The following is a 72089-nucleotide window of genomic DNA, read 5'->3' as shown; positions in this document are numbered from 1 at the left end:
TCATATAATTTAAAATTTAAAGTTTCTACTTTTTTAATTTTTTTTTATTTTATTAATTACACTTTATTCATTTTGTATCCTCCCACAAGCCCCTTCCTCCTCCCCTACCAATTCCACCTTCCATCCTCTTTCTGCATGCATGCCACTCCCCAAGTCCACTGATAGGGGAGGTCCTCCTCTCCTTTCTGATCTTAGTCTATCAGTTCACATCAAAAGTGGCTGCATTGTCCTCTACTGTGGCCTGGTAAGGCTGCTCCCCCCTCAGGGGGAGGTGATCAAAGAGCAGGCCAATCAGATTATGTCAGAGACAGTCCCTCTTCCCATTACTATGTAACCCACATGGACACTGAACTGTCATGGGCTACATCTGTGCAGGGGTTCTAGGTTATCTCCATGAATAGTCCTTGGTTGGAGTATGAGTCTCTGGGAAGTTCCCTGTGTTCAAATTTTCTTGTTCTGTTGCTCTCCTTGTGGAGACCCTGTCCTCTCCAGCTCTTACTATTTCCCACTTCTTACATAAAATTCCATTCACTAAAACCTGTGCATCTAAAGAAACTAAGCAAGAGAGAGGACCCTAACTAAAACGGTCAATCCCCATCCTGAAAGGCAAAGAGAACGGACATCAGTAGAAGAAGAAAACAGGAAACAACCTAGGAACCTTCTACAGAGGGCTTCTGAAAGCCAGAAGAAAAAAACAGGAAAAAAACTTGGAACCTACCACAAAGGGCCTCTGAAAGCCTCTGCCCTACAGGCTATCAAAGCAGATGCTGAGCCTGATGGTCAACTGTTGGGGAGAATCAGGTTTTTCTATCATAAAAAATTGCACAGAAGAAGGGGAGTTAGTCTGATGGGGAAAGGATAGGAGCTCCACAAGGACCAAATATATCTGGGCACAGGGTCTTTTCTGAGACTGACATTCAACCAAGGACAATGTATGGACATAACCTAGAACCTCCACTCAGATGTAGCCTGTGGTAGCTCAGTAACCAATTGGTTTCCCAAAGTGAGGGGAACAGGGACTATTTCTAACAGGAACTCGATGACTGGCTCTTTGGTCTCCCCACCCCCGAAGGGAGGAGCAGTCCTGTTAGGCCACAGAGGAGGGCTTTGCAGCCAGTCCTGAAGATACCTGATAAAACAGGATCAGATGAATGGGGAGGAGGTCCCCCCCATCAGTGGACTTGGAAAGGGGCACGGTGGAGATGAGGGAGGGAGGGAGGGAGGGACTGGGAGGGAAGGAGGGATCGGGACACGGCTGGGATACAGAGTTAATAAAATGTAACTGATAAAAAAAAATAAAATAAAAAGCAAAAAAAAAGCAAAAAAAAAAATTGCACAGAGTATATGGGGAGAACATAGAGAAAAGACAAAACATGCAACCATTCCTGATCCTAGTGAGTCAGGGAAGGGAATCTGTCACTGTCACTGTGCATTAAGAGTTAGTGTCCTGGAAACCTCATCATCATAGCCATTTACTGACACCTCCTACCAGGCCAGCAGAGGCTAAGGGCCGACACCACTACTTTGTGATCTCTGAGATTGAGCTGAGAAGAATAGAGGCCATGAGCAAACACTAGAAGGCACATGGCAGTCCTGTGGGGCCTCCCTCTGTGGAAGGAGATTTTGAATCTGCAGCCTCTATTACTTACACAGACTTTGGAAGTTTTTATACCTAACAGCACAGAAGATGTTACATCAAAATAGTTCTGTGCACACCAAAGTTAATGATGAACAACTGAGAAAAATGAGGCATGAAACTGTGTATATGGCACCAGGAACTCTCACCGATCTCTGAAATAGGTCCCATTAGAAGAGGCTATATTTGAGAATAGGAAGGGAAGGCATTTGGAGAGATTAGGAAAATAAAACATGCACAGAGCAAGAAATGACAAAGGGAAACCTGAGAGTTCCTCAGTTAAAGCCAGTTGTGAAGGCTACAGCTGCTCTGGGGTGAGGAGAGGAATTGAACTCTCTGTACTGCAGGAATTCAAGAAGCCACGACTTTAGCCTGTGTCAGCCCACAGTTACCCAAATCCTGGACAACCCACAATCCATAGCATCAGCACATAGAGAGGGTTGGTGGAGACACTGTCCCTGCTCAGTGAAAATGGCTGGAGGTTACTCAGTCAGGATGTCTACCTTTGGCACAATCCTAACTTTAAAACTAGGAAGACTCTAGGGAGAAATGGCTGATACTCCAGGGAAGGCAAAACCTTCACTGAACATATGACAATGCTGTTTCCAGAGATGCCAGGAATAAATGAACTGTGGTAACGTTATAGGCAAATCATGAAGAGCCTTTGGGCTAAGGAATCACAGTTGTTTCTGAAAGCCTGGGTGAGAATTGTGATTTTGAACTTTGAAGCCGTTGTACATCATCTCTGAGATCAGAGTGTCAGTGAGGATGTCTTACAAGGTTTCCAAATCAGCCTCCAGAAACAGCAAGAGTGGATGTCCCTGAGGGGCAGCATGGCACAGACTCCAGCCACAAACACTGGACCCTGCACAGTGCTGCAGCACATCCTGCTCCCCAGCACCCAGGGGAGCCTCAGGAGAGACTTGGCTTTGCTACTAAGAGCTGTGATTTCCCTCCCAGTGTGCGCATTGCCTCAGTGACAGGAGAGGGGGAGTCAGTTCCTGTCCATCTCTTCACATAGGTTCATGTAAAGATGAGCTTTGGGATAAGTCTGGAAATGAAATTAAGACAGCAGGACAGGGTGAGGGGGTTCAGTTCTCCAAAGATTCCTCAAAGAAAATAAGATTCAGGTTTTCCTATCATAAAAAATTGCACAGAGTACATGGGGAGAACATAGAGAAAAGACAAAACATGCAACCAGCTCTTCCCAGGATTCCTGATCTCAGTGAGTCAGGGAAGGGAATCTGCCACTGTCACTGTGCATTAATAGTTAGTGTCCTGGAAACTTCATCATCATAGCCATTTACTGACACTTCCTATCAGGCCAGCAGAGGCTAAGGGCCGACACCACTAATTTGTGATTTCTGAATTTGAGCTGAGAAGAATAGAGGCCTTGAGCAAACACTAGAAGGCACATTGCAGTCCTGTGGGGCCTCCCTCTGTGGAATGAGATTTTGAATCTACAGCCTCTATTACTTACGCAGACTTTGGAAGTTTTTATACCTAACAGCACAGAAGATGTTACATCAAAACAGTTGTGTGCACACCAAAGTTACAGATGCACAACTGAGGAAAGTGAGCTCTCCAGACCTTTCACTTCCCTAATAATTTGCCCTAGGAATAGGTAAATCAGTAAAAGAAATGTAACTTAACAGCTTATCCAGGTATACAGTGGGAGTTACTTAGTTCACAGGAATGAACATGAAGTATATAGTAATATGAAAGTCTATAAATTAAGGAAATGAGTATGTAATGAAGAAAACATTCTCGTTGCCCATGCAGAACACAGTCCTTGTGCTGATGGACTGTCAGAGCTCAGCATCTCCTCTGTAGCTGCTGAAAACCCCTCTTTAGCCTCCTCCTCCCACAGCCTGCCTGGGTTCCTACCACCTTCTCAATTTGCTCTTGGGTGCAGAGCACTTACTTAGATGGACATGGCAGGGGAGGACTGTGTGCCTGAGGAGATTCTGCACAGCTTAGGTGAAGGGAGAATTTAAGGCCTCTCTGTGACATGTTATTTCTGAGTCTGTAGAAGCAGACACGTTCCTGCTGGGGTCGTGGAGACCTGGCCTCCCAGTGGAGCATCTTCTCTGCCTGTTGATCTTATTCCCTGTGTCCTGATAACAGCCATCTGGGGAGGGCTGAGAACAAACTTTATCTGAGCTCCCTTGCCGCACCTGCGGGAGTGATCAGAAAGTTTGCACCAAATAGACAACAGTATCTTTTCTCACTTTATTCCTTAGGCTTAATTTTGAGCAATTTCTCCACTGTACTGCCTCTCTTCTGGGATGCAGTACTCTTGGTCCTCCAATGATTTACATGCCCATTTGAGGGTCCTCCTTCTACAGGGTGTGACAGACAGCCTCTCCCCAGGTCAGTCTTCCCATGGAGCACCTGTTTTGTTGATGTATTTTCCAGTCTATCCAAACTCCTAGTTGCAGGATTTTAGCTGTGAGTGAAATCTGAAGGTGAATTGTGAAAGCAATCAGATGCAATGCAGAGAGCTCAAGGCAGAGCTGGAGAGTCGGGGTGATCACAGGCAGATGGGAGCCAGCTGAGGCCTAGGTCAAGCTGAGCTCTGCTCCATTGGCATCCAGAATGATCAGGTTCATCCTCTCTGACATGGGCAGGAACAGGATCTGAATCTATATGCAATTTTGCTTCATCTCCAACAGAGCTAACACACAGCTATGAAAAGCATTATGAGTCCTGTGACAAAAGGGACCCAGTGACCTGTAGTTGAAGTCCTTAGTCACACAAGCCTGGTGGTGCACTCCTGAAGTCTGAATAAAGGATGACTCCAGAGGTGGAGCCAGGAGGATTCAAGGCTAGCCTGGCTACAATGACATTCTCATTTGCAAAAGGGAAACAAGTATAATGTTTTCAGGTGTGTGAATTACATTAAAGACAATAGAAATAGAAGAGAAGGCTTTAAAATATAAACCTCCCGTCTTATGTCAACAATTGAATATAAATATAGATGGAAACAAGATTCTAGAGAAAAGTGGAAATTCAGAGATATTGAATGAATGTTCTTTTATTTTAGTCAGGGTCTCCCCATGTAGCCCTGGCTGGCCTGAAACTCATTATATACACCAGGCTTGCCTTGAACTCACAGAGCTCTGCTGACTTCTGCCCCTGCCCACAAACTAAGTGCTGGCACTAAAGGCATGTGCCCACACATTTGGACCTGTTCACGGGTTCACAAGTTTGTTTTAACAGTTTATTAATTTCTCCCCATTTTCTTCATCTTTATGTATCTGTAAATATTCTCTCCCTTTAAGTCATTCACAACATTCAATTTTGCGAGCATACAGCCTGTCATCAGCATTTCTGACCAACCCAGTATGTATAAAGGACATGTGATCTTTTCCTCCATCTGCCCTGCCTACATTACCTAGTACTTAAGTCATTTCTTTAAATGATCCTAAAGTCTAACTTATGAGATCTACACATGGACAGTGACATCACTGCTCATGGGTATGAGTGTGCTTTGATTTGTAACATCTCCCCAAATTGCTCTTTTCAGTTACTGAGTGACAAATGAAACTGTCATTAGTATAGGAAAGCCCACCTGGGTTAGACGCTTGCAATTGATTTCCCTTTATAAGTAATCAGGATAGAGCAAGCTCACAATTTTCTGGTATTAGTTGAGGTCAAGGCTATGCTATGTTCCATCACTTATCCTGCATTTAAACTTAGGAGGTTTTCTCTATCTCTCTCTGTGTCTCTGTCTGACTCTCTGTTTGCTGTCAGTCTGCTGTCTGTCTGTCTGTCTCTGGTGTGTGTGTGTGTATATGTGTGTATTCATGATATCCAAAATAAAGAGGCCAGCACCCAATTGTAAATTTACTTTTAAAAATAATAACCCAGGCCAAGTATCCACATGTGGCCTCCTAGCACTGCCACAGGTTCCCCTTCAATGGAAATGTGTGAAGGAAAAATTGGGAAGATGGAGTACACAGTGAAATGAGGGAAGAGAAAGTGAAGTGGAGGGGTTTATACATTGTAGAAAAAGGTGGAAATGGAGAGTTAATGGCAGTGAGGGACAGACATCCATGAGGAGGCCCAGGTGAAGCCCTGCTGCAGCTGAGGTCTTTGTCTGTCTGTAGCTTAAGTTACAAACAAAGGCCAAGGGGATGTCAGGGTTAGGGGGGGCATTGAAGATCATGTGAAGGATATGCTGCGGAGGAAGACATAATGATTAGAAAGGCCTCCACTGCCACCTGAGGCCATGGGGACATGTGGACCCATGCTGCTGCCAGGAGCCAAGTATGGGTCCCTGGTCCTATGGCAGCCAGGGTCTGTTCAATGCCCCAGGCTCATGTTTCCACCAGAGGCCATGCAGGTGTCCCTGGTCTGGAATGCAACCTGAAGCACTGTTCTGAGCTGACTCCACCCCTCAAAGGCCACCACACTGGGAGAGCTGGTCCTGCCCCTGTTCTGCTGTGGGATGGCATGGGCGAGGAAGAGAGGCCCTCCCCACCCCTCACATTTTGTCCCTCACCAGCTGTAGCAGGTGGGAGACATGGCCCCAAGGTCATGAGAGCAGGAGAATTGTCTCTGCTTCTCCCCATTTGCAGCACTCAGAAGTGTGGGCCCTGTACCTCACCTGGGCAGCACAGCACGGCTGGCCCTGGTGGTGAAGGCATGGGTGATTTGGCCTCAATGGCATGAGACCAGGAGAGCTGACCTTGCTCCTTGCGTGCTGCAACACTGGGTGAGATATCCAGGGTCGTGATGGGCTCACCCTGGGGTGTGGGTGCAGGAGAGCTGGTGGCTCACCAACTCAGCTACCACCAGGCAGATCCAGAGCTTTGAGGTGGTCCACCCCAACACCTCCCCTTTTTTGACCTGCTGGAGAGGATGAAAGGGCCGGTCCTTTAGATCCAAAGCTGCCTGATCTTCAAAGACACAGGGCAATAAGAGGGCATCTGAGAGAAGTCCCCGTGTGGATACAGTCTTGATGGTGTAGCAGAAGCCAGAGGCTTCAATCCAGACCCATGACTCATTGCAGTGAACATAAGCAAGTAAAGAAAAGATGCCACACTATGGTTCCACAGCAAAACTTTTCATTTCATTTCACTTCATTTGGAGGAGAGGTTGCAAGGGTACAGGGTGGAAACCAAGGAACAGAGACATGAGTTGGAATGGGGCCCATGATGGAAACATCAGAAATAATTAAAGTTTTCGTTTAAGAAAGAAGTGACAATCCTGAAAGCTGAATGACCATAGTGACATATAAAGAGCATGTCTACGTAATAGGACATAAGTCTTATTAGTTCATAATCTCTTACAGAGTTGCTCTTTTGAAACATTAAGGGACATATGATTTTTCAATCACTGATGTAAAAATACAGGGCTGGGTATGTTTTATGTTTGGTTGATTTTTCCACATATCAAAAGAAAAAACCCACAATTTACACACCATCACTTGTTTTCAAGCTAGGTAATTTTCCACGTTTAATCTACATTTTTTTATGGCTCTGACTGAATTTAAAATATCTCATCCAGAAGGTAATAACTGGATGCCAGCACAAGGTGGGAAACCCTTCCAGGGTGGAGGAGTACCTTCCTAAGAGCACTGCTTAACTGAAGGACTTCTCTGCTTTCATGGGAAACCTGAGACTAAGAGTCAGAGCATTAGGAAATAACAGACAATACATTGCTTGAGGCAAATTTACCTTAAGGACTGTAAACTGTTGAGAAATGACAGCTTGATACTTTTAGAATACTTTTATTTTTAATTGCAGCGGCAATGCTTTTGCAGCATGTTTAAACTAACTGTACACATTTCCATAATGAGAAAATGGACTGAAGATACACAGTTCCCTCTGAATATTGTGGACATACATTGGTGAGAACAGTCACATTACTGGCCAGCCAGAGCGAATGCCTCTAAAGACCCCACCAGCAAAACTTCCACAATGCGTATGCTATTGAAACTCTAGAATAACATTCTGATTTTGTTCCTGTTGGTTACTCTGAGTCCTGTCATCTATAAATGGATTCATACAATGTCTGCTCCTCTGTGACTGAAATTTCACTTTGCTAAGTAGCTTTGGGGCTCATGGGCATTGATTCATGTGCAGGTGTCTCCTCCTTTCTGAATGCTAAATAACAGTTCACTCATGCACAGGCTACAGTTGTGTTCCTGTGTTCAGAGTGTTCTAGATCTTAGGTTGTTGGAATGCTGAAAATTTGTCAGGAGCATTGTCGAGTACATGACTGTTTTTTTTTTAATTTAATGTCATTTTTTTAACTTTATTAATTACACTTTATTCACTTTGTATCCTCTCATAAATCCCTCCCTCCTCCCCTCCTAATCCCAACTTCTCTCCCCCTTCTTCACGCATGCACCACTCCAAGTCTACTGATAGGGGAGGTCCCCCTCTCCTTCCTTCTGATCTTAGTCTATCAGATCTCATTAGGAGTGGCTGCATTGTCATCTTCTGTGGCCTGGTAACACTGCTCCTCCCTCAAAGGAAGGTGATTAAAGAGCAGGCCAATCAGTTTATGTCAGAGACAGCCCCTCTTCCCATTACTATGGAACCCACTTGGATAATGAACAGCCATGGGCTACATCTATGCAGGGGTTCTAGGTTATCTCCGTGCATGGTACTTGGTTGGAGTATGAGTCTCTAGAAATTCCCCTGTATACAAATTTTCTGGTTCTCTTGCTCTCCTTGTGGAGTTCCTGTCCTCTCCTGATCTTACTATTTCCCACTTCTTTCATAAGATTCCATGATCTTTGCCTAACAGTTAGCCAAAAGTCTCAGCATCTGCTTTGATAGTCTGTAAAGAATTGTGTTGGTAATTTGAAGGGAATTGCATTGAATCTGTAGATTGTTTTTGGTAAGATGGCCATTTTTACTATGTTAATCCTGCCAAGCCATGAGTATGGGAGATCTTTCCATCTTCTGCTATCTTCTTCTAATTTTTTCTTCAGAGACTGGAAAATTTTTTTCATACATGTCCTTGACTGGCTTGGTTAGGTACAAGTTCCCTTATGTTATTTGTGGCTATTGTGAAGGTGTTGTTTCCCTAATATATTTTTCAGCCCTTTGTGTTTTGTATACAGGAGGGCTACTGATTTTTTTTTTTTTTAGTTAATTTTGTATCCGGCCACTTTGCTGAAGGTGTTTATCAACTGTAGGAGTTCCATGGTAGAATTTTTGAGGTCAATCATGTATACTATCATATCATCTGCAAATAGTGATAATTTGACTTCTTCCTTTCCAATTTGTATCCCCTTGATCTCCTTCAACTGTCTTATTGCTCTAGCAAGGACTTCCAGAACTATGTTGAAGAGATATGGAGAGTTGGCAGCCTTGCCTTGTCCCTATTCAATGGGATTGCTTTAAGTTTCTCTCTGTTTAGTTTGATGTTGGCTATAGGCTTCCTGTATATTGCCTTTACTATGTTTAGGTATTTGCCTTGCATCCCTGATCTCTCCAATACTTTAAACATGAATGGATGTTGGATTTTGTCAAAGGCTTTTTCAGCATCTAAGGAGATTAGCATGTGGTCTTTTTCTTTCAGTTTGTTAATATGATGGATCACATTGATGGATTTCCATATATTGAACCACCCTTGTATACCTGGGATGAAGCCTACTTGGTCATAGTGGATGATATCTTTGATGTGTTCTTGTATTCGGTTTGCAAGTATCTTGTTGAGTATTTTTGCATCAATGTTCATAAGGGAGATTGGCCTGAAGTTCACTTTTTTTTTTTGTTGGGTCTTTGTGAGGTTTAGGTACCAAGGTGACTGTGGCTTCATAGAATGAGTTTTGTAATGTTCCTTCTGTTTCTATTTTGTGGAATAGTTTTAAGAGAACTGGAAGTAACTCTTCTTTGAAGGTCTGGTAGAATTCTATGCTGAAACCATCTGGTCCTGGTCTTTTTGTGGATGGGACACTTTCAATGACTGCTTCTATTACCTTAGGAGATATAGGACCATTTAATTGATTTGCCTGGTCTTGATTCAGCTTTTTAAGTGGAATCGATCAAGAAAACTGTCCATTGCATTTTGATTTTCAAATTTTGTGCCATACGGACTTTTAAAATTAGACCTAATAATTGTTTGGATATCCTCGGTGTCTGTAGTTATGTCCTCCTTTTCATTTCTGATTTTGTTGATTTGGATGGTGTCTCTCTGCCTTTTAGATAGCTTGGCTAAGAGTTGGTTTATCTTGTCGATTTTCTCAAAGAACTAGCTCTTGGTTTCATTGATTCTTTGAATTTTTTTTATTTGTTTTTAATTGATTGATTTCAGCACTGAGTTTATTTTCAGCCGTCTACTCATTTTTTTTTGTGTGTGTCTGCTTCTTCTTTTTCCAGGGTTTTTAGGTGAACGATTAAGTTGCTTGAATGAGCTGTCTCAAATTTCTTCTTGAAGGTAATTAGTGCTATGAACTTTCCTCCTAGCACTGCTTTCCTTGTGTCCCACAAGTTTGGGTATGTTGTGCCTTCATTTTCTTTGATTTCTAGGAAGACTTCAATTTCTTTCTTCATTTCTTCCCTGACCCAGATGTCATTTAGTAGCAAATTATTCAGTTTCAATGAGTGTGGAGGCTTTTTACTATTACTGTTGTTATTGAGGTCCAGCTTTATTCCATAGTGATCAGATAGGATACAAGGAATTATTTCAATCTTCTTGTATCTGTTGAGGCTTGCTTTGTGACTAACCATATGGTCTATTGTAGAGAACGTTCCATGAGGTGCTGAGAAGAAGGTAAATTCTTTTGTGTTTGGGTGTAAAGTTCTATAAATGTCTGTTGGGTCCATTTGATTCATAACCTCTGTTAGAGACATTGTTTCTTTGTTTAATTTCTGTTTTGTTGATCAGTCCTTTGTTGAGAGTGGGGTGTTGAAGTCTCCCACTATTAATGTGTGGGGATCTTTGTGTGGTTTAAGTTTTATCAATGTATCTTTTACAAATGTGGGTGCCCTTGTATTAGGGGCATAGAAGTTCAGGATAGTGCTGTCTTCCTGGTGGAATTTTCCATTGATGAGTATGAAGTGTCCTTCCCATCGCTTTTGATTGATTTTGTTTGAAAGCCTATTTTATCAGTCATTAGAATGGCTACTCCTGCTTGCTTCTTGGGTCCTTTTGCTTGGAAAGCAGTCTTCCAGCCCTTTTCCCTCAGGTAATGTCTATCTTTGTGACTTAGGTGTCTTTCTTGTTAGCAACAAATTGCTGGGTCTTGTTTACACATCCATTCTGTTAGTCTGTGTCTTTTTATTGGAGAATTGAGTCTACTGATGTTAAGAGAGATTAATGACCAGTGGCTCTTAGATCCTTTGATTTTGATGTCGGCTGTGGTTATAAGTTTTTGCACTTGGTTGCTTTTTCTTTTACTATAGTGAGGTTAATTATTTCCTGTGTTTTCTTGAAAGTAGCTACTTTCCTTGGGTTGTATTTTTCCTTCTAGTGTCTTCTGTAACACTGATTTTGTGTGTAGGTATTATTGAAATTTGTTTTTGCCATTGAATATCTTGTTTTCTCCATCTATGAGGACTGACAGTTTTGCTGGGTATAGTAGCCTAGGCTGATATCTGTGTTCTCTTAAGGTCTATATGATATTCAACCAGGCATTTCTGGCTTCTATAGTCTCTGTTGAGAAGTCAGGTGTGATTCTGATGGGCTTGCCATTATGTTACTTGGCCTTTTTCTCTTGCAGCTTTTAGTATTTTTTTCTTTGTTCTTACACTTACTATTTTGATTGTTATGTGGCAGGAGGATTTTCTTTTCTGCTCTAATATATTGGGGGTTCTGTAGGCCAATTGTATTCTTATTGGCCTCTCCTTTTTTTTTTTTTTTTCATGCTTTAAGTTTTATTGTAATTATTGCCACAAAGAAACATTTGTTCCAAAGTTGTATTGTGTTCAAATATGTCTACAATAAACTGTGGGGTCAGATTTTCAAAGTCCAAACCAACATCAGCTAACTAAGTAATGTTGAACTGACTTCCTTCTTGACTCTTGCACACTGTTATTCGGCCAGCCATTGCATTTGGCCTCTCCTTTAAGTTGGGGAAATTTTCTTCAATGATTTTGTTGAAAATATTCTCTGGGCTTTGGAGGATGGAATCTTCTTTTTCCTCTATTCCTATTATTCTTAGGTTTTGTCTTTTTATGTTGTCTTGAATTTCTTGGACGGTCTGTGTCAGGCATTTTTTAGATTTAACCTTTTCTTTGACAGATACATCGATTTCTTCAATTGTATTGTCCACACCTGAGATTCTTTCTTCCATCTCTTGTAGTCTATTGGTTATTCTTACCTTTGTAGTTCCTGTTTTCTTCCCTAAATTATTTCTCTCCACAATATCCTCCATTTGTGTTTTCTTTAATTTTTCCAATTCTATCTTCAGATCTTGAGTCGTTTTGTTGATTTCCTTCACCTGTCTGACTGGATTTTCCTGTTTTACCTTCAAATCCTTCAGCTGTTCGTTTGAACAATCCACTGTTTCTTTTATTTCTTTTAGTGATTTAAGCATTTCCTCTCTAAAAGCCACAAACTGTTTGGCTGCAACTTCCTGTATTTCTTTCTGGATGGCCATAATCTGTTTTTCTTTATCTTCCTCTATTTCTTTACAGATGGCTATAAGCTGTTTGAGTTTATCTTTATCTAGGTCTTTAAGCATTTGTTTCCTCTGTGATCCTCTTCATGAGCATAGAAGTTAGGTCATCCTCTTGAATTTCCTTTATGTGGGGTGTCCAGGGCTACTTGCCTCTGGATAACTGGGTTCTCGAGATGTCATATTGCCCTCTCCTTTGTTGGTTGAGCTTTTACACTGGCCTTTACAGATTGGGCTATCTTAGGTGTTGGGTGTTAGTTTCTGGTGGTTCCTGGAATCCAGTAGTGGAGAGAATCCCCTTGGCAGGAAGATGGTTTTTCCTGAAGCAAGCCTCCTCAGCTTTTTGGGTATGGTCACTGTATGGCTGGTGTTTTTCAGGAATTGCCACAGCTCACCTTAGGCATACAGACCTGAGTGGTAACTGGGGTCCTTTTTAGTCAAGAAGTCTCTCCTCTCACCCAGAGAAGTCCTGGAGACAGATGCCCTGCTTCTGGGTTTCTTGCTGTAATTTAGTGAGCTGCTGCTGTAACCTGGGTATCCCTTCGTTTGGTCAGCTTTGTTAGGGATAACTGGTTGCCACTTGGAGCATCTGCAGGTTGATCTCAGGAATCCCAGGCTTCTGTAATTCTGAGGTTGGGGCTCTGTGCTCCAGTACTGAAGCAGTAATCTGTGGCAGGTGAGTACTGCTCTCCTGGGAGCAGCAGGCTAGCTGGTGCACATCAGTTCCCTGGGTTGGGGTGTTCTGTGTAACCTTTTCCAGGATATACTGGGTGGCCTAAATCTGCCCCATTTGCCTCCTTCCCTGTGGGGCATTTCTCCCAACAGGGACACCAAGTCTCTGGTGCCCTGAAGCACACAGTTCTGTCTGTTGCAGAGAGCTTGGTGTGCAGCAGTCTCTGTGCTCTCTGTTAGAGCCCAGTGCAGTGATGGTGGCTGACACCCGCTATTCTGCAAGACATTTTCCAGGGAAATACTGGGCGATCCAAGGCCAATCCAGCTTCCTTCCTTCCTTGTGGGTTTTTCTCCTGACTGGGACTCCCAATCTCTGGTGTTTTTGTGATAGTTACCCATTTTTAATTCAACCTTAAGAAAAAGCAACCTAAACAAAGAGACTAGATAAAACTTAATCTTGAACTCAACTATAATCTTTAGCATAACTTTAAATCTGCTCTTTTTAAACTAAAATGGAAGCAAAACTTTTAATTATACATAATTTATAAAGGGGCTAGCAAATCTTATTAACCCTATCATATTGTATTAAAACTTAACAGCATAATATTAAAGGACAAAAGTTTTATTTCGCACTAAACAGAGAACTAAACTTAGCCTGTAGCCCTCAGCAAAAATGGACTATTCTGGCCATACCAAATCTATAGGCCAGAAAGTAACAGCATTATATAATTTATTTAGGTACTAGCAGCCAGGCATATGTTTTATATAATGGTTAACAATGATCTGAATATCACCCTGGGCTAACATGGAACTGTAGTCCTTTTTGTCCTGTAAAAGAGCATAAGCAAACATTTTGTATTGAAGAATCTCCAAAAAAATAAAAACCTTTTTAAATGAAGAACAACATATTTTATAGGGTTTTTTTTTGACATGATACATTGTAATAACTGCAGTTTTTGTTTAATTGGCTCATCTGACAGAAGAATGAAAGGGTCACATCACAGAAGTGACCCAACTTTGCTTATTCTTAATGTCAGCTTTAATTGGTCTCTACCTGTTTCATCCTTTTTCAAATCTCTCGGCATGAAGATGAGGGGCTGTGGGTGTGTTCCCACAAGGTGCCTGTGGCTGAGGGTACTCTGTCCAGTGCTGTGGGTGAGAAATGTCCATATCTTTCCCCCAAGCTCAAAGTGTTTGCCACTCCCTCAGACAGTCAGTGAGGGTGCTGTTCTGATGTGTAGTTACACATTTCATTGGAACATTTATGCTCTTAACCCAGAATCAAGAAATAACATTAATCCTTTCCTGTGTATATTTTCCTTCTGTTTATTTTGGGATTTTTTTTTCTGAGTCAGAGTTTCTCTGCATAGCCCTGGCTGGCCGGGAACCTGATCTGTAGACTAGGCTGGCCTTGAACTCAGAGATTCCCCTGCCTCTGCCATCTGAGTGCTAGGATTAAATGCATACACCTCCACCGCTCATCTTATTTTGGATTTAAAAAAAAATATGTTATTCTTATACTTATTTTTTGCTTTGTGACTGTTGTGTGCTAGTCTGGACTCACTCCTGTAGCTCAGGTGGACCTTGAACTCACTATCGTGTTTCGACTTCAGGGTTATAGACTTGAGCCATCAGGCAAACCTCTGCTCATGGGTTTATACAACTTACAGTTGTGTGGTTTCTTTCTCCTCCTCCAAGTCATTGATGTGTGAAATGTTCTCTCATTTCGCTTCTTAAATTCCCTTCCTTTTTGAAGAGTTTAAGTTAGCCTGGGTAACTCCATTTTGAAATAAGGATCCATCGTGACTGGGAGCTGATCTCAGGTACCAAGAAATATCACAGAATATGCATCTGGCAGAAAACAAAGTTATCTCTCTAAGCAATGGAAAAGAGGAAATATCACAGAATAAATGTTCAGTAAAAAATAAAGACAAATTCCCTGGCATTTGTGATTATGTAAACAGTCACCTCTCCTCTGTGGCTTTTACCAAATTCTGTAACGTCAAGGCATGAACCCTCCCGCTTTCTATCATGGAACCATGAACCCCTGCTTGCTGTCATGGAAACCCCCTTCTTACAGTCTTTTCCTTTAGAAACCCTGCTCACTCAGGGCTCAGAGTCCCACTTCTCTACTGCTGTGTCAGTGAGACTTGGGTCCTGATTTGGATTGCTCTCCTCATGAAGCTCTCATGCTCTTACATCAAGTTGTCTCCTGGAGGTCTCTGAGGATCCCATGATCCTTGCATTACAATACAGCCTGTTTGAGGTTATAGGCCTTACTCAAAGTGTAGACAGAACATGGAATAGATCTTCTTTGATATTTCTCTTTCCAACAACCAGGTTCCAGTTATTTTTTTTTTTTTTTTTTTTTTTTTTAGATTTTATATAAGTGTCAACACTGAAATTACTGAATTCCAGGTGAGGGTGGGGTTCATGTTTGTGACATTCCCTTGCTTTGAGTGACAGATAACAGTTTTCCTGTGTGAAGTATGCCTCTAAGTCTGTGTTCTGCTCTGTAATGTATGCCTCTGGGTGTGTTCAGCTGTGTAAATTTTTCACTGTATGTTCCGTTGTGTGAAGAGTTTCTGAGTGTTCAGCAGTGTGCATTTTGCCTCTGATTGTGTTTAGCAGTGTGCATTGTGCCTCTGAGAGTGTTCATCATTGTGAATTATGCTGCTGATTGTGTTTGGTTGTGTGAAGTCTTCCTGTGAGTGTGCTCAGCTTTGTGACTTGTGTGACTGAGTCCGTGTTCCCTCACATGAAGGGTGCTCTGAGGAGGTATCTGGTTAGTTCCAATAAGCAGGCATGCTGCAAGCCCTCAGTTCCCTGGAGTAGTTCAATAGCACAGCTGAGTAACTATCTGTGACTAGTTTACTATTTGCATTTGGCTATGATAGTTTGAGCACAGATAAAGCACTTTGTTTATGGTCTCTATTCCTTTGACACCCCTAAACTTCATCTTTCATAAGTAACTCATCAAGTTTGTGCAGTGTGTCTGACTGGCATGGCAGACATTTGAGGTGTTCTTCATGTTCTGACTAGCACTTCTTGGCACAGGGAGGCCATGACCTGATCCCACATCCTGATACCCCTAGACTAGACAGTGGCTGCTCCTACCTTTGACTATTTTAAATTTGGCCATAGGAGCACCATTATGCAAATGACATTATGGTTCTCTGCATATCATTTTAGCTCTGTGTATTTGTGTGTGTGTTCTGCATTCTGTGATAATTTATTCTCAAAACAATGTTTCCTTGTGTATTTTTCCAAATATAAACAATCGAGGCATTCATTTATTGAAAATGTCATAGTTGCCACATATTTAAAGTAATGGTTGTGCCAGAGAGTTGGCTCAGCACATAAGTAAACTGTTTTCTAGAAGACTCAAGTTCAATTACCAACTGTGTAAGTTCAGTGGCCCACAACTGCCTATAAGTCTAGCTCTAACAGTAATTGACACATTTGGGCTCCAAGAGCATCTGCACTCAAGTGCGCACACACACACACACACACACACACACACACACACACACAGTTAAAACTTAAATCATCGTTCAAAAAATAAAAAATAAACTATGCATGATGACACATACCTTTGTTCCCAGCACTCAGGGAGGCAAAGGCAGGTGGATCTCTGTGAGTTTGAGGTCAGCCTGATCTTCAAAGAAAGCCCAGAAGAGCCAGGGCCACACAGAGAAACCCTGCCTCAAATTCCTAAATAAATAAATAAATAAATAAATAATACAAAGTAATGTGCTAATGAAGGTCAGATGAAAGACATCTCACAGATCTTTGTGGAAAACCAATTGAGAAAGATAAACCTCATGTGATATCTGAGTGAAAATGCAGTTTAATCTTCTTTTACATACTTGCCATCCACAAACAGAGTAAACAGATGTAATGGGAAAAGGATGTTTTCACATATCAGTTTAAACCTTGGAATGTTCCTACTATGTCATGATCATAGCTCTGATGACAACATATTGGACTGTATTAAGGGATCATACCCATTCCTGAATAATCACATATTTACTTTCCTGTCCCACACTGACCTCAAAAATTTAATTATATGCTTTTCAGTGCAAATAAACACAAGGGGACTGACAGAAGTAGGAAATATATTCTAGGATTTATATGAACACAGAAGACAATGCACATTGAATATTTAACAATAAAAGATTTTTTATAAGAAGGGTTGGAGGTAAATCTCAGCAGTTAAGAGCATTGGTTGCTCTTTGGGGGAGACCCCAATTTGGTTCCAGCATCCACCTGAGGCTCTCAAAAAGTCTGTATCTCCAGTTCAAAAGGATCAAGCACGCAGTGCACTTACATACACACCTGCAAAACACTCAAAAATAAGCATCTATTTTTAAGATCTCAGAGAAATGAAAACTCAGGAAGGTGGACTCAGCTCCCCAGGGTCACACAGCAGGTTCGTGGTTGGCCTGGAATGTGTGCTGGTATCTCTCTCCCTCTCCTCCAGAGAACAATGGCTTCATAAATCAGGGAGACAAAGGCCACCTCCTCTGCCACACCAGCCCCAGAAGTCTTTCAGGAACCCAGATGGCAACTGGATGGCAAATGGCCTGTTCCAGAGAGTAGGACGGAAGCCAGCACCCTCGGGGAAGAGGTGTGGGCTTTTCCCACCCAGCTGAGCTCTGTTGTATGCACATTAACATGCTCATGGAGACACTGTGGCAGCATTTGGTCTCCCCCCCCTTGGCATGAGTTGGGTATCTGTTAATGGGTGCCATTCCTTTCCTCTGAGGGTTCCACTCCCACTGGGTAACTTGTGTGGAATCTTAAACAATAGATGTTATAGTCTTTGGGATTTTTTAAAGCCTATATGGCTTACGTGCTTACTTACTTACTTACTTACTTACTTACTTACTTACTTACTTATTATGTGGTACTGGGGCATAGCCCAGAGCCTAGCACTTGGCCCACAGTTATTTTTCCACTGTTTTACAGCCCCAGCCCAGGCTTCGTTTTTTTGTTTTTCTGGGTTTTTTTGTTTGGTTTGGTTTTTTTATATCTGCTTACTTCCTTAAGTGTTCAGGACTCTCTGGAAATAGCTAATTGTCCATTTTTTGGTACTTCTTTGACATACTGAGAACAATTATTATAGAGTCTATAATATCTTCTAAGTCTGAGACCCAGAAACAGAAGTAGGCCAAACTGGATGCTGCTAGGCCTCTCTTCTGACTGTGGATCCTGAGCTGCATTTGTCAGGAGCTTTATAGACTGTGTATAAAGAACCTAGGGGACAAAAGCAAACATGCATGCCATTTTGTCACAGCAGATGCTAAGACTTCCTGCCTCCACCAGTGAGGAGGAAGCTGGCCATTCAAGCGTCTCAGAGAGAAGAATCCAGCTCAGGGATGGCCTCAGCCTCAGGCACGTTTGTGTTCAAGCTGCCTATTACTGCACAGCTCCAAACTCCAAGCCTTTCTTTACTTGTGGTCTCTCTTTTTTTTAATTCATTTTTTTTCTATTTTTTATTTTTTATTAATTACACTTTATTCATTTTGAATTCATTTTTAACATTTGCTTTTGGTCTTTCTTTAAATTTATTTTTAACATTTGCTAAGAACAGGAAACAGAAAGCTAGAAATCTAGAAACATGAAGCTGGAAACAGGTGTGTGTGTGCAGAAAGACACAGGAAGAAGTAACCCATCACTTGCTGTAGAGGTGTAATCAGAAAGACTAAAGTTCAAGGAAGGAACCATGAGTCTCAATATCCACACAGGAATTGCGAGTAGAAGGCTAGTTTGGACTCATTTGGTCTGAGGGGAAATTAGCAAGCGTGGTTTGACGACATTGTGACCTGATCCATCACACAGATGTGGCAAGGAAGCTCAGAGAAAAGTTTGTGCTCTGCTCTCCCCAGGGAAGATGGTCCCCTGGGAGGCCAGATCTCCATGCTCTCCAGCAGGAACTTGTCAGTGACAGCAGCTACAACTACAGGCTGCAGAGGTGCATTAAAAACCCCTCACCGAAGCTGCGCAGGATCTCCCCTGCATAGAGTCCGTCTGGGTAAGTGCTCTGCACCCAAGGGCATAGTCAGGAGGTGGCCTGGACACAGGAAGGCTGTGGGAGGAGGAGCACTGGGAGGCAGGGAGGTTTTCACATCTGTGGAGGAGACCTGAGCTCTGAAACATTTTCTTCCCAGGATGTTCAATTGCTTAAGGTCCTAAAATTACTTCACTGTTATAGGATATCAGTTAATTTTAACTTCTATTTACTTTTCTAAAGTAAATTAGCAATTTCACATTATCGTCTGTAAGTTGTTTGGTATAATTTCTAAAGGTTTTCAGAATTGCTCATTTGTATGCATCTTCTGAGGAGGTGAGGTTTTAATTTCGAATGTAAATAAATACACTTAATTTCACTTCTGTTGTTTATGTACTATAAAAGGATCATTGTTGATACACTGGCTTCTGTAGTCTGACTACTTAGAGGCACTAAAAGCCTTAGGAAAGGAAATGGGCTGTATGTTCAAACCTTATCTAACAGTCAGCTCCTCATTGACTTTTACCTACTAGAATTTTCTTAGGAGCATTTGCATTCAATGTTTAATTTTATGTCATCCCTTCACCTTGCTCTGCTTGTTGGAATGGTCAACTGAGTGGCTGTGATGATGAGGTAGCCAGGACAATGACTGTCAACTGCACAGTGAATGTGGTCCTAATGGAGATGATACGTGTGTCCGTTAATCTTTTCTGTGTTCCAGCCATTGTATACACATTCCTTTTTCATAATAGAAATGCCCAACTATCTCTTAGTTCCAGGAAAATTTTGGACAACTGAGCCCCACCCTGTCCTGTTGCCTCTACTTTGTTTTCCCAAACCTCATCTTTTGAAGAACCTATGTGAAGAGATGGAAAGGTACTGACCAACTTCCCTTGTCCTTGAGAGAATGAGAACACTGGGAGGGAGGTCACAGCTGCACAGGAGGAGTCACTGGGTGGAGGGGGAGGCAGGTTGGGCTGTGGACCTGTGCAGGAACCAGTGTCAACAGCTGGAGTATATAGGGCAGTCCCCTAAGTCCTCTTATTTCTCTATGTTTAAAGAGTATTTTCTTTCTACTGACTTCTACAGAGAGATTTTTAATAGTGGTTATTGTGACTATTGTAACTACATGTGTTACCCTAAGCTGAACCTCACAATCCTATCCATGTATAAATGCAGTGGACATTTCTTAGCTGTCTTCAGAGCTAGCTGCCGGTCCTTAATTGAACCCTCCCAGATGTTGGCTCATAGCATCCCGGACTGCAGTCCTTCCACAGTATCTCTGCAGGCAGCATCTACACCTGGCTGGTGGCTGTCTTGCCTTCCCTATGTTGCCAGCCATGTCTCCCCAGTGTCCCTAATTTTCCAAGCAGAACAGCACCATAGGAAGGACAGGTTCTCCATTTAACTGCAGTCCAACCCCAACCACATACAGTGCAACCACACCCCTCAGGCCTTTTGCCCAGTTTTGCTTCACCTTAGGTGGCGATGGTGTGACAGGCTGCTGTCAGGCAACACGATCACGGCATGAGTCTGGACATGAGGTGTAAGTGTGGGGTAACCACACTACACACCATCTTGTCATTCAGAAACAGATATGTTTGAACCCATGCTGCAGAGGAGAAGACAGACATCCTGCCCTCAAACTTCACCCTGGATTCTGCCCACCAGAAAGGTCATAAGTGACCAAACTTAGAGCAGAGTCTGTTAGGGCTTTCTGCTCTCTGCTTCTGTCCTGACCACTGCATCAAGTCCACTGTCTATGAAATGTGTCCCTTCTTTGGGGCCATCTTCTATGTCTCACAGGATGGTGAAGGACTTGACTTCTCATGGGATGCCACTCTGTGAAACTGAAGAGACTGCTCTTTGACCCATGTGTGATGGGACTTTTAGCAACACTTTGATCTGAGGTCCAGCCTTTACTGCTGGCTCTCACCAATGAAACTGCAGATTTCTCCTTGTTGCTTCTTTCTCTATATTGGGCATGCTTTCTAATCTGCCTGCATAGCCCCATGCCTCCATCCCAGTGCACAAATTTCCCAGATGCGGGTTAGTCAGATGTGACATTTCAGAAATTCATTTTCTGTGACCATGATCTCCTTCCCTTTCTTCAGAGCAGCAGAGGCAGAAAGAGTGTGATGTCTCCATGTGCAAAATGCACTGCTGGTGCAGGGCACAGTGGCTAGGCAAGGGACACTTCAGCAATTCAGGAGGAAAACTACACTTACACATGAAGTAAAAATGAAACATTTTAAAGTCTTTTTTTTTTAAGAAAACAGTGGTGCATTGGCTCAGAAGTCATTATATGTCTTTCTTTTAATGAGCCATGATGTTTACATGAGCCATGTTTGCCTGAGGAACGTGATTGCTGGTTTAGTTGTCTGTAATAGATGACTAATGGAATATTTTTTACAGCATTTCCTGGGGCTGCATTGAGGAAGGTGAATTGGTGCCTAGGATGCCAACAGAGTGTGTCTGGACTGTACTCCGGAGAAAAGGGCTAGTTTTCCCTTTGTTGTATCTGTGAGTTTAACATGTAGAAAAAACTTTGCAGTGGTTTTAAAGTAATTATAAAATAAACTCACAAACCATAATCATTATTCTAAGCCCACAGCACCCAGGCAACCCTGTCCCTTAATATCTGTAAGGGCAGTTAGCCAAAGCACAATGAAAATGACAGCACCCAGCACCTTTGATTCACAAGTAAGTAAAGTTTGGGATGGTATGAGGTTTATATTGCTATGTCTGTAAATCTCGTGTGTTTAAAATGAGGTAAAGGAGCAGGGAGCCAGATCTGAAGTTAATCTTATGATATTTCCAGTGTATAATATTGCAATCAATATATTATCAATATTTATTTTACCTTTTATTAAACAAATGTACTAAAATCCATGCATGTCACAAAGGTTGTGCTGGGTCCTAGTGATCAACTGTGTCCCATTAAAGACTGGAACAGATAAATGTCTTGTATTGATAACTTTGCTGAGCTTTTGATGGGAGCAAACTGTCTGTTCTCTGTCAGTATGGAAGCTGACAAAGCTGATTACACAAAATAGCAAGAAGAATGATCAGTCAAGGCCAGAAAGAGTCGGTGGAACAGGACTGAAAAGTAGGTACAGAGCAGAGGCTGTGTGAGGTCATGGTGCTCATGCCTTAGAGCACTGCAGCATAGCTGTTGTCCACACCACGTGCTTGCATGTTCCAAAGGAATCCAAAGAACTGAAGGTGTCAAACACAGAGAAATGACAGTATGTGAAAAGGTGGAAATTATCCTGACTTGGTCAGAGCAGGACACAGAGATGTGCTGAACTAAGATACTGTACCCCTCATCTAAGTAAAAATCTATGCCAAGTAAAATGGAAGAGAAGTCCACTTGTCCAGATTTTTACAATTGTCTACCTCAGTTCTGAAACTTTAAATAGCATAACTTGTTCGTGGGTGCTAAACACATCCCTCTTCTCTGAGGAACTTATGGATCCTTAAGCACACAGACACAGAATAAGCTACAGAAAGCAAGCACCCTATAAACCTTAGCTTTCTGATGAAATTCCTTTTCCATACATGAGGGGAAAAAATTACAGCAACATTGTCTTCGTGTTTAAAAAATTGAAATAAAAACATAAACAGGAATCATAAATTGTGTTGTATTTACTTATTTGAAGTGTGTGTGTGTTATGTCTGTGTGTATATCAGTGTGCTGTTTGCATGTGCAGTGCTCACAGAGGGCAAAATTTGGCATGTAAACATGTATTCTAAATGTGTGCTTACCACTGAGCTGTCTCTCCAGGCCAAACATGTATTTTACAGGAAATACTCTATCTAACATCTTTATCAATATTTCTTATATAATTTAACTCAAGATTTATTTACTTTTATTTTTATTTATTTGTTTGCATTGTGTGGGAGTGAGAGCAGGTGCCATAGAGGCCAGATGAGGTCATCCATGCCCTGGCACTAGAGTGACCAGTGGTTGTGAGCCAGTTGACTTAAGTGCTGGAACTGAACTCAAGAGCCCTGCCAGACCAGCCAGAGCTTTTAACTTCCAAGCCCTGGTTTCAGCCTCCTCTCTCTGCTCTTGACTGTGGCTGTGACCTGACAATCTGCTTTGTGCTCCTGACTTCACCTCTCATGAACTGTGGACTCTGACCTGAGAGTTAAGCCAAATAAACCCTGTCCTCCTCTAAGCCAGTTTTGGTTATGGTGTTTTAGTGCAGCAACGGAAACAGAATGGAGAAATAATCAAAACTTTTGAAGCTTTTCCTATACCTGACAAGATGAAAAAACAAAAACCAGGCAATGCCCCCAAAAAACTCAAAATGAGGCAGTGGTAGGGAATCATTTCTGTAATACATGATTATTTTAATGTACAGGAAACTTGAAGCAGCAAGGGAGCCCATCAATAGGTACATAATCCATCCATGACTGACAATGAGGGGGTTTGGACCTCAGGAAAACTTGAGTACTGAGGGTGTATTGGGCTGGGTCCACCAATATTCCTAAAGGCAATAGTGTTTGGTACCAATGTTGCTGTTACTGTTTGTGGTGAATAATTTCTCTTGCCTTTCTTCTCAGATGTTTACTCTAGTTCCTTGTCTCATACAATGAGAAGAATCAAGACCATTTATGGAGTTGTTGACACATTATATATTTTTCTCTGAAGTAGGCATTGGGATCTCCTTCAACATTATCCTCTTCCTCTTCTACCTTTTTGAGTTCCTTCTTGAACGCAGGCTCCAGATCATTGACCCATTCATCAGTCTCTTGGCCCTCATCCACCTTGGGATGCTAACAGTCATTGGGTTTGCAGCTGGTGACATTCTTGCATCTCAGAATATGTGGAATGACATCAAGTGTAACTCCCTGCTTCACTTGTACAGGCTTTTGAGAGGCCTCTCTCTTTGTGCCACCTGCCTGCTGAGCATCCTTCAGGCCATCATCCTCAGCCCCAGAAGCTCCTGTCTGGGAAAGTTCAAACCTAAATCCCCACAACAGAGCCTGTGTCCCCTTCTCGTGCTGTGGGCCTTCTACATGTCCTGTGGTGCTCAGTTCTCCTTCTCCTATGTTGCTGAGTACAATGTCACCTCACATGGTCTCATATTTGTCACAGAATCTTGCATTATTTTACCGATGGAGTATAGCAGCATACCCTTATTTTCCATACTGAGGATATTTCGAGATGTGTCCTTTCTAGGTCTCATGGCCCTTTCCAGCGGGTACATGGTGGCTCTTTTGTGCAGACACAAGAAGCAGGCTCAGTACCTTCACAGATCCAGCCTTTCTGCAAAACTGTCCCCAGTGCAAAGAGCCACCAGGACCATCCTGCTGCTCATGAACTTCTTTGTCCTGATGTACTGTTTGGACTGCATCATATTTGCCTCAAAAGTGATGCAGGACAGTGCCCCAATCCACCACAGTATCCACATGATGGTCTCCAATGGCTATGCCACCGTAAGCCCCTTGCTGTTCATTGGCACTGAGAAACGAATTGTTGTCTTCTTACAATCCTTGGTGGGGAGGACAGAAAATGCTTAACTAGTGAGGGAAGGACGAGTTCACTTAAGGAGCCAACTGACAGATGCTCGCTGACAGATGGTGAATCCCAGCCTCGTGTTCATGCTCCTCCAGATAAGTGAACAAATGACTCCTGCTTTGTTAAACTGCTTCCATTGAAATGTGTGTTACAGCACCTGTACATATTTGAGCCAAATGTCTTCATGTGAATTTCTGCTTGGCGTCAGCAAAGCAGACACCTGTTACACATCACAGATTAGGGTGCTCTGTGCACCTATCAATAACCTAAACTGTATAGCACTTTTTAATAAGCCAATCATTTCAACACTTTGTATTTTACCTAATTAAATATGGATGCATTATCACAAAATTGCATATCATTCATCAACAGTTCTTTCATAGTTATGGAAAAGTAATTGATTCAAAGTCTCAGATGCTTGCTTGTTTATAGTAACAGCACTTAAGCACAGCCACGATGGAAATAACTCTCTGTCCATAAGCAGATGAATGTACCAACCACATGTGGCCTTTATATATCATGGACTATTACTCAGCTTAAACAGGAAGGAAAGCCACCTGTAGGTGTAGGTCCACCACAGAGGAATACATACTTCCCGTGACCTGTCAGTCACAGAATGACAAGCTTCTGTATATCTAGGGGTGGAACTGAGAGTACTGTACTGTAATTTTTCAAGAAAGGAAAATGCAATGGTGTTTGCCAGGGGTTGAGGAATGGCACAGTGGAGAATTCTTAATTGGTGTAGAATGACCATTCAGAACAAGAAGAAACAACCGTAATCTTCTGAAACCAAATGACAGGCTGGAGGAGTGGAGGGGGTCTGGGCTGGGTAGGGGTGAGGTAACAGTGCTTTCTGCACAAGCATGAAGACTGAATTTGAATCTTTAACACCTATGTAAAAGCTATGCAGGGTGTGAGTTCTTGTAGCCCCCAGCACTGAGGGGGCAGAGACAAGTAAGACCCTAGAGCTCATTGACCAGATACCCCAGCCAGACTGATAAGGTTCAGATTGATTAGGTTCATTTACCTTGCAAGCATGAAGACCTTAGCTTGAGTGCAGAGAAGCCACATAAAGCCAGACAGGGTAGTACCTATCTGTACTCAGTCCTCCTATGTTGAGATGGAAGCAGAGATAGGAGAATTCCTAGAAGCTTGCAGGACAACTAACCAGAAGTACACAGCAGAGAACAACAAATGCGACCTGATTACTTATGAGATTAAGATTGCTTAATATGGCTTCAAGGAATTAAACCAGGCTGGTAAGAGGGGCCACAGCAAGACTGAGGCTATGAAAATTTTATGAAGAGCAATCAGACTTTTTATACCTTTGTCAGAAACAGATATAATGGCCATTGCCAGGATCAACACAGTGGTAGTTGCCAGGATACACTGACATTTGCAAGCACTAGAGGGTACACAAGGTTTATGTCTAAGAGTAATTGTCCTGTCGAGTTTCCATGTTTCCTTCACTACTAAAGAAACATGCAGAGAAATGTTGTTATTAAAAACAAAATCCGAACCATTCAAATATTAGTTATAAAGACTTAGGATCCAGATGCTCGGGTGAAAGCTTGCTAGCTCAGAGAGGCAGAGAAAGACTTTCCTTCTCACCTGATCTTCCTACTCAGCTCACGCCCCAGAAGGAAGCCCCTTCTTCTCCACACTGTCTTAAATTCCCTTCACCTAAATGCCCCTCTTTCCTGTTAACTTCCTGTCAGCTGGTTTCTACTCCACCTCTTGACCTGGGGTTAACTTTACTTAATCCTGTGTACAGAAAGCTCTTGGATTAAAGGTGTGTGTGAGGGCTGAGCCACACCAAACAAGAAACATTTTGCACTCTCACAATAGGATCAAATGTCCTGCATCAGAGAAACACAAAACTGCCAAACACTTCAGCTGCCTGGGGGAGTGTGTCAGTCTCTCAGGAACGGAAGGCGCTTAGTGTCCCAGGAGCCAGGAACTCTAACTTAAGAACCCCTATGCCGCTCAAGGCAGCCAGGCCAGGCCAACTAAATGGTTCCCTGCAAAGATCCTGTCCCAGAGAGAGTGAAATGTAAGATCTGACACCTGAGCATAACCTCTTACCTCCACATACAAGTCCTTACACACACACACACACACACACACACACACACAGAGGATGAAATGTATAAATAAGGTGGGTTTTGACAGAGGAAGACAGTTAACAATCATTTCTGGCCTCCACATATACACACTTGCACATGTACATAGATACATATGTATTAACCCACACAAATGTGTAACTATGACACACTCATCACACTCAAAGAAAATTTAAATGCCAATATAAGGAGCCTAACTCTTTGCAGAACTCTCTGACTCAGGGAACTGAAAAGATAGATACAGAGGAGCCTGGCTGTCTTTTACCAGGAAGGAAGTGCCCCCAGATAACACAGGGACAACCAAGGACTGGAGAGTGAGGATGAGGGACCCCTGAACAGCCAGCACTGGAGAGTGAGCATCAACAGCAGGCAGAACTGGCAGTACAGAATGAACATGTCACTCCACAGCGACAGACAGAATGACCGCACACAGTAAGTGAGGGAGAAGAGGAAATCTTCCTGAGGAAGAACTTAATGGTTGTGCATAGGTGATGCCTCTCAGGGGCGTGAAGCTTGAAAGCTTGGGCCTTCCATTTATGGTGGTGGGCAGGCATGGTGACTGATTTCTAAAGAATAAAGCAGGAACAGGGAGAAGGTGCAACCATGGAGGATGAACCAGGCAAAGACAACCTTGACTGAGAAATGACCACAAAGATGGCATGTGGCCCTCACATAATTCCTCCTTGGTCCCCTTGGGGTGGGGTGGATAGACTTCCTCTAGGCATCCCACAGGTGGTCTGTGTGCTGGACTCAGTACAGCAGGAGCCCATATGAGTGTGTAAGGCCACTGCAGCCACAGCTCCCCCTTCCTCTCTCCTTCCTCCACACACACACACCTCAGCTCAGACTCCCAGGCTCCCTTCAGGAGGATGCTGGAATAGGGAGAAAATGCATCAGTTTGGGGTGAGCAAGTGGACTGGGGAGAGTGAAAGGGCCTGGCCCCCTTTCCCTGTGGCACTGGGCTTTGAGCTGTTAAAAATCACTGCTTGTGACAAGTTTTCCTGCTCTGGGTTCTTGTGAATTCTTGAAGGAGGCTGGGAAAGGGGGGGGGGAGCATTCCTTCATAGTACTTACTGGACTCTGCCTGGATGTTCTGAGCAGAAGGTAACTCAGTCAAACAACTTGTGCGGACACCAGCTATAACATGTCTGTGTGCATGCTGGCCGTGCGTGTGTGAACTTACTGGTGTCCTCTGCAGCTACTAACTTCCAGGATGCATGTTCTCACGGGGAAACTGAATCTGATCCACCCTAAGATCCAGACCCTCCTGAGATCAGACTAACTGCAGACTTAAGGTTGGCAGATTGGTGCTAGGCCAGGCTAGTCTCCCATTTGCAACTTCTGTATGGGTCTAGGAAGGAGGCATTTCCCACCTCCCTCCCTGCTCCCCAACTATGACCAAGTGAGTGTTACATCTTCAAGCAAACCAAGCTGCCGGGAGCCAAAGCTATCTACAGAAGCCAAAGTCAAAGCTATCTAGTAGAGACAAAGGTAGTTACTGAAGCCAAAACCAAGTAGAGAGCAAAGGTCATTTAGTGGAGACCTAAGGCTATTTAGTGAAAGAATTATCTAAGACCCTAAATCATGGGTTATAGATTGTGAGGACATCCATTTGTTAGAGCATCCGTAAGATATCTTTAGAAACTATCCTTATGGTATCTTGCAGGTACAATATTTAACCCATGAAAGCACTCTTTCTATCTCCTGCAGCAGTAAATTAACCTTCCCCCTTTCCTGACTTCTCCCTATATAAGTTGGGTAAAAATTTCTAATAAACGGAAGCCTTGATCAGATGAACAGACTTGGCTTTCATTCCTGCGTCTCTTTTCCTCTCCCCCCACCCCCATTCCTTCCACTCTCCTCCCTTAGGAACCCTGTTGAAGCCCCTCGGAACAGGGCACCAAGCTATCACCAGGTCAGAATTGTTGGCTTTGTGCTTTGTCGCCACCTGCAGGAAGCAGAAGAGAAGGCCACCTCAGTCCCAGGGCAGCACTAACAGTCCCAGGGCAGCAATAGCCACGCCCCCAAACTCCTGTGGGCTCACTGGATCAGGCCCCTGGGTCTCAATCTGGGCTCCAACATTGATTATCTCTGTGGTCTTGGCAAAGTTATTCGTTTCTATTCTCCTGCTCAGTCCGGAAGGACATGGCTCTAACTTCCTTAGGTGGCTGTGAAGGCTGAGGTGCTGTCTCGGGCTGCCACATTAGGGCCGCCTGTGCCTCTGCAAAGTGAGGTTGTGAGATCCATCGCTGCCTCGTGGGGCAATCCTTATCTACAAAATCGTGTTCAAAGCTCTTCCTGTTGTCAGGTCCCCTGGATAGGTTGTCGTTTCCCACTTGTATTTGGTGGTGGGTGTGATTGTAGGAAAACACACATTTAAGGGGGGTGGGGATATTCCTGAAATACCTAGAGCTGCTGGGAGCCCTGAGTTGGGTAAATGAATGGATGAAGAAGAGATACACTACCCCACGGGCAGTGTCAGGGAAATCAAAGGAGGTGAGTGATTACAGGCCTCCTTGATGGAGACAGGAGCAGAGACTAGAGGTTGTAAAACGTCCTGAAGATTCATGTCTCTTCTGGAAACTGCATTCAGCACTTCCCTTTCAGGAGCTCAAGTTTCTCCCTGTGCTCTTCCGTATATGCTGTTCTCTGGTGCCACCGTGTGGTAGGAGGAGGAATCGGCAGGAGGACCAGACAGGATTCATTGTTTAGGATTAAAGGGGTGTACTAAGAGTGTGTCTGTATTCCAGCCAGACGGATTAAGAGTGTGTACTAGGAAGAACAAGATGGCGGTGCCAGGAGAACACTGCATCTGAGGAGCAGGACAGCAACCAAGAGACTGAACTCTGGGCCCTAAAACAAGAGTGATTGTGTTTCCCAGGTAAGAGGAAACCCCCACAGCCTGTGAATCAGTCGGGTCCACTCTCAGGTCACCCAGCCAGAACCGAAAGAGATCCCAGGTCATGCAGGCACTAGGTCTCTAGACCAGAGTCACACTCCTGCATGTCCTGATCACCTTCCCAGGCTGAATGGTGGGCACCATAACACCAGAGACTGGGAGCCCCAGTCAGTAGAAAAACCCACAGGGAAGGAAGGAAATAGGGCTGGTCACAGGTCACCCAGTCTTTCCCTGGAAATGTTTTCTGAGAATGGCAGGTGTGCGCCCCCAGATCTGAACTGGGCTGCAGCCACGAGCACAGAGTCTGGCTGAACGCCCAGCTCTGTGTCACAGACAGAGCTGTGAGACTCAGCAACAGAGACTGGGAGTCCCTGTTGGAGAAATCCTCACAGGGAATGAAGCAAACGGGGTCAGACTTAGACCACCCAGTATATCCCTGGAAAAAGTCCCACAGACCAGCCCAACTTACTGACCTGCTGTGCACCAGGTAGCCTGCTGCTACCAGGAGAGCAGTACTCACCTGCCACAGATTACCACTTGTGTACTGGGACAAAGAGACTCAACTTCAGACCTATAGAAGCCTAGAATCCCTGAGATCAACCCCCAGATACTGCTCCAAGGGGCAACCAGTTATCCCTCACATAACTGACCAAACCACAGGACACACAGGTTACAGCAACAGCTCACTAAATTTACAGCAAGAAACCCAGAAGCAGGGCAGCTGTCTGTAGGACTTCTCCGGGAGAGAGGAGATCCCCCTTGACTAACAAGGACCACAGTTAACAGTCAGGTCTCTACGCCTGAGGCAAACTGTGGCAACTCCTGAAAAACACTAGCCATACAAAATGTTGAGGAGATTCCTTAAGGAAAATCCATCTTCCTGCTAAGGGGATTCTCTCCACTACAGGATTCCGGGAACCACCAGAAACTAACTCCCAACAGCTAAGATATCCCAATGGGTAGAGGCCAGCATAAAAGTTCAATGAACAAAAGACAGAGCAATATGACATCTCCAGAACCCAGTTATCCAGGGGCAAGAGGCCTGGACACCCAAGTTTAATTGAAATTCAAGAAGATGACTTAACATCTATGCTCATGAAGAAGATAACAGAAGGAAAAAAAATGTGTAAAGACCTGGAGGAAGATAGACTCAAACAGATTATGGCCATGCATAAAGAAATACAGGAAGTTGCAGCCAAACAGTTTGTGGACTTTAGAGAGGAAATACTTAAATCACTGAAACAAATAAAAGGAACAGAGGATTGTTCAAACAAACAGCTGAATGAATTGAAGGAAAAACAGGAAAATACACAGTCAGATACGTGAAGGAAATCAACAAAATGGCTCAAGATCTGAAGATAGAACAGAAAACATTAAAAAAAATGGAGGAAATTATGGACAGAAAGAAATTAGGGAAGAGAATAGAAACTACAGAGGTAAGCATAACCAACAGACTACAAGAGATGGAAGAAAGAATCTCAGGTGTAGAAGATACAATGGAAGAAATCAATGTATCTGTCAAAGAAAATGTTAAATCTGAAAAATTTCTGACACACACCGTCCAAGAAATTCAAGACAACATAAAAAGACAAAACCTAAGAATAATAGGAATCTAGGAAAAAGAAGATTCCCTCCTCCAAGGCCCAGAAAATATTTTCAACAAAATCATTGAAGCAATTTGACCAACTTAAAGGAGAGGCCAATAAGAATACAAGAGGCCTACAGAACAACTAATAAATTAGACCAGAAAAAAATGTCCTCCCGCCACATAATAATCAAAACAGTTTGTATACCGAAGAAAGAAAAAATATTAAAAGCTGCAAGGGGAAAATGCCAAGTAACATATAATGGCAAACCCATCAGAATCACACCTGACTTCTCAGCTGAGACTATGAAAGCCAGAAGGGCCTGGACAGATATCATGACAGACCTAAGAGAACACAGATGTCAGCCCAGACTACTATAACCAGCAATACTCTCATAGATGGAGAAAACAAGATATTCAATGACAAATACAACTTTCAACAATACCTACACACAAATCCAGCATTACAGAAGACACTAGAAGGAAAAATACAATTCAAGAAACCTACCTATTTTCAAGAAAACACAGGAAATAATTAACCTCACTGCAGTTAAACGAAAAGCAACCAAGCACACAAACATATGACCACAGCCAACATCAAAATCACAGGATCTAACAGCCACTGGTCATTAATTTCTCTCAACATCAATGGACTCAATTCTCCAATAATAAGACACAGACTAACAGAATGGATGCACTAACAAGACTCAGCAACCTGTTGCATACAAGAAAGATACCTAAGTCACAAAGATAGACATTACCTGAGGGTAAAGGGCTGGAAGACTGCTTTCCAAGTAAATGGACCCAAGAAGCAAGCAGGAATAGCCATTCTAATATCTGATAAAATATACTTTCTTCCAAAATTAATCAAAAGAGATGGAGAAGGACACTTCATACTCATCAAGGGAAAATTCCACCAGGAAGACATCACAATCCTGAATATCTATGCCCCTAATACAAGGGCACCCACATTTGTAAAAGATACATTGATAAAACTTAAACCACACATAGATCTCCACACATTAATAGTGGGAGACTTCAACACCCCACTCTCAACAAAGGACAGGTCAAGAAAACAGAAATTAAACAAAGAAACAATGTCTCTAACAGAGGTCATGAATCAAATGGACCTAACAGACACTTACAGAACCTTAAACCCAAACACAAAATATTTACCTTCTTCTCAGCACCTCATGGAACATTCTCCAAAATAGACCATATAGTTGGTCACAAAGCAAGCCTCAACAGATACAAGAAGATTGAAATAATCCCTTGTATCCTGTCTGATCACCATGGAATAAAGCTGGACATCAACAACAACAGAAATAGCAAAAAGCCTACATACACATGGAAACTGAACAACTTGATACTCAATGACAGCTGGGTCAGGGAAGAAACAAAGAAAGAAATTAAAGTCTTCCTAGAATTCAATGAAAATGAAGGCACAACATATCCACACTTATGCGACACAATGAAAGGAGTGCTGAGAGGAAATTCGTAGGACTAAGTGCCTTCAAGAAGAAATTCAAGACAACTCATTCAAAGAACTTAATGTCTCACCTACAAATCATAGAAAAAGAAGAAGTAGACACACCAAAAAGGAGTAGACGGCTGGAAATAATCAAACTCAGGGCTGAAATCAATCAATTAGAAACAAATAAAACAATTCAAAGAATCAATGAAACCAAGAGCAGGTTGTTTGTGAAAATCAACCAGATCGACAAACCCTTAGCCAAGCTAACTAAAAGACAGAGAGACACCATCCAAATCATTAAAATCAGAAATGAAAAGGAGGACATAACTATAGACACTGTGGAAATCCAAACAATCATTAGGGCTTATATACTTCAAAAGTGTATATGCCACAAAATTTGAAAATCTAAATGCAATGGATACTTTTCTTGATCAATTCCAACTACCAAAGCTTAATTAAGACCAGGTAAATCAATAAATTAGTCCCATATATACCAAGGATATAGAAGCTGTCATTGAGAGTTTCTCATCCAAAAAAAGCCCAGGACCAGATGGTTTCAGCGCAGAATTCTACCAGACCTTCAAAGAAGAGTTAACTCCAGTTCTCTTCAAACTGTTCCACAAAATAGAAACAGAAAGAACACTACCCAACTCATTCTATGAAGCCACAGTCACCTTGGTACCTAAACCTCACAAAGACCAAAAAAAAGAGAGAATTTCAGGCCAATCTCCATTATGAACATTGATGCAAAAATACTCAACAAGATACTTGCAAACTGAATACAAGAACACATCAAAGATATCATCCACTATGACCAAGTAGGCTTCATCCCAGGTATGCAGGGGTGGTCCAATATATGGAAATCCATCAATGTGATCCACCAAAATAAGAAACTGAAAGAAAAAAAAACCACATATAACCTCCTTAGATGCTTAAAAATCATTTGACAAAATTCAACATCCATTCATATTTAAAGTATTGGAGAGAATCAGAGATACAAGGCACATATCTAAACCTAGTAAAGGCAATATACAGCAAGCCTAGAGCCAACATCAAGCTAAACAGAGAGAAACTTAAAGCAATCCCAATGAAATCAGGGACAAGGCAAGGCTGCCCACTCTCTCCATATCTCTTTAACATAGTTTTGGAAGTCCTTGACAGAGCAATAAGACAGTTGAAGGAGATCAAGGGAATACAAATTGGAAAAGAAGAAGTCAAAGTATCACTATTTGCAGATGATATGATAGTATACCTGAGTGACCCCCGAAATTCTACCAGGGAACTCCTATAGCTGATAAACACCTTCAGCAAAGTGGCCATATACAAAATTAACTCAAAAAAATCAGTAGCCCTCATGTATACAAAAGACAAAAGGGCTGAGAAAGAAATTATGGAAACAACACCCTTCACTATAGCCACAAATGACATAAAGTACCTTGGTGTAACCCTAACCAAGCATGTCAAATATCTGTATGAAAAAAATTTCATGTCTCTGAAGAAAGAATTAGAAGAAGACATCAGAAAATGGAAAGATCTCCCATGCTCATGGCTTGGCAGGATTAACATAGGAAAAATGGTCATCTTACCAAAAGCCATCTACAGATTCAATGCAATTCCCATCAAATTACCAACACAATTCTTTACAGACCTTGAAAGAAAAATTCTCAACTTCATATGGAATAACAAGGAACCCAGAATTGCTAAAACAATCCTCTACAATAAAAGATCTTCTGGAGGTATCTCCATCCCTGATCTCAAGCTGTACTATAGAGCAACAGTCAGAAAAACTGCATGGTACTGGCATAGAAACACAATGGTGGATAAAGGGAACAAAACTGAAGACTCAGAAATAATCCCAGACACTTATGGACAACTGATCTTTGACAAAGATGACAAAACCATACAATGGAAAAAATATAGCATCTTCAACAAATGGTGCTGGTCTAAGTGGATGTTTTCATGTAGAAAAATGCAAATAGATTTATACTTGTCACCCAGCACAAAATTAAAGTCCAAGTGAATCAAAAACCTCAACATGAAATGAGACACATTAAATGGGTTAGAAGAAAAAGTGTGGAAGACCCTAGAACTCATTAACAGAGGAGACAATTTCCTGAACAGAACACCAACAACATGGGCTCTAAGAGCAACAATCAATAAATGGGACCTCATGAAACTGAAAGGCTTCTGTAAAGCAAAGGACACTGTCATCAAAACAAAATGACTGCCTACAGATTGGGAAAGAATCTTCACCAACTCTTTACCTGACAGATGGCTAATATCCAGTATATATAAAGAACTAAAAAAGCTGAAAAGCAACAAACCAATTAATCCAATTAAAGAATGGGGAACAGAGCTAAACAGAATTCTCTGTAGAGGAATATTGAATGGCAGAGAAACTCTTATAGAAATGCTCAACCTCATTACCCATCAGGAGAATGCAAATCAAAATGACCCTGAGATTTCAAATTACATCTATCAGAATGGCCATGATTAAAAACTCAAGTGAAAACACATTCTGGAGGGATTCAGAAGAAAGGCAAACCTCCTCCACTGCTGGTGGGAATGTAGACTTGTCCATCTGGTGCTTTATCAGACAAACAGAAATAGCGCTTCCTCAGATCCAGCCATAGCACTCCTAGGCATATATCCAAAAGAGAATCAAGTACACAATAAGAACATATGCTCAATCATGTTTTTAGCACCTTTATTTGTAACAGCCAGAAGCTGGAAACAACCCACATGTCCCTCAACTGAAGAATGGATACCGAAATTGTGGTACATCTACACAATGGAATATTACTCAGCAATAAGGAAATATGAAAAAATAAGGAAATTATGAAATTTGCAGTTAAATGGTGGGAACTGGAAAGGATCATCCTGAATTATCTGTCCCAGAAGCAGAAAGACACACAGGGTATATACTCATTTATATTGACATATAACATAGGATAAACCTACTAAAATCTGTACATATAAAGAAGCTAATCAGGAGGGAGGATTCTGACTAAAATGCTCAATCCCCATCCTAAAAGGCAAAGAGGATGGACATCAGAAGAAGAAGAAAACAGGAAACAAGTTAGGAGTTTGCTACAGAGGGCCTATGAAAGGCTCTGCCCTGCAGACTATCAAAGCAGATACTAAGACTTATGGCTAACTGTTGGGCAGAGAGCATGGAATCTTATGAAAGAAGTGGAAAATAGTAAGATCTGGAGAGGTCAGGAGGTCCACAAGGAGAGCAACAGAACCAGATAATTTGAACAGAGGTGTCTTTCCAGATACTCATACTCCAACCAAGTACCATGCAAGGAGATAAACTAGAACAACTGCACAGATGTAGCCCATGGCAGTTCAGTGTCCAAGTGGGTTCCACAGTAATCATTAGAGGAACTGTCTCTGACATGAACTGATTTGCCTGCTCTTTGATTACCTTCTCCTGAGCGGGGAGTAGCCTTACCAGGCCAGAGAAGATGACAATGCAGCCACTCCTGATGAGATCTGATAGACTAAGATCAGAAGGAAGGAGAGGGGGACCTCCCCTATCAGTGGATTTGAGGTGGTGCATGCATGAAGAAGGGGGAGAGAAGGTGGAATTAGGAGGGGAGGAGGGTGGGGTACATGGGGGGGATACAAAGTGAATAAAGTGTAATTAATAAAAGTTTAAAAAAAAGAGTGTGTACTAAGAGTGTGTCTGTATTTCAGCCAGATCGCACAGAACTAGGTCTTCGCATGTGATCTCCTGCCAGAGTAGCCAGGTTTCTAGATTAAAATTCCCCTTCAGCTGGGTGACTTTTATGTGTGATTTATACTGAGTTTCACAGTTTAACTTCATAATATACACCACCTAGAAAGTCATAATGAAGAGTTTAAGTTAGCCTGGGTATAGTTAGCCTGAGAATAACTCCATTTTAAAATAAAGAGCCATCTTGACTGGGAGCTGAATGCAGGTACCAAGAAATATCACAAAATGTGCACCTGGCAGAAAACAAAGTTAACTCTCCCAGCACCATCTCTAGGAAATATCATAGAATAAATACTTCATAGAAATTAGAGACAATCTCCCTGGCAATAATCAAGGGAAATCGGTTGATAATCTGGTGGGAAATTCTTCCCAATGTTTCAGATATAGATTAAAAGAATAGCCATTGTGATCATATGTCTTAGACAATTGTTCCTCAGAGAGGCATATACCTTAGGTAATTGTGATTCAGAAAAGGTCACCTCACCCATCTAACTTTTACCTAATCCTGTAACATCAAGGCATATGCCCCCCGTTTGCTGTCATAGAAACATGTGCTTCCCTGTTTGCTGTCATGAAAACTCCCTGATCACAGACTTTCCCTAAAAAACCTTGCTCACTCAGGGCTCCAGGTCCCACTTCTCTACTGGTGCATCAGTGAGACTCGGTCTTGAGTTTGATTGCTCTCATAATAAAGCTCTCTTGCTATTGTATTGAGTTGTCTCCTGGGGGCTCTGAGGATCTCCTGAACCTGGCCTTACATTTGGGGTCTGGTCCAGGGTGCCTCAGGACCTCTAGGACTCCTGACCCAGAGAACTTAATCCCATGGGTAAATGTCTTTTGTGTTGTCTGCCTGCTTTAAGTGTTTGTTTCTGTTCATTGATCTGAAAAGCCTCGATGTGTTGTAGAGGTGTCCAAAAGTGGACAAGAGAGACCTGTTGAGGTCCAGGGCTGCAGGGGTCAAAAAGACATTTTTGGCCTTGTAAGTTTTTGCCTCCCTGGAAATCTTGGGATAGGGAAACCAGAGTGAGGATTGGTTTTCATAGAGTTTCTGGGACTTCTGTGGCAGAGAAGTACAGGAAATGCCAGGTTTTTGGTTTTACTTTGTTTCCGTGTTGGATTAATTTTCTTTTTCTTGGTGTTGTGGCAGGAGTTACTTTTGTATTTTTGTGATTAATTGCTTGTGGTCTTGCAGTTGCCTTTGAAGCCATATCTCTTCTTGCTTTAGTGATTTTAGATATTAGCCCAGGTATAGGTTGTGTGTTGTTGCCTTTAGTTTGTTTTTTGTCTGGGATGGCTGGTTCTTTTTTGTGTACATGTGATTTACTATTTTTTGAAATTGCTCTCCTTACTTCTTTTGCGTTATCCTGAATTTTCTTGATGAAAAGACTGGCTGATGATATGGGACAGAATACTTCCAAACCCCTTGACTTGGTTCTGACACATTTTGGAGAAGTTAAGAATAGAATTCACGGTCTTTCAGTTGATGTGAGGAGAGGAAAAATGATGACTTTTTGCAGCTCAGAATGGACCACCTTTAATGTGGGCTGGCCACGAGAAGGAACTTTCCACCTTCCCACCATCCTTGCAGTGGAAAATGGTGTTTTTCAGCAAAAATGTGGGCACCCAGACCAATTGCCATATATTGTAGTCTGGAAAGACCTAATGATTCATCCACCTCCATGGATTAAGCCCTTTCTGACCCCCACTAACAATCCTCCTTCCACAGACTAAACAAAACCAGAGGCCACCGCCTTGGCACCCTCACACCCCCTTTACTCTCTTTTTCAGGATGAGACTCCCATGGAAATACTTTTTCCAACCCCTCCTCCTCCCACTCCTCAGCGAGCTCCAGCCCTTTATCCAGGTTCTGGCTCAGCACCAAAAACCCAGAGCCCCTTGGCAGCCTCTCCCTCGGGGAACCAGATGACTGGAGAACTCAGAATCCAAGTTCTCTGACAATTCTAGGGATTTGATTGATCTCATTGAAACTGTTCTTTTCACCCACCAGCCCACCTGGGATGATTTCAGCAGCTTTTTAAAGTTTTGTCTGCCATAGAGGAGTGCGGACATATTATATCAGAAATGCACAAAAATGTCCCAGACACTACAGGAGTCGAAACCACAGATGAAGGCCATACTGATGATTACTTTCCCTACAAGAGGCTCTTAAAGTGTCCACAGCAGCTTCTAAGGTAAGAAAGTTGCAAGCCTCCATGGTCATAAAATAGTGTTCAACAGGGAGCAAGATGTTCCTCCCTTGAAATTAAAGCTAAAGGGAGTAAAAATTAGTTTTATAGTTTTGTCTGTTTGTTTTAAATATATAAGTTTACTATGTTCTATATATATTTTGATGTCTGATTATTGATTATTAAATATATTAAGACTTTATATAATTTTGGTCCTGTATTAAAAACCAGGTTTATAATAATAATAATGTTTAAAACTACATTTATATAAAATATTAAAACTGCACCTCCATGTGTTTGATTACAAGAACTTTTCTTACTGGCAGCCAACATCAAAATAATATACTTGGTATTGATTTTAAAAGTACTGAATTGTTTGCATTGATAAAATCTGGTTTTGACTTTTAAAATTATGATTATATTTTGTGACTTCATTTCTAAAAGGGTACCTGATTTTGATATTGCAAAAACGAGTTTTAAAAAGTTATGTTTCAGGTTATGAAATATTTTAAAGTTTATCAGGTATTTTAGACAATGACAGTGGGCATTCTAACAGAGAACTTGAAACAATTTCTCAGTCCTTTGGGGGAAGACAAAAGACTTTGGCATTTATTTTGTTAGTTTTACCAAGTGAAACCAAGCCATATGATTTGAACCAATTAAGAAAATTGTAGGGGTGGCCAAGATGGCGGCACTGGGAGGACTCTCATTCTGAACAGCAGCACAGCAGGATCGGCACAGTGACCAGCAAGCAGAACTCGCAGCCATAAAACACACGTGATTGTGTTCCTCGGATGAGAGGATACCCCACGGTGGGGGGGTTCAATCAGCTTTAACTCACCTGGGTAAACCACAGAAGAGACCCTGGTCCTGCCAGGTGCTTGGTCGCCAGCCCAGAGCAAAACTCAAGCATGATCTGGTCACTGTTCCAGACTGAACTGTGGGCCCACACATCACAGACTGAATTTTCCAGTTGAGAGATAACCCCACGGAGCAGGAAACAATTGGGACCGACCTTAGGTCACCCAGACATTCCCTGGAAAAGACTCAGGTTCCACGGGCTCCCCTGGAGCCAGCCAGAGCCAGAGCCAGGGACCCAGGCGCCTGCATAGAGCCCTGCCTGCGCACCTGATTCGCTGCCTCAGATAGAACTGTGGGCCCCAGGGCACCAGAGACTCAATTTCACCATTGGGTGCAAATCCACAGGGAGGGAAATGGCTGGACTGATCTCAGAGCACTCAGCTGATACCACGACCCTGAAAAGGTCTTGGGAAAATTACCCACTTTAGGTAGACGCCCAGGCTCCCAAAGGCCAGAAAAGCAGAGCCACGGGTGGGCATCTGTGCTGGTGGGTTCTACTCGCCGCCACCCCAGACAGAATGGCAGTCCCCAAAGCAAAGCCTGGGTGTCCCTGGCAGGAGGAAATCCCCAGCCAGGGGGATCATCAGGTCTAACGCTCAGGACACCCAGCACCAAAAGACTTTCTGGATTCACGCAGGCTCTAGGCTCTAGCTTTCTACTGCAGGCAGGAGTGCTGTGCTCAGCCACCATTATTGAGTACCCCTAGGGCACTGGGGCACACAGATGCATCCTCAGACCTACAAAAGCCAGAGAGCCATTACAGCAGCCCTCAGATACTGTGCCAAGGATCAACCAGTTACCCCTAGCTAGACTGACAAAAGTGTGGGAAACCGTGGTCCTTCAAAAGGGCTGCACCCACAGTGTCCAGACCAGAGCAGTGCCTGCAGCCGACATCCCAGACAGGGACACACAGCTTCTGGTCCAGACTGAGGCACCCAGCCTCCAGACCAAAGCGGCGCCCCCAGGTGCCAACTCAACCCAGGTGCACATTCTCCAGGCCCAGAGTGGAGCACTCAGCCTCTGGCCCAGAGACTTGCTGGGCGCCCCTCTTACTTTCCCAGACAGAACTGTGTGCCCCAGGATAACAGACTGAGTTTCCCTGTTGGGAGAAAACCCCACAGCTAGGGAATCAGCAGGTTCTTCAAGAGGACTGTACCTGGAAAACTGTAACAATAGCAGCAGCTCACTAAATTTATAACGGGAAACCCAGCAGTGGGGCAGCTGTCTTGAGCACTTATATGGGTAAGAGGAGAGCCCCCCTGCCCAACAAAGACCTCAGCTACTACTCAGGGCTATACACCTGAAGTGAGCAGTGGCAATTCCTGAGAAACACTGGCCATACAGTGACCATAACCAAAAAGTAGAGGAGGACTCCTTCAGGAAAATCATCTTCATGCCAAGGGGATTCTCCCTACATCAGGACTCCAGGAAGCACAGAAACTAACAGCCAACACCTAGTACAGCCCAATGGGTAGAGGTCAGCGTAAAAGCTCAACCAACAAAAGACAGAGCAATACGGCATCTCCAGAACCCAGCCATCCAGGGGCGAGCAGCCCTGGACAACCCAGCATAATAGAAAATCAAGAAGATGACCTTACATCTATGCTGATGAAGAGGATAATAGAGGAAACAAATAAAATACGAAAAGAATTATAGGAAGATAAAACCAAAAAGATCATGGCTATCCATAAAGAAAGGGAGGAAGTTAAAGACAAGCAGATTATGGCCATCCATGAAGAAATATGGGAAGATGCAGCCAAACAGTTTGCAGCCTTCAGAGAAGAAATAATTAAATCACTGAAAGAAGTAAAAGAAACAGAGTTGAAGGAACTAAAAGAAAAAGAGGAAAATACAATCAGACAGGTGAAGGAAGTAAACAAAACAAATCAAGACCTGAAGATAGAACTGGAAATATTAAAGAAAACACAAATGGAGGAAATAATGGAGAGGAAGAATTTAGGGAAGAAGACAGGAACTACAGAGAAAAGCATAAACAACAGACTACAAGAGATGGAAGAAAGAATCTCAGGTGTAGAAGATAAAATGGAACAAATCGATGTATCTGTCAAAGAAAATGTTAAATCCAAAAAATTCTTGACACAGACCGTCCAAGAAATCAAAGATAATATGAAAAGACAAAACCTAAGCATAATAGGAATAGAGGAAAAAGAAGACTGCCTTCTCCAATGACCAGAAAATATTTTCAACAAAATCATGGAAGAAAATTTCCCCAAGTTAAAGGAGAAGCCAATAAGAATACATGAGGCCTATAGAACATCCAACAAATTTGACCAGAAAAGAAAATCCTTCCGCAAGGGAAGGATTGCAAGGGAAAAAAATAAAGAGTTTAAGTTAGCCTGGATATACTTAGCCTGAGTATAACTCCATTTTTGAAATAAAGAGCCATCTTAACCTGAAGCTGAATTCAGGTACCTGGAAAAATCACAAAATGTGCACCTGGTAGAAAACAAAGTTAACTCTCCTAGCAACAGCTTTCAGGAAATATCACAGAATAAATACTTCATAGAAAATAGAGACAATCTCCCTGGCAATAATCAATGAGAATTGGTTGAGAATCAGGTGGGAAAATTCTCCCCATGTTTCAGATATAGATTAAAAGAATAGCCATTGTGATCATAAGTCTTAGGCAATTGTGCCTAAGAGAAGCATATGCCTTAGGCAATTGTGAATCAGAGGTCACCTCAGCCCTCTAACTTTTACCTAATTCTGTAATGTCAAGGCATATGCCCCCCATTTGCTGTCATAGAAATATGTGCCCCCCCGTTTGTTCTCATGGAAACCCCCTGATCACAGACTTTCCCTTTAAAAACCCTGCTCACTCAGGGCTCAAGGTCCCACTTCTCTACTGCTGCATCAGTGAGACTTGCTTCCGGAGTTTGAGTGTTCTCTTAATAAAGCTCTCTTGCTATTGCATTGTTTTGTCTCTGAGGTTCCCATGAACTTGGCATTACAATAGCACTGGAGCTGAGAGGAGGCTGAGAGCTTTTTAAAATTAAATTCTGTTGCTTTTGGGGAAGGTTATAATATAGCCCAGGCTGGCCTTACTTCACTGTAGCCAAGGCTGGCAGGCCTGAAGATTGCTCAAAGGCTGAACACAGGCTGGGATGCAACCTGGATCTCAAAGGTGTGAGGGGCCACCTGGGAATGAGAAACAACTGTGATTATTTGAATTGAAGCCATGCTCAGAGAGCTCTTGAAGGGCGGGGTGAACTGTTCTGAGAAGCAACCAGCTGTAAACTATCTACAACCCTCTGTAAACTATAGAGCAGAGTGATCTGATTTTCAGGTATAAAAACCCTGTGCTATGCATGTTCAGGGTCGTCTCCTGTCTTTGGAGGGGCGACCCTATCTCAATAGCAATAAAACCTCTTCCTTTGGCATCGAGCTGTGGTCTGTGAGAGTTCCTGGGAAGGGTGCCATCCTGAACTCCTGAGCAGTGACACTCCAGGTCTTACAGATGAACTCCTCTGCTTGCTCTGAGGACCTGAGATTAACATGAGGACTATGGGGATTGGGAAAGGAGGAGGGAGGGACCCACATGGGGGGGATACAAATTAAATAAAGTATAATGAAGAAAGAAGTTTTAAAAAGATGAGGACTATGAGAAAACCCTCATTATTCAAGAAAATCTATCATGTTTTAAAACTTGAAAAATCATATTTTTACTTTTTTTCATTTTTAAAATTGTATTTTACTTTAGTAGTTTTATTTATTTTTATTTTGTGTGCATGAATGCATTCCTGGTGCCTGCAGGACCAGAAACCATGAGATCCTCTTGAACTGGAGTTACTAACAGTAGTGAGCCTTCATCTAGAGGCTGGGAATTGAACTTTGGTCCTCTGCAAGGACAGCCAGTGTTCTTAACTCCTGAACCATCTCTCCATCCCCATTGTTCACTTTATTATTTCAGGGAAAATATACTTCACTGCTTGGTTAAGGTAACTGAACACATCTTTATTATGGTAAAACACACACAACACAAGAATTTCCCATCTTCAGCATACTGCTTGGCGTTGATTACATTTTTACAGTCTGCCTCCACCCAGCAAGTCGCCCATGGCCTTCCCTCCTGAGCTGAGGATGAGAGTCTGCTTTTGTTTCCACTCCTAGAAAGTTTCCAAGCTCTTCATGCTCCCAGTAGTCCACACAGAATTCGTTCTGACTAGACTCTCATTGCAGTCAGTACAGTGGCTTCATGCCAATCTGTGTGGGACCATGTGCAGAATCTCCTTCTCTTTTAAAGCTGGAGTAACACTCCAGTGCAGAGAAGCTGAACTCTGTTTATCCATCATCAGGACTGCGTTTTATACATAGATTCTATGTCTGTCTTTGTCTCTGTCTCTCTGTGTCTCTGTCTCTCACTCTGAGTGTGTGTGTGTGTGTGTATGCTAAGTGATTTGAACATTTCTGGATACTTGATAATTATAATAATAACTATTTATAAACCTCGTTTGGCAAAACAGAGATAGCTGAGGGATTTGAATAAATGAAGACTATCATAAGCTGTCATGTATTATAAATTGCTGTGGATAATCCAGACCCTAACAAGACAGTCACTTTATGTCTCCCCAAAAGACACACTGGGAAGTACAAAAGACTCATGTATCTGGCATGTGGTTTGTCTTTTATGTGTAGCATCCACAAATCTCATAAGAAATAGGTTTAACAACAACAAAAAGACAACTCTGTAATTTCATTTAACCTGAAGCTCATGTAAACTACATTACAATTCATAGCTCTAATGGCAGAATACTGGCTTATCTTAAGGAATCTTACCTATACCTGAGTAATATGATGTTTAACATCCTTCCATACAATGGATCTAAAAATGTTACTTATGTGCTTTTCAGTACTGAGAACCAAAAATGGGCTGACTGTGGCATAGCCATGGACTGTGAGAATATGGACACAAAACAAAATCAGATCATCATCTATACTTCTTAGGTAGGAGATGACGCTGTCCAAGGTGTACATCACCATAAAGAAACTCATGAGGCACAGGATGGTCCGTGTGGCTCTTTGTTCTGCAGATGGTCTGAGGGAAAGGCTGGCACTGTGGAGAAGCTGGGACTGGTTCTTATGTCTGCATAGGAAAATCACCATGTACCCACTGGAGAGGGTCATAAGACCTACAAAGATGACATCCCTGGAGGTCAACAATATAAAAAATGTGTGATGGACAGAGTAGCTCATGGGCACAATACAGCAAGATTGACTGAGGTATGTAAAACCAGATGAAGTCAGATTAGGCGTTGCAGTTATGTATGTTATAAGGGGACTGCTAATGGATGAATAAAAGATACTCAGGAAAAGAAGGCAACCTAGCATGTGGTGTGGAGATTTACATTTGAATTTTGCTAGACGGGAACTTCTGGGACTGAGGGTGATGGCCTGGAGGATGCTGAGCAGGCTAGTGGCACAAAGAGAGAGGCTCCTAAAAGACCTGTACAAGAACATAACAAATTTGCATGTGGAGTCACTCCATCTCTTCCCTGGCATAAAAATGTCTGAAGCTACTAAACTCACGACTAGCAGCATCAGTATGTGGATTAGGGCCAAGAGACTGATGGGCAGATCAGTGAGTCTGGGCCTCTGCCCACGAATAAACATGAGGATGTGGAAGAGAAGAAGGAAGCTGTTGCCTGAGAGCCCAATCCCAGCTCCAGCATAAATGGTGTTTCTTACCTTGGTGTTACCTGACAGTTTGTTGATTTTGTTCATTTTAAGGCTGAAAGAAGCAGGTAGCAATTGTGAGGGGAGAACAGCAAGAAGATTCCTTATCACCAGTCTAGCCTTGATCATCAGCTGCAGACAATGGCAGCTCCACTCTCCTTAGAAAGATGTTTATTTCACAGCTCTGCCTTATACCCCTTAAGATTGCCTTCATCTCAAAGTGCCCAGAAGGGATGCCCACTCTCTCCATTGTTCTGACACTTATATGCCCCATCCAGATAGAAGCTTTCTCCCACATTACAATTGTCATGTGTCAAGAAAATATTTCTTTTCCTACTGTTTCCTATTTGAGGTTTCCTGAGGCAAAAGCAATGTCTTACTTGTCTTTCATCTGCATCATGTTGATTGCCAGACACAGAGCAGCTCTGCAGGTTTTGGTGAAGTTCAATGAGGATTGCAAGAAAGTAGAAATAAGATCCTCAGATGAAGCTGTGCCCTTGTCTTAAACAGGCCCAGAGTCATTTTATTCCAGTCTCTTTCTTCTGCTCATTTACGTCAGACTTTGTGCTCGTCATGTGGATCTGCAGGGAGCCTTAGGAGTGGAAACTCTGAATCCAGACTTCTTTACATAATACTCACTCCTGCCATATCCTGTGTGTGACGCTGAGCAGTCTGGGGCTGAGCTACAGCGTTAGAACATATGACATCTGTGTGCCTGTGTCAGGGAGATTTGTAAGGAGATGAAGTCTACATACCAAACATGGTGTTCCCTGCACAGGGCGAACTCTTTGGAAGTGTAGGCTGCTGGCTTTATTCTCATGAAGGTTCCTTATGTTTGTGACTTGGGATAGTTAATACAGTTTTAAAAACATCTGTTTGGTTTCTCCCAGCCCCAAACAGAGAAGAGTATGTATGAACACAATAGACTACCCAAGCAATCCTTTCCAAAGCATCCTGGTAGCATTTTAGGCCTTCTTTGTGAATCTCACATTGTAACTGCATCTGAAATATGTTTTGATGTCACAGCAGAACAAAATCCTACATGAGAAGTGATCAGTTATCAGAAGCTGCCAGGAATGTGGTCTAAGTTTTGTCTCTTTCCACATTTGAAAGCAAACAATTATTAAGAATTATAATTACAATAGATTGAGGGCCATTCCCATTGTGAGGTTTTAATGAAAGAAGAATTATCCAACTCATCCTAAATGATGGGCTGCACAGGTGTGTAGGATTTCATACCTCCTTGAGGAAGCAGTGATGCTTCTCAGACTCAGGTGACCAAAGCCTCAGATATACATCAGAAGATTTGATGAAGGGTCTTCTTGAAAGTTCTTTCTCATGCAATGCAAGTATTTAGTTTAATTCAAGTATCATAATCCTAAATTATGCAATAATATAAAAATGAAGTCAAATAGTAAAGAAATAATTATCATTTGAATATCAAGGGTATAAGATGGTTTCATTTTATATGTAATGTGAGATATGAGGGGAAAGTAAAAGTGCCTGAGTTACAAAACCCGATGCACCAGCTAAGTAAATGCTCAGAGCAGGAGAAATGAGGGAGCCTCAGTGTTCAGAAGTGCTGCCCTCCAGTCATGATGAGTTACATTCTAGAAGGGAAGAACCAATTCCAAAGAGTGGTCCTCTGACCCCGAGATGTGTCCTGTGACATACACATCCTACCCCATTCCAAAAAATACATAAGATGAAAAGTAACTTTAAAAAATGAGAGCTAAGGTGGATGGCCAGTTAAAGACTGTAAACATAGGTGCTGGGTGTGGAGAGAACCTGCTGCTTTGACAGAGGCCCCAGGTACAGTTCTCACCTCTCCCATGGCAGCTCAAAACCATCTGCAACTCTAGGTTCAGGGGTTCCAAAAACTCCTGAGGTCCTCAGGCAGCAGGCATGCATGCAATACAAATATATAGACACAGCAAAATCAAACAAAACAAACACCCAAAAAGTGTAACACACATAACAAAATAACCTAAAAAATTTAAATTGAGATTTTCTAAAATAGAATGGCAAAGAGTCATTAGGAAAGGTGAAACTTCTACAAGATTAATATGCTGAGTTCTATGTACCAGCAGAGCTGTAAATACATTTTACTGAGTGATTCCCATTGCATTACCATGCTCTTTATATAATAGATCCGTTTGATTACCCAATGTCAATTTCATCAGATGTCAGAAACAAAACGGAATAGGCAAGAAGAGAAGGAGAAAAAGGAGAAGCCAACTTTCAGGAGTTTTAGGAAACATCCTAAGAGGAAAACTCTTCTTGTTGCCCATGCAGAACACAGTCCCCTGTGCTCTCAAGGTTCTCACTTTTGTTCCTCTCAAGCTCTTGGGGTTTGGATCCTGGCTCTTTAGGCAACAGCAGGGGAAACTGCCATGTATCCACTGTGTATAAAATTTCTAGCATTCCAGCGCCTCCTCAAGGACGTCCTCTCAGAGGACGTGTTTTACTGTGTAGTGCACCACGAGCCAAGAGCATTTGCGTGAAATTCCTGAAACTGAGTAGGCGATGTTCTCTACTAGATAGTGATACAGTAAGGAGATTTCCTTCCAAACACACTGGAATTACTTTTAATTACTCAAAATACAGAGTGACTTACATCACAAATAGTTTTGTTTCAGGTAAGAATATAAGAAAAGTAAAAGGATTTAATGAAGATATGAAATTAAAAACATCAATTTTTATAATAGGTACACAAATTAAACCACTAAAATATTCTACATATAAGGATAATTCATGTAGTTCTTCACTGTGAGTTGCTTAATTAAAACAAAATGTAAATATGAAACAATGATGTTTCCAAAGAAAAAATTAACTAATTTTAGGAGTTGCAGGAAATATCCTAAGAGGAAAAGTATTCTTGTTGTCCGGGCAGGGCACAGTCCCCTGTGCTGAGGGGCTGTCAGAGCTCAGTGTCTCCTCTGCACATGCTGAAAACTTCCCACAGCCAGTAGCCCAGGGCTCCTCCTCCCACAGACTGCCTGGGTCCCTACCACCTTCTGATTCTGCCCTGGGTGCAGAGCACTTACCCAGATGGACATAGCACGGGAGGACTGTGCGCCTGAGGAGATCCTGCACAGCTTAGGCTGAGGGAGAATTTAATGCATCTCTACAGCCTGCAATTTTACTGCTTGTGGAAGGTGACAGGTTCCTGTAGGGGAGCATGGAAATGTGGCATCCCAGGGGGGATCTTCCCTGCCTGTTGATCTCACTCACTCTGTCCTGGATAACAGCCATCTGGGGAGGGCTGAGCACACACTTAGAGTCCCCCTGCCAGACCTGAGAAAGGGATCAGAAAGTTTATGACAGCCCTAACTTCTTGCTGTTATTTTAACTGTACGGTCTAATAATGTTTATTATTATCCTATAATTATCACGGCAGTACACCTGACCTGTATCACAATCAATAAAAGACACAGACACCTGATAGATTTTATAACAGTCCTATTTCACCCAGGACAGGCAGATATTTACCCTCTAAACTACCTTTTCCTCACAGCCCCATCCCAGGCTACCTCCCATCCATAATCCGTAATGACTTGCTCATACTTTTATTTTTAATTTTATTTTTCTTATTGGTTACATTTTATTAACTCTGTATCCCAGCTGTATCCCACTCCCTCATTCCCTCCCCAACCTCACACTCCCTCCTTGGTCTCCTCCCTGCCCCTTTCCAAGTCCACTGATAGGAAAGGACCTCCTCCCCCTTCATTTGACCCTGTTTTATCGGGTATCTTCAGGGCTGGCTGCAAAGTCCTCCTCTGTGGCCTAACAGAACTGCTCCTTCCCTGGGGGTGTGGGGAGGTCAAAGAGCCTGCTCTTGAGATCCTGTTAGAAATAGTCCTTGTTACCCTTACTTTAGAAAACTACTTGGTTACTGAGCTACCACGGGCCACATCCGAGCAGAAGTTGTAGGTTATATCCATAGATGGTCCTTGGTTGAGAGTCAGTCTCAGAAAAGACCTTATAACTGGATATATTTGGTCCTTGTAGAGCTCCTATCCTTTCCATATCATACTAACTCCCCTTCTTTCATATGATTCCCAGCACTCTGCCGAGGGTTTGGTTGTGAGTCTTAGTGTCTGCTTTGAAACACTGCTAGGTAGAGTCTTTCAGATGCCTTTTGCGGTAAACCCCTGTTATCCGTTCAATGCACATCCCATTTGTCTTTCTAAATGAGGATTGATCATCTTTGCCCGTGTCTGCTTTCTTGATTATCTTCTTTAGGTGTGTAGTTTTCTTTATGTTTATCATATCTTATAGGTCTATATAAGTGAGTATATGCCATGTTTGTCTTTCTCCTTCTGGGATACTTCACTCAGAATGATCTTTTCTAGATCCTACCATTTGCCTGCAAATTTCATGATTTCCTCCTTTTGATTGCTGAGTAGTATTCCATTGTGTAAAAATACCACAATTTCTGTATCTATTCCTCCATTGATGGACATCTGGGTTGTTTCCAGATTCTGGCTATTACAAATAAAGCTGCTACAAACATGGTTGAGCAAATGTCCTTATTGTGTACTTGAGCCTCTTTTGGATATATGCCTAGGAGTGGTACGGCTGGATTTTGAGGAAGTGCTATTCCTATTTGTCTGAGAAAACACCAGATGGATTTCTAAAGTGGTTGTACAAGGTTACATTCCCACCAGCAGTGGAGGAGGGTTTCCCTTTCTCCACAACTTTTCCAGCATGTTTTGTCACTTGAGTTTTTGATCTTGGCCATTCTCATGGGTGTAAGGTGAAATCTCAGGGTTGTTTCGATTTGCATTTCCCTAATGGCTAATGAGGTTGAGCATTTCTTTAAGTGTTTCTCTGCCAGTCGATGTTCCTCTTCCGAAAATTCTCTGTTTAGCTCCGTTCCCCATTTTTTAATTGGATTACTTGGTTTATTGCTTTTCTGCTTCTTTAGTTCTTTATATATACTGGATATTAGCCCTCTGTCAGATAAAGGGTTGGTGAAGATTCTTTCCCAATCTGTAGGCAGTCGTTTTGTTTTGATGACAGTGTCTTTTGTTTTACAGAAGCTTTTCAGTTTCATGAGGTCCCATTTATTGATTGTTGCTCTTAGAGCCTGTGCTGTTGGTGTTCTGTTCAGGAAGTTTTCTCCTGTCCCAATGAGTTCTAGGCTGTTCCCCACTTTTTTCCCAACTGATTTAGAGTATCTGGTTTTATGTTGAGGTCCTTGATCCACTTCAACTTTAGTTTTGTGCGGGGTGATAAATATGGCTCTATTTTCATTTTTCTGCACGTAGATATCCAGTTGGTCTAGCACCATTTGATGGAGATGCTGTCTTTTCTCCACTGGATGGATTTGGCTTCTTTGTCAAATGTCGAGTATTCATAGGTGTGTGGGTTTATTTCTGGGTCTTCTATGCGGTTCCATCTATCCTTTCTGTTTCTATGCCAATACCATGCAGTTTTTATTACTGTTGCCCTGTAGTACAGCTTGAGATCGGGGATGGAGATACCTCCAGATGATCTGTTGTTGTACAGGATCATTTTGGAGATTCTGGGTTTTTTGTTTCTCCATATGAAGCTGACAATCTTTTTTTCAAGGTCTGAAAAGAATTGAGTTGGTATTTTGATGGGAATTACATTGAATCTGTAGATTGCTTTTGGCAGGATGGTCATTTTCACAATGTTAATCCTACCAATCCATGAGCATGGGAGATCTTTCCATCTTCTAATATCTTCTTCGATTTTTTTCTTCAGAGACTCGAAGTTTTTCTCAAACAGGTCTTTCACTTGCTTGGTTAGAGTTATACCTAGATACTTTATGTTATTAGTGGCTATTGTGAAGGGTGTTGTTTCCCTAATTTCTTTCTCAGCCTTTTTCTCTTTGGTATACAGGAGGGCTTCTGATTTTTTTGAGTTGATTTTGTATCCTGCCACTTTGCTGAAGGTGTTTATCAGCTGAAGGATTCTCTGGTTGAATTTTTGGGGTCGCTCATGTATACTATCATATCATCTGCAAATAGTGACACTTTGACCTCTTCCTTTCGGGTTTGTATCCCCTTGATCTCCTTCAGTTGTCTTATTACTCTGGCTAGGACTTCAAGAACTATGTTGAAGAGATATGGAGACAATGGGCAGCCTTGTCTTGTCCCTGATTTCAGTGGGATTGATTTAAGTTTCTCTCCATTGAGTTTGATGTTGGCTATAGGCTTGCTGTATATTGCCTTTACTATCTTTAGGTATGTGCCTTGTATCCCTGATCTCTCCAAGACTTTAAACATGAATGGGTGTTGGACTTTGTCAAATGCTTTATCGGCATCTAAGGAGATGATCATGTGGCTTTTCTCCTTCAGTTTGTTTATGTGGTGGATTACATTGATGGATTTCCATATGTTGAACCACCCTTGCATGCCTGGGATGAATTCTACTTGGTTGTGGTGGATGATATCTTTGATGTGTTCTTGGATTCAGTTTGCAAGTATTTTATTGAGTATTTTTGCCTCAATGTTCATAAGAGAGATAAGTCTGAAGTTCCCTTTTTGTTGGATCTTTGTGTGGTTTAGATAACAAGGTGACTGTGGCTTCTTAGAATGAGTTTGGTAGTGTTCCTTCTGTTTCTATTTTGTGGACTAGTTTGAGGAGAATTGGTGTTAGCACTTCTTTGAAGGTCTTGTAGAATTCTCCGCCGAAGCCATCTGGCCCAGGGCTTTTTTTGGACAGGAAACTGTTAATGACTGCTTCAATTTCCTTGGGATATATAGGGCTATTCAGTCTTTCTACCTGATCTTGACTTAATTTTGGTAGATGGAATCTGTCGAGAAAATTATCCATTCATTTAGATTTTCAAATTTTGTGGCATATAGGCTTTTGTAGTATGACCTAATAATTGTTTGGATTTCCTCAGTGTCTGTAGTTATGTCCCCATTTTCATTTCTAATTTTGCTGATTTAGATAGTTTCTCTCTGCTTTTTAGTAAGTTTGGCTAAGGGTTTGTCTATCTTGTTGATTTTCTCAAAGAACTAGCTTCTTGTTTCATTGATTCTTTGAATAGTTTTATTTGTTTCTAATGGATTGATTTCAGCCCTGAGTTTGATTATTTCCAGCTGTCTGCTACTCTTGGGTGTATCTGCTTCTTTTTTTCCTAGTGTTTTCAGTTGGGCCATTAATTTGTTTGTATGTGATGTTACGAATTCCTTCTTGCAGGCACTTAGTGCTATAAATTTTCCTCTGAGCACTGCTTTCAATGTGTCCCATAAATTTGGGTATGTTGTGCCTTCATTTTCATTGAATTCTAGGAAGACTTTAATTTCTTTCTTTATTTCTTCCTTAACCCAGCTCTCATTGAGTAGTGAGTTGTTCAGTTTCCATGTTCGTGTCGGCTTTTTGTTGTTTCTGTTGTTGTTGATGTCCAGCTTTAGTCCATGGTGGTCAGATAGTATACAAGGGATTATTTCAATCCTTTTGTATCTGTTGAGGCTTGCTTTGTGACCCACTATATGGTCTATTTTGGAGAAGGTTCCATGTGGTGCTGAAAAGAAGGTGTACTCTTTTGAGTTTGGGTGAAAAAATCTGTAGACGTCTATTAGGTCCATTTGATTTAGGGATTCTGTGAGTGCTCTTATTTCCCTATTTGTTGTCTGTCTAGTTGATCTGTCCCTTGATGAGAGTGGGGTGTTGAAGTCTCCCACTATTAAGGTATTAGGATCAATGTATGATTTAAGCTTTAATAATGTTTCATTTACGAATGTAGGTGCTCTTGTATTTGGGGCATAGATATTCAAGATTGTGATGTCCTCTTGGTGGATTTTTTCTTTGATGAGAATATAGTGGCCCTCCTTATCTTTTTTATTAACTTTGGATGAAAGTCTATTTTATTAGATATTAGGATGGCTACTCCAGCTTGTTTTCTGGAACCATTTGCTTGAAAAACATTTTTCCAGCCCTTTACTCTGAGGTAGGGTTTATCTTTATTGCAGAGGTGTGTTTCTTGGATTCAACAGAATGTTGGATCCTGTTTCTGTAACCATTCTGTTAGCCTGTGTCTTTTTATTGGTGAGTTGAGTCCATTGATATTGATAGATAATAGTGACCAATGCATGGTAGTTCCTTTTGTAATGGAGTCGGTGATCTTACCCTGTTTCATTGGTTGTTTTCTTTTCATTTTTGTTGGGATATTATCGGTATGCCCTGTTTTCTTGGGTGAAGTTGTTTTCGTTGGATTGGAGTTTTTCTTCAAGTATCTTCTGTAGGGTTGGTTTGCTGTGTAGATATTGTATAAATTTAGTTTTGTCATGGAATATTTTGTTTTCTCCATCTATATTGATTGAAAGCTTTGAGGGTATAGTAGTCTGGGTTGACATTTGTGATCTCTTAGAGTCTCCATCATACTTGCCCAGACCCTTCTGGCTTTCATAGTTTCTGATGAGAAGTCCGGTGTGATTCTGATAGGTCTACCTTCATATGTTACTTGGCCTTTTTCCCTTGCTGCTTTTAATATCTTTTCTTTGTTCTGTAGATTTAGTGTTTTGACTATGATGTGACATGATGTGTTTCTTTTCTGGTCTAGTCTATTTGGTGTTCTGTAGGCCTCTTGTATATTTATGGACATCTCTTTTTTTAAGTTGGGAAAATTTTCTTCTATGATTTTCTTGAAAATATTTTCTGGACCTTGGAGCCTGGAGTCTTCTTTTTCATCAGTTCCTATTATTCTTAGAGTTTGTCTTTTCATAGCGTCCTTGATTTCTTGGATATTTTGTGATTGGAACTTTTCTGATTTTACTTTTTCTTTGAGAGAAGTATCAATTTCTGCAAGTGTGTCTTCAGCTCCAGAGATTCTTTCTTCCATCTCTTGTATTCTGTTGGTGATGCTTACTTTTGTGGTTCCTGATCTTTCTCCAAGTTCTCCAGCACAAGGGTTTTTTCATTTTGTGTTTTCTTTATTGATTCTAATTCTGTTTTCATGCCTTGTATCATTTTTTCATCTGTTTGAATTTGGATTCCTGTCTCTCTACGATGGTCTGTATTTCTTTGTTCATTTCCTTTATATATGCCACTAATTTTATCTCTACTTGTGCCTCTGTTTGTTTGGCTATGTTTGCCTGTGTTTCTTTAAGGATTTTGTCTATTTCTTCTTTCTTTACCTCCAATTGACTGGCCAACTCTTTGAAAGTTTCCTCCTTTTGAGCCTCAAATAATTGGGTAAGCATGGCTTTAAAGTCATTATCCTGTGCTTCTGATGAATTGGTGTATCCATCGATTTTGGGGTTTGCTGGTGAAGTCATGATGTCCTGATGTATGTTGGAAGTGTTCTTTCGCCTACCCCTGGCCATTGGCTTATCTGAAACCTTCCCTGTTTGTTTTTGGATTCTGCAGATCATACTGGTACTGTCTCTCTCTGTCATCTGGAGAGTTCTTCAGGAAGCTGAGAGAGGTCCTGTGTCCTCAGCGTGTGCTGAGGACTAGCTGTACCTGTGGGAGAAAAGTACGCAGGCGCAAACGGGGCAAATGCAGGCGTGTGCATGTGTGCGTGCTCGTGTGTGTGTGTGTGTGTTTGTGTGTGTGTGTGTGTGTAAGTGTGCGTGGACATGTGTCTCGAGAGACAGAGTGATGGCTGATGTTGAACCCTTGAGTGTGTGGGAGGGGCTCTGCACTCTATATGTCGCAGGTGCTAGTGATGATCTCAGTGCAATTTCTGGCATTAACTGCCTTAACTCCTCAATTAGACCCACAGAGCAGGAACTTCAATGTCCCAAGTGTCCCTCTGTTTCCCAAAGTGGGTATATGGGTGAGAGGGGGTTCGATGCCTGGCTTCTGTTTTAGAAGGACCCAGGATCTGGGCATCTGCAGATTCTCAAGGGTGCACTCACTTACAGGCAGGTCACTTGGCAGAGATCGGGGTATTCGGGCTCTCTGCTCTCTGGTTTGGCCCTGCTTCTTTGATATGCACCTCCAGCTCTGTGCTGCTGTCACTGCCAGTCTATGAGGTCTTGCTGCAGCTGGAGATATCAAGGTGGTCACGTCAGTAGTGATTGGGGTAACCAGGCTCTCTGTTCTCTGGTTTGGCCCTGGTTAGTCTTAAACTGGAGGGCTGCTGTGCCCTGCCATCTCAGTGCTGCTCTGCTGCCAGAAATCTCCACTGTAACTGGAGACTGAGTTGCTAGTCCAGATGCTTTCTGGGAAGTCCTGGGGTCTCTTCATTGTGCTCTCCAAGCTTGGGAGGGCCAGCGCCTGGTGTGCCTAGATTGTATGGGGTTTTCTGTCTGGTTTTGGTGAGTATATAGCATATTCTCTTACAGTGTGGTATGGGCGGGCCTTACCGTCAGTGATAGTGATCCTGCGGAGCTAGTATGGCATCTAGCGGACTTGGGCCCTGGGAGGATGGTGCAGCCGCCCAGCACATCTGGGACTCCGAGACAGGTACTGCTGGCATTTGCTGCTAAAGCGCTTGGAGCTCTGCCTCAGCTTCTGCAGTCCCCAGGTTGTTAGGTCTGCACTGAGAAAGATGAGTCCACTGTGCCTCTGTGCCGAGGAGGAGGGAGGTCTGGAGGAGGGGAGTGCTGGGAGATCAAAGGATCGTTTCTCACCTTCCTCAAACAAGTCCCTGGGTGACCCGAGACCAAAGTTTTCACCTCCTATCATGTTCCCTGTTGTTTAGAAATCCTCACCATTGTTTTCCTGGGTTAGAGGTCCTTCCAATCACCAACTCAGACATTGAGCTCTTCCACAGCTCAGATAATGTGTGTGCTAATCGCCATCTTGGCTCCGCCCCTCTCGACTTGCTCATTCTTCATCAGGCAACTTCCTCCATCCATGCCCGCCATATGCTTCTTTCCACACTCCCCCATGGTGGCTCTCTGCTTCCTTACTTCTCTTATTCTTCCTCCTCTCCTCTCCTTCCCATGGTCTTCCTGTCCTCTAGAACCTAGAACCTTAGCCATGCACCCTGCCATGTGTGTCGGGTTTTATTGTTTAAACAAGAAAAAATCCTTAGGCAAGTTTTACACAAGGACTGTTGTAGATGAGAATTTGCTCTCATCTGTGCAGTAACCAGATCTTGGGAGTCAACAATTAGCATCAGAGTATACAGCACCAGACCAACCCCCCAACACTAACTTTTCTCACTTTGCTCATTAGACTTATTTCAAAAAGTTTTTATTCACTGTGATGCTTCTATTCTGGGTTGAGGACTCCTGGGCCTCCGCTGACTTCCCATGGTTCTGAGTGTGCTTTTCCTACACTCTGTGAAATGCAACCAACCCTTTTCCTGAGACACCCCTCTCCCATGGAGCATGTCATTTCCATTTAGTGTTGATTCTGTATTTCCTGGTTTCAAAAATCTGAATTCAAGATGTTAGTAAATTTTAAAAGTGAATAAAAAAGAAATGAAATGAAAACCAGAGAAGTAGAGGCAAAGCTCAGAGCTGAGGTGGTCACAGGCAGGTGGAACATAGCTGAGGCTGAGGCCATGTCTGACTGTATCCCAGTATCTGAATGGACGGAATGGACACCGCATTCTCATTGAAGACTTCAGGAAGAGGCTGTGCTTTGCCTGAGTGCAACTATATGCTCTGTGTTTTAGTCTCCCCAGCAGGCATGGTGCACAGACCTGCACCCAGGACTGAGAAGAGGAGGAAGGAGCATACTTAGTTCAAGAGCAGCCTGGGTAACTCACAGAGCCCTTGTCAAGAAGGGCAGTCATTTTATGGAGACTCTCATATAGCTAGGTACTAGAAAAAAATACCAATGCACCCACAACAACTCCCCACTTTCTCTCTGTCAGGTTCTGTGTATCTGGTTTTATGTTGAGGTCTTGATCCACTTGGATATGAATTTTATGTAGGCTTATTGAATGGGTCTATTTGCCAGTAAGACCAGCACAATTGGTTGAAGATGCCTTTTTCCTCATTGTATATCTGCGGCTTCTTTGTGAAAACTCAGGTGTCCATAGGTGTGTGGATTTACATCTGGGTCTTTGATTTAATTCCTTTGATCAACCTGTTTTTATTTTTTTAATGTCAATACTATGTGGTTTTTATTACTATAGCTCTGTAGTAGAGCTTGAAATCAGGCAATCAGGGATGGTGATACTGCCAGAAGTTTTTTTTTTTTTTTTTTTGTACAGGATTGTTTTAGGTATCCTGGATTTTTTGTTTTTCAATTTTAAGTTGAGTATTTTTTCTTTCCAGGTCTGTAAAATATTGTGTTAGAATTTTGTTGAGGCATTGCATTGAATCTGTAGATTGCTTTTGGTAAGATGGCTAGTTTTACTATGTTGATGCTACTGACCAATTAACATGGAAGATCTTTCCATCTTCTGATATCTTCTTTATTTTTTTCAAAGACTTTAAGTTATTGTCATTCAGCTCATCACTTGCTTATTTAGAGTTACCCCAAGATATTGCATATTATTTGTGGCTATTGTGAAGGATGATGTTTCCCTGATTTCTTTCTCAGCTCACATATCATTTGTATAAAGAAGGGCTACTGATTATTTTTTTTAGTTAATTTTGTATCCAGCCACTTTACTGAGGTGTTTATCAGCTGTAGGAGTTCCCTTGTAGAATTTATTGAGTAGCTTATGTATAGTATCATATCATCTGTAAATAATGATATTTTGACTTCTTCCTTTCCTATTTGTATCCCCATGATCCCTTTTAGTTGTCTTATTGCTCTAGCTAGAACTTCAAGTACTATATTGAATGGATATGAAGAAAGTGGACAGCCTTGTATTGTTCCAGATTTTTGTGGAACTGCTGTGAGTTTTTATTTAATTTGATGTAGGCTATCAGCTTGCTATATATTGCTGTTTTTATGTTGAAGTATGTAACTGTATTCCTGATCTTGTCAAGATTTTTCTCATGAGGGGGTGTTGAATTTCCTCAAAGGCCTTTTCAGCATCCAATAAAATGATCATATGGTTTTTCTTCTTTCAGTTCGTTTATGTGTTGGGTTACATTGACTGATTTTTGTATTTTAAACCATTTATGCATCCCTTGGATGATCCCTGGTATGATTGTCATGATAGATGATCTTTTTAATGTGTTATTGGATTTGGTTTGCAAATATTTTATTGAGTATTTTTGAATCAATGATCATAAGGGAAATTGGTCTATAATTTTCTTTTTGTTGTTGTTGAGTTGGCCTGGTTTGGGTGTCAGGGTGATTATGGCCTCACAAAATAAATCTGACAATGTTCCTCCCGTTTCTAATTTGTGGAATAATTTGAGGAGTATTGCTATTAGCTCTTCTTTCAAAATACAGAAAATTCTGTACTAAAACCATAGGACCCTGGGCTTTTTTTTCCCTTTGGTTGGGAGACAATTAATGACATCTTCTATTTACCTAGAAGCTAGAATTCTATTTAAGTTGTTTATCTGATTCATCTTTGGTAAGTGGTATCTATCAAGAAATTCGTACATTTCTTTTAGATTATCCATATTTGTAGAGCAGAGGTTTTTGAAATATGACCCAATGATTTTTTTGATTTCCTTGGTATCTGTTGTTATGTCATCCTTTTTTATTTTTTCTTTTGTTAATTTGGATAGTTTGTCTATGTCTTTTAGTTAGTTTGGACAAGGGTTTGTCTATCTTCTTTATATTCTCTAATAACAAATTCTTTGTTTCACTGATTTTTTTTTGTATTGGTCTTTTTGCTTCTATTTTATTGATTTCAGTCCTGAGTTGGATTATTTCCTTTCCTCTACTCCTCTTGGATGCATTTGCTTCCTTTTCTTTTTAGAGTTTTCAGGGGTGCTACTAGGTTGCTAGTATGAAGTCTGAACGTTCCTCTGACTACCATTTTTATTGTGTTTCATGAGTTCAGTTATGCTGTGCATTCATTTTCCTTGAATTCTAGGAAGTCTTTAACCTCTTTATTTCTGCCTTGACCCAGTGGTCACTGAGAGGAGAGTTATTCAGTTTCCATGAGTTTGTGAGCTTTATGTTATTTCTTTTGTTGTTGAAATATAGCTTTAATCTGTGAGAGTATGATAGGCTACAGGTGGTTATTTCAATTTTCTTATAGCTGTTGAGACTCACTTTGTGACTGAGTATGTAGCCAATTTTGGAGAAAGTTCTGTGAGATTCTGAGAAGAGGGTATATTCTTTTCTGTTTGGGTGAAATATTCTCTAGACTTCTGTTTGGTCCACTCGACTCACAATGGCTTTTAGCTCCATTATTTCTCTGCTTAGTTTTTGTCTGGATGACCTGTCTATTGATGAGAGTAGTGTACTGAATTCCCCCACTTTTAATGTATGAGGTTCAATGTGTGGTTAAAACTTTAGGAATGTTTCTTTTACAAATGTGGGTGCCCTTGAATTTGGGGCATAGATGTTCAGAATTAACATTTTTTTGGGGGGGGGGGTGAATTTTCCTTTTGATGAGTATGAAGAGTCCTTTCCCATCTCTTTTGATTAATTTTGGTTAGAAGTCTTTTTGTTTTTAAGATATTAGAATGGCAACTCCAGCTTGCTTCTTGGGTCCATTTGCTTGGAAAAAAATTTCCTACCCTTTAACATTTCGTGTTTTGTCTATGTTCAACTGACACAGAAAACAACCAAGAGATGTGACAATTAGGCTGAAGCCAGGAAGCAGTTCATTGGATGAGAACAATAGGCCCAGGAGACATCAGTCCAAAAGCTGAGTCCCAAATTAACTTAAACAAGGCTTTTCATGCCCCCTGTGTTGCCATGTCCCCTGCATAGTAATCTAGATGACATATGTTTGTTTGGCTTATTAAACCACCTTATTAGAGTTTGATAAACTGCCTCATGAGTAGAAATGTTTCCCCAAGCAACAGACTTTATCCAAATCTATTTATAGCAGAGATGAAAGGATGAAGAATTTGGTTTTGAAAGAAATGTAGTGTAGAGTGTTGAACCTCTAGGGAGCTGGCCAGTGGTGTGGGTCTTTCCTGTTTCCAGGGCACCTCGGTGCCCGGTGCTTTATTTAATTGCCTTACACCGTAAAACTGAAGGAGGTCCTATGCCATGCAGAGGCTGTGTTTGGGTCAAAAGTACTGATAACTCTGAGAATTTTAAATCCCGCTGTTGTTCGCATTGCTGTATACATCACATGTGCTTCTTGCAAAGAATTCTGTTCTGAATGTTCTTTGAATAATTCCTTTCTTTCTGGAGTGTATAACTATTTATGGCAAGAAATGCCTCCTTATTTAATTTGTCACAATAGCTATAACACAGGAAATTGAATTATTGAAATGTGTTAGACATGGTTACATCCTTCAAAATACTGTGAGCTGTCCAAGGCCATGATGCATGAGAGCCACCTCATAGGACTCCCTTAAAGACTCATTGAGGAATAAGATAAGATAAAATAAAATGAAACAAAAATGCCCTGGTTTTATCACAAAAGGGATATGGTTTAATTTTCTGCTACATTTTGTGACCACACAAGTTAGTAAATAATTTTAACAGAAAAAAAACCATTATATTTTCATGTACGCCAAGCATGTGAACACTGACTGACAGTTCTGATGCCAGTGTATTGGGTCCTCTTATAAAGAAATGTGCCCATCAATGATCAATGAATATTCAAACATTTATGTCCTCCCACACATAGACCTGAACAAGTTAACAACATGTTTTTCAGTGCTCAAGAACACAAAAGGGCTGACTGTGGCATAGAAGTGGCCCACAAAGAGTTGGATATAGTAAGATGTTGGATCATTTAGGAACATGCTTCTTGAGCAGGAGATAAAGCCATCCAAGACAGACATCAACACGAAGAAGCTCATGAGCAGAAGGAAGGTCCTGTTAGCTCTTTGCTCTGGGGATGCTTTTGGGGAAAGGCTGGTGCTGTGAAGATGCCAGGCCTGCTTCCTGTGCCTGCACAAGAGAGCCACCATGTACCAAGTTGAGATGACCATAACACTAATAAGAAAGGCTTCCCTGATGGCCAGCAGTTTAGAAAATGTGCTTTTCATGTGGTTACTCATGGGTAGGATGGAACAGGACCTAGTAACATACATGAAGTTATTCCTAGTCAAATTAGGAGTGGCAATAATCGATACTAAGAGGTGACTGCTATTGAGCATATAGAGGACACTCAGAAAAAGAAGTGCACATGAGATGTAATAGTGAGATTTGTGCTTGATCTTGGCTAAACAAGAGCTTCTGGGACTGAGGATGATGGCCTGGAGGACACTCAGCAGGCTGGTGGTACAAAGTGAGAGACCTCTAAAAATTCTGTACAGGTAGACAATGAGTTTACATATGATGTCATCCCATCCCCTCAAAGAAATAAAAATGTCCATGGCTATGAATGCTATGAACATTAGCATCAGTAGGTGGATTATGGCCAGCAGACCAATGAGCACATCAGTGGGTCTGGGCCTGTGCCCACGAATGAACTTGAAGATGTAGAAGAGAAAAAGGAAGCTGTTGGCTGAGATTCCAATGCCAATTTCAGAAAAAAAAGAGGTGTTCCTTATGTCAGAATAGTGTGAAGTCATCTTATGTGGAAACAAAGAGTGGCTCAGGAGTAAAGTAAAACAATGACTCACCGTGAGTAAGACCTCAGACACCACTCCAGACCAGGCTTCTGGCCTCAGGAAAACATGCAGATGCTCCTGAATGCTTATTCCACTGAAGACCTCAATTCTAACTCCTACCCCACAGACCATCCTCCTGCTCTCACTTGTCATAAGCTGAGCCATGGCTGGAACCTGTGTCCCATAGTGGCTTCAACAATGTGTGAGCTCCCTCAACATTAAAAACAGGAGCAATTATGTGCTTTCATGTTTTGCAGGTTTGGGTTTTACTGGAGCAGGAGCAGCATCTTACTTGGTTTTCCCGAACAACATCTTGATGGCCAGGTAATTTATAGACAGAGTTTTACTATTTTGGGTGGAGTCTGAATGAGGAGGATGTGTGAAAGAAAAAAATAGACCTCCCAATAAAAGCGGTCACATGGATTGGATATGCACTTATTCTATTCAGGGCTATCTGTACTTTACTGAAAATCCAAATTTCTTAGAAAATTTCTATAGAAAATGTTGGAGGTTGTAATCTATGATCCAGATGTTTCTGATTCTATTCATGATCTTCTGTTTCCTCCAAGTGTGTCCTTCAATACTCTTAGGCGGGGTTCCAGTCACCTCCTCTTGAACACGTGGACATCAGTGTACTTTTGTCAGAGAGAAGCTGGGTGAGCAAGAACATGATGTTCACACACCAAACATGGGAGAGTTCCAGCACATGATCGTCTGTGTGGATGTGTTGGCAGCTGGTTTTCTCATACAGTGCCTTATATTTGTGCTCTGGGAGAGTTCAGGCAGCTTATAATGACTGCTCAGCACTGTCCCTTCCTGAAACAGAGTAGATAAAAGACAGATAAATCAGAAAACAGTAGCACATTGGCACATAGTCCTTTTAGAGAACTCTGGTGGACTATTCAGTCTTTGATCGCTGCTCTGTACCTGCATCTTGCTTGGTTCTGCTCTCAGTCCAGAGCTTCTCCAAGCAAATGGCAGAGTGGGCAAATGTCAGCAGGGACATATGCCATGTCTTTCTCCTTCAGCGTGTGAAGTCATGGAGTAAATAGAACTACAGTTATAACAGACTTGGAGCTGTCCCATATTACAGAATTAATTAAAGAAAAATGGTCCAACTCAGTCTTGAAAGGCAGACTCCATAGGAGTCAACATTCCCTTTCTCCATAATGGAGCTGTACTCACCAGGTACCTGATATGCTGGCTCCAGGTTTATATTAATAAATGTCGTGTACATGCTGTTGAATTATTGTAGTTTCTTTGATTTAGACACAGACTAAATAAACCACCATGACCAAAACCAAATGGGGTTGGTAAGCCTTTATTTCATCTTACAGCTGATAATCCCTTGTGCAGGGAAGGTGTGGAGGGATCTGAGGCAGGAACCTGGGGCAAGAACTGAGGTATGTGTCACAGAAGGATGCTGCTTACTAGCTTGGGTCTCATGGTTTTATCAGTCTGTGTTCTTAAATATCCAGAACCCTGAGCCCATAGTCCACAGGCACAGTTATGTGGGCCCTTTCTCATTGATCATCAATAAAGAAAATGGATCACACACTTGCCCATACTCCAACCTAGTGGGGGCATTTTCTCAACTGAGGTTCCCTTCCCAATTGAGTCTAGTGTGTTGATTCAACAAACAAAAGACAAAAACAGCTGCCACAGCTGACCCCCTGTCTACCTGACACTAAACACTTCTCTGTTACACTATAACTTTGTCTCTCAATTTTGTTGTTCCCAAGATATTAAACCAATGTCAACATTGCAATATAAAAGTTCAATGTTTTTTTATTTTTAAACTTCAATCTCTTAAGTCACTTTCAACATTCAAAGACTCTACAAAATACAACTCTCTAAAAACTCTAGTTTCTCTAACATTTTCAAAGTCTGTCTTAAAAACCCATGGTCTCTCTAGAACTCTAAACTCCCTGAAGTCTCCAAAATCCCTTTAGAAGTTCAAAGTCAAGAGACTTTGTGGGCTCCTGTAAAATAACAATAAATAAGTATTTTCTTATTTAAAAGGAAAGAACCAGGGCACAGTCACAATCAAGTTCAACAAAGTCTAACAGCATAACTCTCAGTGCCAGGCTTCTGGAACTCACCAGTGACCTTCTGGGCTCCTCCACACTACTGGCAAAGCCTTCCACACAGCTTGTCTCCTAGGTTCAAACTGGCTCACCCCACAGCAGGTGCTGCTGGTATGTGATACTTACATCTCCAAGTGGCTTGGCTCTGCACAGCAAAGGGGCCGAGGCTTCATCAGTGTCCTCTTGGCTGTTTTCAAGGACTCTAACACAGTTGTATGGAGCCAAGTTACAGCTTCACTCCATGATCCCTCCATGTTTCAGAACCAATACCACCTGAGAAACTCTTTGTTTATTTGTTTGTTTGTTTGACACAAGGTTTGTCAGTGTATTCTTGGCTGTCCCGAACTCCCTCCATAGACCAAGTTGGCCTTCAACACCTCAGAGACTCCTGAGCTACCAAGTTAGGCTACTAGCATGTGATGCAGCCTCAACAGTATTGAGACCACAGTGTCAGTGTGCTGAAGCTGAGAAAATAGAGGATTTTAATTGTTCCAGCAAGGCAAAGGTTTCATTTTAGTGATTCTTTTCTTTTAATTAAATTTTTATTTTTTATATTACTTATAGTTTATTTAGTTTGTATCCCAGCTGTAGCCCCCTCCCTCATTTCCTCCCTATCTCACCCTCCCTCCTTCAACTCCTCCCTGCCCCTTTCTAAGTCCACTGACAGGGGAGGTCCTCCACCCCTTCCATCTGACCCTAGCTCATCAGATATCTTCAGGATTGGCTGAAATGTCCTCCTCTGTGGCCTAGCAAGGCTGCTCCTCCCTCAGGGGAGGGGGGTTTGTCAAACAGCCATCCACTGAGGTCATGTCAGAGAGAGTCCCTTTTCCCCTTACTAGGGTACTCACTTGGATACTGAGGTGCCATGGGCTACATCCAAGCAGGGGTTCTAGGTTATATCCATGCATGGTCCTTGGTTGGAGAATCAGTCTCAGAATAGACCACTGTGCCCAGGACAGGAGCCTACTACAGAGGGCCTCTGAAAGACTTTCCCTAACAGTGTATCAAAGCAGATGCTGAGACTCATAACCAAACCTTGGGCAGAGTGCAGGGAATCATATGACAGAAGGGCAAGTTAGTACGACTGGAAAGGACAGGAGATCCACAAGGACCAAACATTTTAGTGTTTCTTAACTCAAAATATGAGTGACCCTCTTAGAATTTTTAAGGGACTCTCAAGCTTCCCTACAGAACTACATAAAACAAGCCTCCATCATCTGCTCTGCTCTCAGCATTACATTCCAATATCACACCAAATAATCCACTAAAGTATCAGCACTCTATGTATTTTACAGTCCAAAGTTTCAAAACCTTTCCACAGTTCTCCAAAAACCCAAGGTCAGGTCTGTCGTAGTCATACCTCACGGCCTAGTACCACCTTTTGTCTTCTCAAGGTTTCTGTTGCTGTGGGGAGAGGAGGGATTATTTCACCACACAGCCTGTAGTTCCCCAGCCATGGAAGCTAGGAGAGAACTCAAGACAGGGACCTGGAGGCAGGAACTGATGGAGAGGCCATGGAGTAGTGTTGCTCACCAGCTTGCTCCTTAGAGCTTGCTCAACCTACTTTTGTAGCACCTGGGACCAGTAGGCAGGGACGGCACTGTTCACAGTGAGCACGGCCATCCATATGAAATCAACATCCATCAAGACTTGTACCAGGTGCTTGCCCACAGGCCGGTCTGCTGAGGATGTTTCCTCAACTGCGGTGCCTCTTCTGAAATAATTCCAGCTTGTTTCAAGCTGCCATAAAACTTTCCAGCACAGACACCATGCATGCAGCAGATGTAATTTTGTAAATAAATTCCTGTGACATAATAAAAACTTATCAGTGACAGTCATATGTGTAGGGTGAAATTGTTTTATACTTCTGTAAACCATGTGACATTGTCACCACACCTGGCAAATCCAACTGGCGTGTGACAACCATGGGACATTGTCATGGAAGATACTAAGGACAGGCAAAGGGGATAAAATTTCACAAGTACAGGGTACCATGTCAGGATTTAGACTGGAAGCAGATGGTTGGTGAAAACATTGAATAAAGCAGATTTTCTGAAATAAATGTTCTGTAGCAACATTAGAAAAGGTTAATCTTTTATAAGATTATGGACCATGTACTCCAGATATCAGTAGAGTGTTGATTAAATGAGTGGTGCTCAATTATTCTTTATAAAGCTCAGGGGTTAGTTTTCAAAATCCCAGTCACAAGAAGCAGAACACAGTAGGTTGGGGGCAGTTTTGTTTTCCAATGAGCAGATAAAATGGCAGTTGTCTCTACTTTGAATAACTCAGATATTAGAGTTGTGCTGTGACAGCCCAGGAAAACAACGGAGAGACTGAAGGGGCTCCATTGTTTCCAAGCTTTATTTACAGCTTTTTAGAATTACAAACTACATTTACAAATGTCATCAGAAGCACACACTCTGAATGTCATTTTATGGTCTCTGCACTGAGAGGCAGGTGCATATTCTATACTTATTTCATGGAAGGAATACACACCTGTAGATTTTAACTAATAGTTTGCATTGCATGTGTATCAGCATTGGCTAACTAAAAGGCTAAAGAGTTCTAAAATGCTTTTTCTCATGTCATTTCTGGAAATGCACATTTTTTTTTCTTTAATTCCACTGAGCTAACAAGAAAAGGAAGAAGAAAAAGGAACTTGGTCTTTATGAGCACATCACACTATCAGACTGCTCAGCTAGTGAGCTGTCAGCTTTGCAGAGTGGGGCACAAGCTGTGCTGTTTTCACCATCTCTTCAGAAACCACAGCCCTACAAACCTAAAACTCTTAGTAGAGTCATGCAGCTACAGAGGATGTGCATCCTCATTGATATTCCTAACATCACGGCTTCAGGGATTCCGGCTTTGAAACCACTTATATCCTGGAAATGGAATAACATAGTAGCTAAAGAGAAAACATACAGGCTTGCCTTGAGGGACTGACATGTCTCTAGTCATCCAAATAGCTACAGATGACATGCACTGACAGATATATCTAAATCTTATACAATAAGGACCAGTAAAGCATGCAGATTCCAAGCAGATTATAATTTTTGTAAAAAACCTTCTGGTGAGTTTTTCTCTCCTCAGGAACAAGCCACAGAGAATCTTCTAGCCTGTCTCCACCCAGATGACCCTTATCAGCTCATCTGCCTTGCTGAGTATGGTTTTAAAAACCAGGAGATAGGACCCACATTCTCAGACCTGCAGAATGCATTAAGGACCACTTCACAGGACCCACACTCTCTGATATGCAAAATGGGTTAAGGGCCACCTCATCCAGCCAAGAGGAGAGGAAAGGAGGGAGTATGCTGTCACAGGACTGGGATAGCTGGTTGTAACATGTACTATGATTGCACTTTATACAATGCAACAAAATAGGCTGCTTCCCAGAGGCATGAAACTCAGTACATGGAAACAGAAAAAGTCACTCATTTGTGAAATAGGTCCTAGTAGAAGAGGCTACTGGAGAATAGGAAGGGAAGGTTTTTGTGCAGATTAGGAAATAAGACATGCACAGAGCAAGAAATGACCAAGCAGAACCTGAGAGCTCCTCAGTTAAAGCCAATTGTGAAGGCTACAGTTGCTCGGGGGTAGGGGGAGGAATTGAACTCCCTGAACTGCAGGAATTCAAGAAGCCACGACTTTAGCCTGTGTCAGCCCACAGCTACCCAAATCATGGACAACCCACAATCCATAGCATCAGCACATGGAGGGGGTTGGTGGAGACACTGTCCCTGCTCAATGAAAATGGCTGGAGGTTACTCAATCAGGATGTCTACCTTTGGCACAATCCTAACTTTAAAACTAGAAAGAAACTAGGGAGAAATGGCCAGTACTTCGGGTAAGGCAAAACCATCAGTGAGCATATGCCAGTGCTGATTCCAGAGATGCCAGAAATAAATGAACTGTGGTAACTTTATAGGCAAATCATGAAGAACCTTCGGGCTAAGGAATCATGACTGTTTCTGAAAGCCTGGGTGAGAATTGTGTTTTTGAACATTGAAGCCTTTGTACAGCATCTCTGAGCTCAGAGTATGAGTGAGGATGTCTTACAGGGTTTCCAAATCAGCCTCCAGAAAGAGCAAGAGTGGATGTACCTGAGGGGCAGCATGGCACAGACTCCAGGCAGAAACACTGGACCCTGCACAGTGCGGCAGCACATCCTGCTCCCCCAGTACCCACTGAGCCTTGGGAGAGGCTTGGCTTTGCTGCTAAGAGCTGTGAACTCCCTCCAAGTGTGCTCATTGCCTCAGTGACAGGAGAGGGAGGTCAGTTCCTGTACATCTCTTCACATAGGTTCATGTAAAGATGAGCTTTGGGATAAGCCTGGAAATGAAATAAAGACAGCAGGACAGGGTGAGGGGGTTCAGTTCTCTAAAGTTTCCTCAAAGAAAAAAGATTCACGTTTTTCTCTCATAAAAAATTGCACAGAGTACATGGGGGAGAACATAGAGAAAAGACAAATCATGGAACCGGCTCTTCCCAGAATTCCTGATCTCAGTGAGACAGGGAAGGGAATCTGCCACTGTCACTATGCATTAATAGTTAGTGTCCTGGAAACCTCATCATCATAGCCATTTAATGACACTTCCTATCAGGCCAGCAGAGGCTAAGGGCCGACACCACTACTTTGTGATCTCTGAAATTGAGCTGAGAAGAATCGAGGCCATGAGCAAACACTAGAATATACATTGCAGTCCTGTGGGGAGCTCCCTCTGTGGAATGAGAATTTGAATCTACAGCCTCTATTACTTACACAGAATTTGGAATTTTTTATACCTCACAGCACAGAAGAAGTTACATGAAAACAGTTGTGTGCACACCAAAGTTACAGATGCACAACTCAGGAAAGTAAGCTCTCCAGACCTTTCACTTCCCTGATAATTTATCCTAGGAATAGGTAAATCAGTAAAAGAAATGTAACTAAACAGCTTATCCAGGTATACAGTGGGAGTTACTTAGTTCACAGTAATGAACATGAATTCTATAGTAATTTGAAAGTCTATAAATTAAGGAAATGAGTATGTTAAGAAGAAAACGTTCTTGTTACCCATGCAGAACTCAGTCCCTTGTGCTGATGGTCTGTCAGATCTCAGCATCTCCTCTGTAGCTGCTGAAAACCCCTCTTTAACTTTCTCCTCCCACAGCCTTCCTGGGTTCTTACCACCTTCTGAATTTGCTCTTGGGTGCAGAGCACTTACCCAGATTGACATGGCAGGGGAGGACTGTGAGCTTGAGGAGATCCTGCAAATCTTAGGTGAAGGGAGAATTTAAGGCCTCTCTGTGACATGTTATTTCTGTATCTGTAGAAGGTGACATGTTTCTGCTGGGGTCATGGAGACCTGGCATCCCAGTGGAGCATCTTCTCTGCCTGGTGATCTTACTCCCTGTGTCCTGATAACAGCCATTTGGGAAGGGCTGAGAACAAACTTTATCTGAGCTCCCTTGCCACACCTGCTGGAGTGATCAGAAAGTTTGCACCAAATGGTCAACCATGTCTTTTCTCATGTTGAACTTTTGATATAATTCTAATTAATTTAGCTCCCTGTGATGCCTCTCTTCTGAGATTCAGGAACTCCCACGAATTTCCTACCCACCCAAGGGTCTTCCTTCTACAGGGAGTGACCTTAACCCAGGTCAGTCTTCCCTTGGAGCAGCTTTTTTATTAATTGTTTTCTCCAGTATTTCCAAACTTGTAGTTGCAGGATTTTAGCTGTGAGTGAAATCTGAAGGTTAATTGTGAAAGAAATTAGATGCAATGCAGAGCACTTAAGGCAGAGCTGGAGAGCCAGGGTGACCACAGGCAGATGGGACCCAGCTGAGGCTGAGGACAAGCTGTGCTCTGCTCCATGAGCAGCCTGAATGTTCAGGTTAATCCTCGCTGACAGAGGCAGGAACTGGGTCTGCAACTATATGCAATTGTGTTTCAGAACCAAAACAGTTCTACGAAACACATTATGAGCCCTGGTACAAAACATGACACTGTGAGCTGTAGATGAAGCCCTTAGTCATCCAGCCCAGGTCATTATTTTTGCCCAGCAAGTGCTCTTATGCACTGGTCGTCTCCTCACCCACAAATGTGGAGTTTTTACCTAACAGACAACTCTTCACTCTGAAGGCAGGTGCTGGAGCCCTGAGGTAGGACTGGCAGTCTTCTGAGGCTTTGATACAGAGTGTGCTGTGAGCTGAAGCCTCTGCAGAAAGTCTCTACAACACAGCAGGTTGATTTCCCCAGGGTCAGATATCTGTTCAAGGTTCCTGAATAAACTGCATTGAAAAAAAAAAAAAGAGATACTCACATGGCAAATAAACCAAAAGAGGATCTCAAAAAAAAAAAAAAAAAAGTGAATCACGGTTCTGGTGCCAAGATAGCCTCATCTTAGGATCTTAGGGATTCTCACCATCACTAAATAATCAAATAGTCACTGTTCTCTCACACATGGACCTTTAGACGTTGATTATATCCTTTCCACTGCTGATGAACACGAAAAGACAAACAGTGGTGTACCCAAGGCTCACAAGAATCTGATACAGTAGAATATTGGATCACTTTTGAACGTATGTCTTGAGCAGAAGATAAAGCCATCTAAGATGGACATGAGCATGAAGAAGCTCATGAGCAGCAGGATGGTCCATGTGGCCCTTTGCTTTGGGCCAAAAGAAAGCCTTGTGGAGAAAGCCTGGTGCTGTGAAGATGACAGGCCTGCTCTCTGTGCCTGCACAAGAGAGCCACCACAGACCTACTTGAGAGGGCCATGACACCAAAAACAATGCTTCCCAGAAGATGAACAGTGTTGATATTATGTACTTCCTGGGGAAACTGAGGCATACAAAAGAGCAGTATTCAGTAATATAGAGTAGGTGGTGTGAGGTCAAATTAATGGTAACAACCATGGAGACAGATGATAAGGTTGCTAGAAATGGACAAATAGAAAGAAGACAGGACAAACTACCACTATATGTTGTAACATGTGGCCAAGCAGTTTGTCACCCTCAGTGTCTAGAATTGAGGGTGTTGGCCTGCAGATCATTCAGGAGGCAAGAGGTACAAAGGAAGAGACCCCCTTAGAAAACTGTTTAAGAAGAAAAGCAATTTACATATGATGTCATCCTGTCCTCTCTGAAGCATGAAAATATCTACCTATGATGTTTACAACCAGCAGCAGCAGGAGGTGGATTAGGTCCCATAAGCCAATGGGCAGGTCAGTGAGGCTGGGCTTGTGTCCACTATTGAATGTGAGGACATTGAGGAGGGAAAGGATACTGTTACATGAGCTCCTGGTGCTTATGTCAGAGAAGAAAGTGTTTCTGAGGTTATTGTTAGTGGACAGTTTGCTGTTCTGATACATCTTATGAGGTCGAGAAGCATAGAGCAAACCTTGCAGGAAAACCAAAAGATTCTGTTCATGCCAGACACAGCCTTGGCCATGGATCTAACCACGCCTCACCTCAGGAAAACCTATCAGATCAGCCCAATTCATCATTTTCCACTTAAAACCTCAACTTCAGTTCACCCCAGCCCCAGAAGCCCTCATATAAAGTAACAACTGCTGTGCATCACAGAACACACTCCCTTTCTCGCTGCCTCCTGTGCAAGCATTTATGGGAACTTTCCCTGCCTTCATCCACAGTTCTCTTGCTGTCAGGTACACAAACAGCTAGTTTTGGTGGATTTGAATGAGGACGATTACATTAAATTAGAAATCAAAAGACAGTATGTTTGTGGGTTTGACAAGGACAGGGCCATTTATTTCAGTTCTCTCCTCATTCTTTCACTCTACTAGCAAATATTCTTAATGAAGTTTCGTTACAAAAGTTGAGATTTGTGAACTCCAAAAACAGACTTCTTCAAATATCACCCACAACCTGACACCTTCATAGAGTGTGACTTGAGCGCTCTGAGGCTGAAGTCGACTCCTGTGGACTACGTGGATGGCCTTGTGCCTGTGTCTGGGACCCACAGGAGTGACATGAGATGAAGTGTACACACCAAACATGGAAGTGTGCCCAGCCCACGGTGGTCTCTGTGACGTGCAGCTGCCACTCTCCTCATGAGGTATGTGTGCATGTGGCCTGGGAGAGTTAAGGCAGCTCCGTTAATGACTGCTCAGCTCTGTCCCTGTCTGAAACAAAGAAACAGACATGGGGAAAGAAAACAAACGATGTAACCCCTGTGCAATCCTCTGCTGTGCTCCCATGGGCTTCTGTCTCTTTGAATCCTGACACGCGTCTGTTCACCTCGACCATGTTTCAATACCAGAAGTCGAGGTGAACAGACACATGTGGTCAAATATTAGCAAAGCAGATTCTAACATTTCCTCTCCTTTCGCATGAGAATTCACAGTGGGTTGTGTGAATGCAAATAGAAGTGCAGTTACATGAGCTTCCAAGCCATTCCATTATATGGTTCCAATGGAGGGAAAGCATCCAAGCCAACATGAATGGTATATGCTCTAGGATTCTGATGTCATCTCTCCATCAAGTTATTTCTCCAGACTCCAAGGTCCTGAGTCTA

General features: G+C 42.2%; 2 protein-coding genes and 1 pseudogene across 2 annotated transcripts; 1 reads left to right on the top strand and 2 right to left on the bottom strand.

Annotated features, from left to right (window-relative positions):
• Positions 1 to 23504: 23504 nt before the first annotated feature.
• Positions 23505 to 24435, top strand: LOC132654072 (vomeronasal type-1 receptor 90-like; annotated as a pseudogene).
• Positions 24436 to 44100: 19665 nt separating this feature from the next.
• LOC132654071 (vomeronasal type-1 receptor 54-like) lies at positions 44101 to 45045 on the bottom strand. The gene has a single exon (XM_060383346.1). It carries the CDS (start codon positions 45043 to 45045, stop codon positions 44101 to 44103), a length of 945 nt encoding a protein of 314 aa, XP_060239329.1.
• Positions 45046 to 60563: 15518 nt separating this feature from the next.
• Positions 60564 to 70923, bottom strand: LOC132654150 (vomeronasal type-1 receptor 45-like; the record flags this gene model as incomplete). The annotated part of the gene is made up of 2 exons (XM_060383403.1): positions 70878 to 70923; positions 60564 to 61408 (listed from the first exon to the last, which is right to left on the bottom strand). Coding segments are annotated over exons 1-2 (891 nt in total), but the record flags the coding sequence as incomplete, so codon positions are not given.
• Between the last annotated feature and the right edge of the window lie 1166 nt (positions 70924 to 72089).

The sequence above is a fragment of the Meriones unguiculatus genome, chromosome 5, assembly GCF_030254825.1.
Source record: "Meriones unguiculatus strain TT.TT164.6M chromosome 5, Bangor_MerUng_6.1, whole genome shotgun sequence".
In the NCBI taxonomy this organism is placed as follows: Eukaryota; Metazoa; Chordata; class Mammalia; order Rodentia; family Muridae; genus Meriones; species Meriones unguiculatus.
Note: the sequence above shows the minus strand (reverse complement) of the source record. Positions and strands in the feature narration are given on the sequence as shown.

Bases quoted from the DNA above. Each gene is read 5' to 3' on its own strand.
- LOC132654071 (XM_060383346.1), bottom strand. From the start codon at position 45,045: ATGAACAAAATCAACAAACTGTCAGGTAACACCAAGGTAAGAAACACC.